General features: G+C 35.2%; 4 protein-coding genes and 1 pseudogene across 7 annotated transcripts; 3 read left to right on the top strand and 2 right to left on the bottom strand.

Moving 5' to 3' along the window:
* The first annotated feature begins 1,131 nt into the window (after positions 1–1,131).
* On the top strand, positions 1,132–5,951 carry LOC112024801 (L10-interacting MYB domain-containing protein). 2 transcript variants are annotated; one of them, XM_065777466.1, is made up of 5 exons: positions 1,132–1,265; positions 3,504–3,843; positions 3,923–4,016; positions 4,153–4,628; positions 4,950–5,951. In XM_065777466.1, the coding sequence occupies exons 2-5, from the start codon at positions 3,508–3,510 to the stop codon at positions 5,508–5,510; spliced, it is 1,467 nt and encodes a 488-aa protein (XP_065633538.1). In that variant the 5' UTR covers positions 1,132–1,265; positions 3,504–3,507; the 3' UTR covers positions 5,511–5,951. The 2 variants fall into 2 exon arrangements, with proteins under 2 accessions (XP_065633538.1, XP_023913214.2); XM_024057446.2 differs by having other exon boundaries at positions 4,132–4,628.
* Positions 5,952–6,704: 753 nt separating this feature from the next.
* Positions 6,705–9,937, bottom strand: LOC112024796 (protein DEHYDRATION-INDUCED 19 homolog 3). Of its 2 annotated transcripts, XM_024057436.2 has the most exons (5): positions 9,533–9,937; positions 9,292–9,437; positions 8,253–8,330; positions 7,791–8,047; positions 6,705–7,087 (listed from the first exon to the last, which is right to left on the bottom strand). In XM_024057436.2, the coding sequence occupies exons 1-5, from the start codon at positions 9,606–9,608 to the stop codon at positions 6,979–6,981; spliced, it is 666 nt and encodes a 221-aa protein (XP_023913204.1). In that variant the 5' UTR covers positions 9,609–9,937; the 3' UTR covers positions 6,705–6,978. The 2 variants fall into 2 exon arrangements, with proteins under 2 accessions (XP_023913204.1, XP_023913205.1); XM_024057437.2 differs by lacking the exon at positions 8,253–8,330 and having other exon boundaries at positions 7,791–8,038; positions 9,533–9,931.
* A 280-nt stretch (positions 9,938–10,217) lies between these two features.
* On the top strand, positions 10,218–15,509 carry LOC112024797 (syntaxin-43). 2 transcript variants are annotated; one of them, XM_024057441.2, is made up of 8 exons: positions 10,218–10,563; positions 12,372–12,645; positions 13,410–13,499; positions 13,785–13,862; positions 14,538–14,606; positions 14,695–14,760; positions 14,838–14,918; positions 15,175–15,509. In XM_024057441.2, exons 1-8 carry the CDS (start codon positions 10,382–10,384, stop codon positions 15,280–15,282), a joined length of 948 nt encoding a protein of 315 aa, XP_023913209.1. In that variant the 5' UTR covers positions 10,218–10,381; the 3' UTR covers positions 15,283–15,509. The 2 variants fall into 2 exon arrangements, with proteins under 2 accessions (XP_023913209.1, XP_023913208.1); XM_024057440.2 differs by having other exon boundaries at positions 10,219–10,563; positions 12,369–12,645.
* A 5,363-nt stretch (positions 15,510–20,872) lies between these two features.
* Positions 20,873–24,100, bottom strand: LOC112009372 (protein NRT1/ PTR FAMILY 2.7-like; annotated as a pseudogene).
* A 29,823-nt stretch (positions 24,101–53,923) lies between these two features.
* LOC112024806 (cellulose synthase-like protein D5) lies at positions 53,924–58,315 on the top strand. Its single transcript, XM_024057452.2, has 3 exons — positions 53,924–55,077; positions 55,404–56,208; positions 56,297–58,315. Exons 1-3 carry the CDS (start codon positions 54,131–54,133, stop codon positions 58,073–58,075), a joined length of 3,531 nt encoding a protein of 1,176 aa, XP_023913220.2. The 5' UTR covers positions 53,924–54,130; the 3' UTR covers positions 58,076–58,315.
* Positions 58,316–60,948: the final 2,633 nt, after the last annotated feature.

The raw sequence follows: 60,948 nt of genomic DNA, 5'->3' as shown, positions 1-60,948 counted from the left end.
ACAACACGATATAATACATCGTTGCTGCTAATAATATTTATTTAACAATTTTATTTAAATAGACTACGAGGGAGGAACGGGGAAGCACTTGTATCCATGAGATTACAGGGATGGACCAAGATTTTAATTAGGGGAACAAGATTTAAAAGTAAAAAATGAAAGAAAGATAGAAAGAAACATTAAAAAAAATGCCTGATATTAGAAAGTACAGTGTTCTAAAAAGAAAGAAATAAAATGTTGAAGGATAGCAGAACAAAAATGTTTTATTCTTTTCCATTATAAAAAATCAGTAGTAATTACAACCTATTTACACGGAGAATCGAGCACTCAAATCACAAAGAATGTGATTCGATGCTCTTATGTAATATTGAAAAACAATCACACCCTTGTTTGGGATGAAAGAAAATATTAAAGACGAAAGAAAATTTATGCGATTAACTTAATAACTTTGTTTGACTGTTTATATAATGCAAAAATAGAGTGAGCTTTGGTGGGAAAAGAAAACGAATAACCGATTTAATAGAAACACAACTAATCGGTACAAGTGTCAAAATTGGGTAACTAATTAATAATTATAATTTACCAACTATTTACATAATCAAAATGGCTTTTAGCTTAAACACGTATCTGTAAACGACTATACTTAACTCTCTGTTCTATGAACTGCATTGTAAACTTCAACACCAACTTCTTCAATATATGTGTGAGAGAGAGAGAGAAAGAGAGATGATTACCTTAAGTTATTTAATTCAAACAAAAAAAAATTGCGAAGACCAATAATTCAAGGCTATCCATGGAGAAAATATATAATGAGATTATTTTATGAAAGATTCATTTCATATTGATTGACACATTTGTGGGGCCAACATTGTAAGATTCATTTTATAAGATAACCTCATTATAAAATTTCGGTATTATCATATATGGGTACTTAACTGATAAAATTTTTTGTCGTCTAACAAGGTTGATCAATATGGAACCGTTGATCTTGTATAAAAGCATAAGGTCAAATATGAAAACAAAGTAACAACCATGTGGTATGTTCTACCGGATCCTCAACTTTTGATTGGTCCGTCACACGTAAACAATGACAGACAATTCTAGCCTAAATTCGGCTAGCCCAATTAAGGTTAGGTTCGTTCTTGTTAAAATCAGGGTTAGCACAGTATTCCAGCAACGAAGCAACTTCAACCCTGTCCTGGACAACCTTATCCCTAAACTTTCAGAAAAACTTCTCTCCCTCATCTTCCTAAATCAACATCACGGTGCGTTTTTAACTAAATTCTTTTCCTGGGTTTCTCCTTATCCATAATAATAATACCAGTTGCATTTCGCTTTTTTTTTTTTTTTTTTTGGAATTCTTTTACTTTGTACAATCTGTGATAATCATCTTTTTTATGCCTAAAATTTGTCTATCTGTTATTTTTGCCTTCTGGGTAATAGTATTTGTAATTTGGTTCTGGAATGTCCATGTATAGTCCAATGAAGAAGATGAAAACTCACTCTGTTTTATCTGTAGTGCTAAAATCAATGAAAATTCATGGGTGCCTCAGCCTGAATATGTTATATTGGATACAATTTGGAATTTTGATACTACAAGGAGAGTTTGTAAGTTGTTTTATGAAGTGGGATTTTATCTGGGTGAACTGTGAAGTTTGGAATGACTGGTCTGGTTGTTGTCTTAATGTTTTTAACATTGTAATCAAGGTGATTAACAAGAGAGGGTTTATCAATTATTCCCCCCCCCCCAAAAAAAAAAAAAAGAAGAAGAAGAGAGGTGTTATCTGATTAATGAATCTCTATTCGTTTCCAAAATGTTAGGAGTGGCCAATGAGCTATAGCTCAACTGGCACTTCCTTCTCCCACAATAATGGGATGGTCCAGATGGAGGGTGAGGTTATGGCTTCAACACCCATTGGTTGTGTAACTTGCCAATAAAAAATAAAAAAAAATTTGGAGTGTTTTCAGTGCTTGAGATATGACTTGAGGCCTGTGGGCAAATGACATTGGCTAAGCTAACGTGCATCTTTTTTTTTTGAAAATGAGAAGAAGAAGAAGAATAAGATGCCTCTTATTCTCTTAGAGGTTTTTTGATCATGGAAAATGCCTACCCTTAAAGGTGTTGTCCATTATGCTCCTTTCGAGGGCTTTATCATGGTTCCTTAGAACCTTAGCCTTTATAGGTGGAATGGTGATGGTTTTTCTTTAATCTCGTGTAAGGAAAAAAATTATGAAGGATAACCTTATTCCTGAGAAAATATGTTCCAAAGCAATCTCTGCACTACTAATGCCTCACATGTATGTGTGTTTCTATGCGTGCACTGAACACATTGTGCATGTTTGACTAAGATATCTTCTCCCCAATTCATTCATTATGATGAAAATAACATAATTAAGGTGACCATCTGCTTTGATAAACTTACGGTAATTGATGACATGTAGATACCTATTGCCTTCTTTGATATCTGCTTTATGTGTTGTTACATCCTCTTCAACTTAGATGGTTTAGTTGTAATCTTCAACATAATATCCACTTTTGGTGCTTCATAAAAAGTTATGTTTGGAGTTAGTTGTGACTTGCCTGCTGGAAGCTTGGTAGGATGTACAGATGTAAGACCAAAAGGTTACTGAAACCTTTATGTTTGAATATTTTATATTTTTATGTTTAATTTCACGTTTTAATTCAAAAAAAGAGAAAAAATTGTAGTCTTCATTTAAACAATTTCATTGGAAGGTAGTCAGCTGCATGTGGTACATTATGACCTCCAGAATATACAGCCTCTTTTCTTGGCTAGTCTCCAAAATCTTATAAAAGAATAAATCATGTGTTTGGATATTTTCCTTCTTTGAACTATTGATTAGTTTGTGTAGAAATATGTCTTATCTGCCACATTTGTTCAAATTCACAACTAAATGTGTCTTTCTTCCAACTTCCATGTAAGCCCCATACAGAATATAGACTAGATCATGTCTCATATTGTGCATGAACAAGCTCTGTAAAATCTAGTAGAATATTGATGCATCACAATCCAAATTATGTTTTATCTATTTCACTAAGAAGAAAATATGGTAAATTCCTTTCGGGGCCTTTATTTTCAAACCACTAGATTTTACTCGGGCATGTCATTTTGCCCTATCGTATAAGTTTATAACAACTTACATGCATTGTGGTGGTTTTACTTTGCATATTGAAAAGTAAAGCATCAATGCTAGGTGTGGTATGAAGCAAGAATGCTGTAACTTAAGTGGTATGAAGTTCTAGTACTGATCATAACTTCCTTCCGGTTTCAGATGCTCCTTAACAGCATGAATTTTTAAGTATGACTACTCTGATCTTGATTCAGTTGCACACTCTTCCATTAGGTTTAATAAAAAGAGAAAAAAGAATTATTATGGAAGAGATGCATAGGTTAATGAGTAAATGTGAGTAATGCATGCCTCTTGATACTGGGTGCTTTTATAAATGTTTGATATTTTTACTGATACCTTTTCTTGAATTGTAGAAATATGGGTATCCGAGCCCGAAATGGCATTGATCGCTTGAGGACAATTTGGACACCTGAAATGGATAGATATTTCATTGACCTCATGTTAGAGCAGGTTGGCAAAGGAAATAGATTTGATGATCATCTATTCAGCAAACGAGCATGGAAGCATATGACCTCACTTTTCAATGTGAAGTTCAAATTTCAGTATGAGAAAGATGTTCTGAAAAATCGGCACAAAACACTGAGGAATCTGTACAAGGCTGTAAAAAATCTCCTTGACCAGAAGGGTTTTAGCTGGGATGAAAAGCGTCAGATGGTGACAGCTGATAATTATGTCTGGGATGAATATATCAAGGTGCAGTATTTAATTGTTTGATTTGTATCTTAGTACGTGTCATTTATGTATTCTGAGTCATTACAGTCTACATTTACAGGTACACCCAGATGCACGTTCATACAGAATCAAAAGCATCCCATATTATAGTGATTTATGTATGATATATGGAAATGCAACCACTGAACAAAAAGGTGACCGTTCTATCCTTGATGCTGTATTTGAAAATAAAATATCAGGATGTAGGACTGCTGACTTCTTGAATGGTCTATAGTTTGCTGCTACACTTGTTGATGATGGATTAATCAGGTGACATTGTGCCCGAATTAGCATTACCTACAGGTGAGAATGGAACAAACACACAGCCAACAGATGTTAGTGAAGGAGCTGTGGACGCTCTTCATGAAATCCTGATTGATGAAGATTATGAAATCTCTATATCTGAAAAAGTTGATGCTGCTCCCCAAGCTTTACCAGATGTAACTGGAACCACTATGGGTAGCCGGTCCAGGACTTATTGGCAGCCACCAATGGATCGTTATTTTGTTGACCTTATGCTAGATCATGTGCAGAAAGGAAACCGTGTTGATGGTGTATTTAGCAAACAAGCATGGATGGAGATGATTGCATCATTCAATGCTAAATTTGGCTTTAACTATGGCATGGATATTCTAAAAAATCGATACAAAACTCTGAGAAGGCAATATAATGTCTTAAAAAATCTTCTTGACCTGGATGGTTTTGCATGGGATGATACACGCCAAATGGTGATTGCTGATGACTACATCTGGCAAGATTATATCAAGGTATGCATTGCTCTAGTATGGCATGTTCTGGAATCACATGGAACCAAATTCTCTTAGTATATTATAGAATTATGATTATTCTGTCATGCTTATTTATCTACAGACCATTTAAATGGATAATCAATATTTTTTTTTCTTGCATTTTTTGTTCCCTTGTTGTTTAGACATTCTTGAGTAATGGATCTGTTCAACCATTGCAAGGATGAGTTGGGGCCTTCATATGCAAAGGGAAACAACGTGAAAGAATTTCATAATTATTGACAATGAAAAGCCCCTTCGTATAATTTTAGTGATGTCTTACTTTGATATGATATCATGTAGGCACACACTGATGCAAGACAATTCATGACTCGACCTGTTCCATACTATAAAGATTTGTGTGTGATATGCGATCCAAGTGCTGATGAAAGAGACTGCATTCTGGGTTTAGAGCAGAAAAACGAAGTTGAGCAAGTAAAGATGCAAAGAGCATCAAATTCTTCTGAGTCTCCTGCTACATCTGTTTCCAGTGAAGACCAAGATGGCGATGTGCAGGAGTCTATGCATACAGATCAGAAGAACAAGCGTCAATTGGAAAACCAGTTAAGTTATGTTCATCTTAAAAAACCACGCATTAAAGATGAGAGCATGGCTGATGCTCTTCGTGAGATGGCAAGTGCAGTTAATTCTCTTTCTGATAAGAAGAAAGATGATGAGAACTCCAATTCCATTCCAATAGAGAATGTGATTGAAGCAGTTCAAGCGTTACCTGACATGGATGAAGACCTTGTATTGGATGCCTGTGATTTCGTAGAGGATGAAAAGAAAGCAAAAACTTTTCTGGCATTGGATGTTAAATTGCGAAAAAAATGGTTATTGAGGAAACTTCGTCCACAGCAGTAGGATCTTTGTAGTTCTATAATCCAATATTATTTACTTTTGCAAGATTTTGTTCTCTTGGAAATTTTCTAACAGACTAGGGAGTTTGTATTCTTTGTAATGGTGAATAGTATACAAATAGAAACTTGCAGCCAAAAGAAAAGAAGACATGCAGAACCAAGTTTTTGGATATTGTGAAGAAAAAAAAATACGACTATCTACTATCTTCTTGGTGGAGACAAGGTTCATCAATGTTCATACATATGAAGCAGATCTTCTCATGAGTGACTAATTTTAAGACTATGGAGTAGTTTGTAACACCAGATCAAATAGAAGAGTCATGTAATTCAGTTACATTATTTAGTTTTCCTGTAGAGAAGAACTTGAGTTCAAATCCCCCTCCCCCATTTTGTTGTAAACAAAAAGGGCATAATTTACCCATTTAAAGCTTCTTGTTGTTTGGTAGTTCAGACTTGTGAGATTTGAAGATCGATGATTTATCTCGTTATTTTCTAGTAGATCGATGATTCTTTGTAAGATATAAATTGATTCCTAGATGGCTAAGACATGCATCTGATATTATTGCGGTATGCATAGTATAAGAGGTCACTACATTTGCATCTGAATATCTGAACAGTCTTGAGTCTGTTGCATTAGTATTTGTTTGATTCATCAAAAAGGTTCCATGGAACTCAACGAAGGGGAGAGCTTACTTTTACACTTGAATTCTTTGGCTTCAGGCACATGTTCTCAATTAAAATACAGACTAAGCTGAATTGGAATGATAAAAATCAAGATGACTGTGTACCAAGAATTTAAATTTAAATAGAAGTGATATCATGACAAGATTGTATATCATACTGCCTGTTGGCATCCTTCTTATATTAGATGGCTGATGAAGACAAATGCATGGAGATATTTGCTTTTAACCATGCAGATTTATCAAGGCCGTTAAAAGAGGTACCCAAAGAAGCACAATATTATTAGCAACCAGGAAATTTGGGTCAAATAGTGATGGGTAGTCTTAAAGAAAACGTGGACACAATTTTGACTGACCATTGGTTATATATTTGATGCACATTAAAAGAAGTGGGAAAAGATAAAAGAAATGGAGGAAAGACAAGAAGCAAAAATTATAATCCTCATGGTTACTGCAGAATAAGCGGTCAATCAAAGGGTGTTTGTGTGTACACGCATGTCAATCGTTGGTAACAGCAATTTCCAAAGAGTTAATTCTGTATTAGAGCCATAAGAAAAGTGAAACATTAAATACTCCCACTATGAAAATACAATTCTGAGACGGGAACTTAAAGAGTCTGGCTCTATTTGGACCTATGTGATAACACTAACTAGCAACATGCATTACATTCAATTTCCTATATCTAACTTGGGCTCTTTCTATCAAATGCATCAGCTTATCTAACACAATGTTGATCATGGAGGTCTACATTAAAATTTGAGAAACTGATGACCAACAAGATATGTATCCCATTCATAAGCCGTCATCAAGGATGGTGGACAAGAATAGTCCCTGTACAAACTCGCATCTCCCAGCCTTCTCTATTTGGTCTTTGTCTGATAAAGGAATTAGCTGAGAAGTTCTGCAACCATAAAAGAACTATTAGTTTTGAGAGCAGTAAGGAAATTTCTATTAGTATTAGAAAATGTTAAACACCATAGCAAAACTATCATCCCCATAAGTGTAACAGCATTAGTGTAAAATACTGATGGAATACAAACTATGTGACTAACACTTCAATCAGAGACGTGAGAATCAGTTTATTCCAATAGTGAAGGAGTTCATCTCTATGTCTATAATTTTCTTTTGCAAGAAAATGTGTTCAATGGCTGACATGTTTGAAAATCAAGTTAATAGCTAGATCATTTATGGGTGCACAAAGAATTTTACAAAGAAACACCCAAATTAGGACTTCAATGAACACTTATGTATCAACTCATATCAAGCCATGTTTAATTTGGTGCAAACCATGACTTTCTGTCTTGGGCTTCTGTTAATAATATTATTCTAAAGCATTGGGAAATCATCAACCAGAAAAGCAGGTACAAGATGCTAAAATCAGCCTTTGGCCTTTCTACTATGGCTTGAAAAGAAAATATGACATTGATGATCAATTCATTCAAAACCTTTTAATAAACATCAAAATTAGAAAACATGCATCAAAAGAATAACCCTAATCAAGCAACTTGTGTGCTGAACAGATTCTAGTTTCTTGTTTGATTAAAGACCCCATCCAAAAAAAAACATGCAAGTAACTGATTATGAATAGTGGGAGTCAATTATACCTATCTAATATTGTCTCCTCAGAGTTTTCATCTTCTAAGCTCACTTCAGATGAAGAATCAGGTTGCATACTTTCAGACTTGTCATCAGCAGGTACATTGTAAAGAAATGATAGCAGTGGATCAGGCGCCATCTTAGAGGTAGAAACCACAGGAGATGACCCAGTAGGAAGAGTTTGGAAACGTCCATCTTGAAACTCCTTTCTTGAAAATGGATTTGAATAAGACTCACTTTTATGGAGTTTCAATTTCTGCCAATTGTAATCTCAAGTTAAGGAATCCAGAGCATAATATCAACTTATCATCATACCATGGAATACGAGAGAAACATTACACAAATTATAATACATGGAAAAATGGGGAGAAAACATGATGTCTAATAAATAAGGAAAAACCTGGCTAATAAATATTGAAAGGTTATCTCAATATAAGAATTTCTAAGTCAAATAAGAAAATAAAGGATATCTTAATAATGTTTCTATGTTGCGTTGTTGTGTGTCCAACTATATTCATCCCCACACTTGTACCGCAAACAGGACATACCTACAAATGAAGTATGCTGATCAGAACTGTTTCAATATAGACAAAGGTCTAAGGGCTCAGTTTTAGGGGATGACATATTTCAGTTAGAGAAACTAGCGTGGGGAAACTGCATGCTAGAACTACAGAGAATCCAAATTAGACATAAAATACTACATATCAGGTACGATTTAGCAACTTCAGGTTCATGGAGAGTGGAAATGAACAGTAATGAGGTATCTAAATGTGCTATAGTCTCTAAAATCATTCATCCATACTGAGCAAGTGATTGAGGTCAACATGACTCACAATGTCAGGCAGAACTTCTAGAATATGATTTGATGATAAAAACTTCTAGACTATGGTGAGATAGCTATAGGCTGTCCACACTTCATGGAAGCAAAGTTGGGCGGTGTAGCACACACCAGACCCAAATGAGGATTTTGAGGAAAAATGTCTTTATGTGAGCTTTAGGTTACACTAAAGGTCAACATGAAGAAACCTTCAACAACAACAACCAAGCCTTAGTCCAAAACATTTGGGGGTTGGCTATGTCTAAGGTTCCCCACGCCTTGTCTATGCTGGTTTAACTCTACAGTGTCCGCAAGCATAGGGCGCTGGCCAAAACACACGCGAGCAAATAAAAAATGACAAGGCACTTTGGCACAATATTGAAAACCTAAAACCACAAAATCTAGATTCATGCAGCCAGAGTGACATACTCCATAGAATTGAGATGTAACGATTTGCTGAATTAGTTTAATACTAGTAGCTACTCATTGCTTCTCACTTAATCTATAGTTCAATCACATTAGCAAACACACAAAATACGAACAAGAGTAACATCAACAACATAATTCATCAACTCTTTAAAACAGCAAAAGCATAGCATTAGAAGCAGAAAAAAAACAAAGAACCAAAGCAAATGAAAAAGATTCTAGAAATAATTACAATAACACAATCAGATAAGATGGGAAGTACATACCCCAGACTTTGCTTCTATAGGATGCTCCTCATCAATATGGCAGCACAACCCAACCAAATCAAAATCCTCTGTACAAAATGGGCATGGATATTCTGTTTTTGACTCATCGTCACCTTCAATCTCCTCCTCCAAATCTATACAAAGATCTGCTTCAACACCCAACACATCAAATCCCACTCCAAAAAAAAAAACCCAAAAGCCAATAAAATGTAAAGATTGGATTTTGAAAACAAAAACTAACCAGACAGAGTCTTAAAAGTTGATTGGTAGCTCCGTGAAGCAGTAGAAAAACCAATGCTCCAAGTATCATCCTCCATTAGAATTTCACCCAAGATTAAAAAATAAAATATAATTTTTATTTTTTTTATTTTTATTCGAATATAGCTTGACCCAGATGCAAAATATTTCTGGGTTTTGCAGATTTTATATATATATATATATAGCAAACACAAAGCCCTTTTCTTTTAGCCCTATTACATAGGGGTTTCCTTAACAAGCATGTGTGAAAGACCAACAAGTGTGAAAACGCAAGAACAAAATGAAACAAACGAGTAGCTTCAGATTATGGATGAGGCTAAAATCTTAGCAAACACGAATCTGACTTACCAATTGACCTTGGACTCTTTCTTATTTTCCATTCGCTACCCCTTAACAACCTTAGTCAGATTATTCTTCGATTAGGAACCTTGTATACTTTTATACCCTCATTTTTTTCATCATATTACAGTAATACCATCCTTCCGCCCAGGAATATATGCGAGTGCGTAATAAGGTCTTTATCGTCTTTTCGTTATTTTTGTCGGTTTCTGTTTTTTCTCCCGCGAAATTTATTGGGCCCATTGGGCCAATAACTCATGTTAGGCCATGGGCCACTGGGTTACAAGCCCATTTATTGTGAACGCGCAAAGGAAAGTAGCGGTTGGTTTGTTTGGTTTTTATTTTTTTATTTCAGAGGGTCAAAAATTTTAATTCCCAGGAAATTTCGTTTCCTTGAGAATTCAATTCCTTAACCTCAAAATTTTGAAATCCAGGAAAACCGGGTTCGAATTCTGATTTGAAATTTGAAATTCGTGTTTGTATCGTAATTTTAATGGCGACGAGGAACCGGACCGTAGTGTATAGAAGGCACAGAGACGCGGTGAAGAGCGTGCGAGCTCCGTTGTTTTCGTCGGCGTCCGGTTCCGGCGGTCCGGTGATCGAAATGGCTTCGCTTCTTGGTTCTAATAGGTCTTCTTATGCTCCTCTTAGCACCGAAGATCCAGGTCCATCAAGGTACGCCTCTTTTGTTGTTAATTTTCAAAAAAAAGGAAAATTTTTAATTTCTCTTAATTTCTTGTTTGGTCGTTGAGAAAGTGGTGGAAAAGAGTAGAAATAGAAGGAAAATTTGGAGTATTTAGGGTTTTGATTGTACGAAAGACGATCGGCTCCACTCAGTTTAGCAGAATAGTTGTGTTAGTGTCAGTTTGAGTGAGGTTTATCGCAAATTTTTTTTTTCTTTTCTTTTCTCTATGTTTTTCTCGGCAACCAAACAAATCCTGTGTAATATTAATTTCTTGTCTTGATTTTTGAAGAAATGTTTTGAGATTTGAAACGAATGCATGGTGTGGCATTCTCTGTTGATCAATGATAATGAACTTTCATTGGCTCCTTGTGTTTCAGTTTATGGCTTAGGGATTTGATAGCAATTTCAAGCTTGCAATGTTTATGTTTATTCTCATAAATGATTAATTTAGCATAATTATTCATACTATTTCAAAAGTGGCAAGTTTTCTAACTGGCAAGTTTGACATTTGGGAATTATTCATGATAATTCAATAGACACACTTTGACTTCATTCGTTGTGATTGGTCCTTTATATGGCTTGATATAGTTTGAGGCCAAGGCAATACATTTAAGTGAGTCCTTTTATATTTAATTATTAATTAAATAAATTTATTTAATACTAACCAACCAAAGTTATTTTGATGAATTAAACACATAATTTGATTAATTAATTCTAATCAAACTGAGGTTAATTGCATATAGAGAATCAAATATCATATTTAACAAAAAGAAGTGAGAATTTATTATTTTGTTAAAAATATGGTTTACTCTATCTTGGATAAAGCGGTGTGTGGTTAAGTAAAGTTGTAATCTAATTGCAATTTTGATTTTGGTGTTTGAAATAGAGATAGAAATTGTTTGGTGTGTGGCTATTTGGGTGATTATATGGCTGATGTTGACAATCTACTGTGTAGGATATTGGTTTACAAAAATTAAGTCTCAAGCCATTAGGGAAAATTAATTTTCATGCACATATACAACTTATTTTTTCCTAAACACTTTTGGTCTAATAGTTTGAAGGTGAGAAATATAGTGCACAACCGTTTTTTATTTCTTAAATTTTCATAAAATCTTGAGCCATTTTTATAATAGGAGTGGGGGCTTTTTATAAAGGGGTTAGGACATTTTTTGTAATGAGGCCTTAGGCCTAGGCCTTGAGCTGGCACTGATATCAAGTGGCATATTGGTTATAGAGGACGGGATCTTTGTTACTTCATCAGGATATGAAGGCAATGGAAAACTTTGGATTTGAGGGAAAAATCATGCCCTTATTAGGCAAATTATGAAATTATTCTTTTTTTTTTTTTTGGTACTGACTCTTTATGTAATTGATTGATGTTTAATATCTATCACAGTGTAATTGTAAGAAGACAAAGTGAATTTTTTTGGTTGAGTGGTTGGCACCTTATGATCTTCAAGTTGGAAAGACGGAGTCAAGGGAGAGTGGTGTCTGGCCTCTTTATTCGTTTTCTTATTGTATGATTTTTCTCTTTTTTTAGCGTTTAATGTTGGTCTTTTATTTTTGGGCTGTGATTTATTATACATTTGTATATAGGCACATTTCATTGTTAGATTTTAGGCTGCCCCATGCACCTTTTCATTACTTGAGGTGTTTTCAACTTCTTACTGTATGTTAGAGGAATCATGTTTTTACATTTTGCCTTTTAGAAGCCATTTCAGGTTTTCAATAATCAAAATTGTGTTTTGAAAATGTGTTAATCTTCCTAATTGTATGACTTGTATTATTTTTGCAGTAGGGATGCATTTACTGTGGGTCTACCACCATCTTGGGTTGATGATTCTGAACAAGTGGCTGCAAATATACAACGTGCTCGGGCCAAAATGGCTGAGTTAGTCAAGGCTCATGCCAAGGCTTTAATGCCCTCATTTGAAGATGGCAAAGAAGATCAACATCTAATTGAGGCTCTTACCCAAGAGATTACAGATATATTGAGGAGGTCTGAGAAGAGATTACAGAAACTTTCTGCAAGTGGATCTGCTGAGGACTCAAATGTTAGAAAAAATGTACAGGTATGATTTTGAGGGTCAGTGTACTCTTTGAGAATAATTTTACATGTTTTTTCATGTAGCTTTGAAATCATGTAGTTTAAGATTTACTCCCTCTAGGGTTTCATTGATTCTTAGTAAGTTATTGCATTTAATATTGTAAAAGTTTCTGGATATTAAATGCTGTTGTATATTAGTGGACCAGATTGATTTAGTCTTTCCCACATATGACATCAAAAAGAAAAAAATTTATAAGAGGGAATTATGTTTTGCTGCTGTAGTGCAATGCCTATGGCTGTTGTAGTACTATTCTGAGTAATTTGTTTTACTTCAATCATATGCTCCAACGTGTACACTTTTTTAACTGAGATCCCACCATGCATGTGCTTCTCACTCCAAAAGGCCCACCTCATCCCATTCTCCTCCCTCAGTTTTGTGGTTGGGTCGCCATTTTTCTTCAGTTTATTTTTATTTATTTTTATTAATTAATTTTTTTTTTTTTTTTGGGATTGGGTTGGGTTGGGTTGGGTGGGGATGTTGAGAATCCTAACTGATTTCTCCAACATGCATGCAGTTTGAACCATCTTTGTTTTGTAGCTCCTTTGGGCTCATGTGTTTGGTATACTTCCCATCTAGTCAAGTTGCATCTCCTTTGGCTTGCTTAATAGAATCCTTACTTGCAAAATGGTGTAGCAGCATTCTTGCATTTGATCACATGCAGTTATCTGGAGATACATTTGATGGTTTTTTCCAATGGATTGACTCACTTTTTAATATTCTTCTGACAGCGTTCTCTTGCAACAGACCTGCAGAATCTTTCAGTGGACCTACGGAGAAAACAGTCAACATATTTGAAACGTCTGCAGCAGCAAAAGGAGGTCTGTGTACATGTTGGTTATAATAACTTGCAGGGTTTATCTGCAGTCAATCTATAGAATTGTACTTAGAACTGTTCTGCATACTTAGCTATCCTTGCTTGCTTTGAATTCATGCAAATTCTCTTTTTCTTCCTTTCTTGTGGTTGTGGACTTTTGTAGACTTTATTTTTAACTCATTGCAATTTGATATTTGATGCACTTAATAACTGAGGAATTAGTTGTTGATTTTATTCTACCATTTTTATATGAATTTTTTGTATTTAGCCATCATATTTTGTGTTGTAGGGACCTGATGGGGTTGATTTGGAGATGAACTTGAATGGAAATAAATCCAGATTAGAAGATGACGAATTTAGGGATGTGGTACGGTGTATTGCTGTTTCTTCTTTATCGTTTCCTTCAGTAGGATGTAGTTGTATTCAGACATGGGAAATATCCACCTGTGAAATTACTCATCTTATGATCCTTCCCTTCATGATTGTGTTTGAACATGCCAATAAACTGTAGCTCAAATGGTACGTCCTCCCCTGTTAGAAATGGTGGAGGGTATGGTTGTGGCCTTGTGGGTTCAAAGCTCACTGAGTGCATTTATAAACTTAATCAATCAGGGGGAAAAAGGGTTGGGTTTGGATGAATGGTAGATAAATCATTTCCAAAAATTTCCCCCCTTGATTGTGAAATCCATATTTAGAATGAAGCAGATTTTATTATATAAATCTTATCACCTTTATATTTATCCAAAAAAAAAAAAAAAAATCTATATCACATTTATTGTTGATATTTGATCTAAGTTGGGACTAGTTGGAACCAGGTTTTCTAGCATGCTAGGCCTGAATCCTAGTGAGTAGTGACGATATCTTTACAAATTTTATTTTTGGTTGGTAATTACTTTTTATTTAATGAAAGCATTTTCCCTTATCATATATATTTTTTTTTTTTTGATTGCTTGGGGGTTGTTTGAAAGGGAGGGAGGAGAGGTTGGTTGTTAGATAAATGAACTCGTATCTATTTTGTTGGTTTGATGTTTGGTGAATCCAGGGTTTTAATGAGCAGCAAACGGTTAAGATAAAAAAGGTTCAGCAGGAAAGAGAAAGGGAGATCAACCAGGTAAGTGAAGGTGCTTGACCTGTTGTCTGAAGATCAAACTCTTTGGTTCTTTTAACTTTGAAAAAAAAAAAAAAAACCTTGTTTGTAGGTTGTGCAATCAGTGAACGAGCTAGCTCAAATAATGAAGGACCTGTCAGTTCTTGTTATAGATCAGGTCAAAGTCACATCTTTGTATTATGTTATGGACAGACTTAGCAAAACAGGGTGACTAATGAAGTTATCTTCTAGCAGGGCACAATTGTTGATCGCATAGACTACAACATTCAGAATGTTGCTGTATCAGTTGATGAAGGTCTTAAACAGCTCCAGAAGGTTCTCTCTCTCTCTCTCTCTCTCTCTCTCTCACACACACACACACGTGTGCGCGCGCGCGCACATAAACCAGCCTTCATTTTATAATAAGGGTTCTGCTGAAGTTAATGTATTTGATGTGTACATTAGTTACTGTTATATACGATTTTATGTACCATTTTAACGATTGGTCTTCTTGCTGTGTGAGTAACTAGCTGTTGACATTAGTAGTATGTCTATTTGGCATGCTGTCATACTGTGTATCATGGAATTGCAGGCAGAGAGAACACAGAAGAAAGGTGGAATGGTGACGTGTGCGACGGTGCTTGTTATTATGTGCTTCATCATGCTAGTCCTTCTGATACTCAAGGAGATACTCTTCTGATCATGATAGTGTAGCCTGTTAGTTATGTTGATACCAGAGGAAAAAAAAGAAGATAAGGTAAACTGATTGCGAAATATTTTTGAGATAGATTGGAGCTTTTGTAACTAGTACATTGATAAGAATGTTGCGGAGATGCACGTCACTCACATTGTGAGGACATTTGTATCGACTCCATGCAAAAAGTTCAAATTAATGAAAAGTCGAAGGCATATTGGCATTTTGCGATTTGCGAGTGCATTTGTAATTGAAGATGAAACTTGGAACTCTTAAGTCTTACCTCGATTTCATAACTTCATTCAAAGAATTGGTGAATCATGTTGTAAACTCATATGTGTTGTCAACATAATTCACCAATTCTTAAGGGAAGAGTGGTTTATTATATTAAAAAGACTAAAATTGTTCGTAGTTAGTCCAATTTGTTGGACTAACAAGTGAACTCTCATCGTCATATAAATTTGTTTGTTTATGTTTGGTGGCAAATAAATTGAAAATCTATTCTCCACACTGCTATATCAAACAAATAATAATAATAATAACAACTAGCCCCATTTGTAGAAAAAAAAATTGTGTTTTTAGTTTATGAAAAAATTTAGGTACAGTACCTTAGGTGCCGTTCCTTAAGTTCTCTTCTTAAAATTTAGTCATGTGGCTGCTTAGCTAAAACATGTTTTTCCATCCTATGAGAAAAAATTCACATGGCAAAATTTTAAGAAGGGAATTTAAGGAATAACACTTAAATACTGTACCTAAATTTTGCTCTTTATTTTATATATATAATTTTTATTTTGTGAATCTAATTTATAAGTGGGTACATTCTCAAAAAAAAAAAAAATTATAAGTTGATAAAGTAATTTGAAAATCAACAAGAGAATAACCCTACTTTTTAGGCAATGTTTTAGTGGGAGTTATAGTTGTATTTTTACCGGATTATCCTTTAGTGTCTCTACTTAAACATAAGGGTGTAGGTGTAGGGGCTTTTTTGTACCAAAAAAAAAAAAGAGGATTTCAAACCAGAGAAACTCAACACCTTAAAAATAAAAAATAATCTTTCTCAAAAAAAGAAAAAAGAAAAAGAAAAAATAATGACACAAAAAATAAAAAATAAGAAATCGAGTAATGGCTTTGAGTTTTATCTTTCAACACCTTATTAGATCCCCGTGAACTATAGAAGATACGCAGCATTTAAGTTTGGTAGCAAATAAATTAAAATTCGATTCTCAACTCTGCTATATTTAAAATATATATATAAATATATATATATATTCTCAAATTTGCTATGTTTATGCTTTGTACACGATAATACAGTTAAGAAGTAATATTTTATAAGATTCCAAAATTAAATATTTCTATGTATAAGTCTCACGCTGTAGTGGGTCCATGTTCATGCTTTGCACACGATAATACAGTATGAAGTAATAATTATATGACTCGAATTATTTAAAAAAAAAATTATATGACTCCAAATTCAAAATTTCTTATCTTTAAGTCTCACCGTCTAGTGGGTCCATGAAATCAAGTCCCCTAAGTGTCATACTGTCATTTTTTTATTATAAACATTTATACTTTTTTTTTAAAATGAAAATAGACAAAATTTAGTTATAAAATTGGTTATAGTCTAAAATTACAAACTTAATCAATATATTTTTTTATTGAAAGTGAATTTTAACAAATCTACCATTAGATTACATCTTTTTCATATATTCTCCATGCTTGCAAAATTTAAAGAAAATTAAAAATCAATAGCTATGTCATCAATAAATTGTTTAAATTGTAAGTTTTTTTTTTTTTTTTTTTGACGAGACAATTGCAAGTTTTTGTAGTTTATAAAAAAAAAAAAAAAAAAAAAACAGTTGTAGGGGCCTTTTTTGTATTATGTTTTGGGCTGGGCTGCCTCCTGCGGTGATGGGCCCGGATATTCTGAGTAGGAGAGTTGAGACCGACCTAACTACAACTAGGGGTGTCCAACTAGACTCGGAACCCGCCTAACCCAGTAGACCCGGCCCGATAATCGACCGATCCGACACCGGTGACCGTCGACAACAGGTCCCTACCCAGAAAACCCGAGACCGGCGGGTCGGTTGACGAGTTTGAGCATGAAAAACCGATATTCAACCAACTAGACCGGAAAATGCATCGGAATTTCAGTTCACCGTCGATTGGAGAGGTTAGCCGGCCTCATTTTGTCCGATCTGTGGAGATCCGGTGAGATCTCGTCGAGATCTGGCTTGATCTCTTCGAGATCTCGCCGGATCTCTTCGACTTACATTGAGATCTCGCTGAATCTCTTTGAGATCTGGCCTGATCTCATTGAGATCCAGCCTGATCTAGTTGAGATCTGGCTTGATCTCATTGAAATCCACCAAGATCTCTTTGAGATCCAGTCAGATCCAGAAAAAACCAAAGATTTTGGCAAAATTTGGCGACGATTTCTGCAAAATCCGGCAATGATTCACATAGTGCGAAACCGACCGATACCCGACTAGAAACCAACAACATCTGACCACCCGAACCGCTACCTCCAGCGAGTCGGCAGTGGGCCCAAGTTTAGGAGACCCGAAGTGATCGGGTTGGTTCCAAGTTGGGCACAAACCCGACCCGTGGACAGGCCTAACTACAACTCACTTTAGGCTGGCTTGTACACAAACTTGGCCTCGTCTACCAGGAGAGTACTTATGGCAGGCAAAGCTGTTTTTCAATAAGTCACGGCAGGCAAATATAATAACAAAAGAAAATAGGATATAATGATCTTTTCTTGACAGAAAATAACCAAGTAATCTCTATTTTTTTATGACAATCATAATAATGACAATGACTTTACAAAAGAAGTGAAAGATTAAATGACAATATGAATTAATCAAAAGAATAATATCAAGTTAAGTTTGAGTCCGTAATGGCAAAGACCAAAGAGGAAGAACGCTTCCTCTCAATGAAACTAATCTCTTAGGAAAACATCCTGCCATGGGGATTAATGACTTTGAGGGAATCAGATCTAAATGATTAGTGCCCAAAGGAATCACTATTGTTTTAATCATCTTCAAGAGAGTGGGATTTTGAGGAGGAGAGAAGGGAATCGACCTACGGGTGCATGCCTATTACACTTTTTCTCTTTGTTTTCTGTTTTCTCTCTTATCTTTTCTTATTTCTTTTCTTTTTCTTTTGTTTTCCTTTTACTTCGTGATATCTCTGTTTTTTTATCTTCATTACAGGGCATGACAAGGGTCCTTTTATAGGGCCTGCCGTGACCGAATTTTACCACTTTACCCCCTTAACCGCCTTTGTTTGGTCTGGGTGTACTTGCCGACCACCTAGAGGCTCGTCTGTGTACCACTTACCCTCGCCAAACAAAGGCAGGTTTGTGTTGTTTGTTAGTTTGCCATGGCATCCTCTCCTGCTATGGCGTAAATGCTTTTTCTCTCTCTCTCTATGGCATGCACCCAACGGTTCCCCCCCTCAACATTGCCTCTTTTGGGCGGTTTGCCATCCCAGCAAGATGTACCTCCCAAAAGGGCTTAGGCAGGAACCGCCAAATAGATCTTTTCCCCTCTCCCCACCAACAAACCACACCCCCCTTACCTCTTACCTTTGGCCCATGGCCCCACCACGTCCCATATTGGTTGGGTACGGGCTGGTAGTGTCTGGGCCTTACGCGTGCCTTCTTGTTATGTATGTTCAAAATCTGCCTACTGCTCATGCGTTTGCCACGATCTGGTGCTTTGTTTGCACAGTTTGTCGCGCTTCTTTGTTCTTTTATGCGGGCCGTTTGCATAATTCACTGCTCCCTGAAGGGATTGAGCTTTACTTGGTACTGAGCTTCTTATTTCTTTTAGCTCACTTCTTAATTATCCTGGTTTCCTACCACATTACTTGGCATTTCTTGTCATGGCGATTTGCTCCTGCTGGGCCTTTTTTCAGGCTTGCCGTTCCATTCTTTCCCCCAGTGGCTTAATATGGCCACTGGTGTTCTTACTTATGGGCTCTAGTGTCCCTTTCGTTTTCCGTTGGGCTTGCAACCCATTTACTTCCTTTGGACTTCCTCGACCCACTCACTAACTCTACATTCTCATGGGTTTTTACTAACTTGATTGAGTTTCCCCGGCCCAATTTCCTTATTCTCATCCTTGGGGTTGATGGGCTAGCCATCAACCCCTACTTTCTTTGTTTACATTGCCTTGGGCCTGCCACGACCCATTCTCACTTTTCCATACCATATATTGCTCATGGGTGTCATTTCTCTCTTTCCGGGCCCTTTGGGCCCATTTGCTTCTTCAAGACCCATTTGTTTATGTTATGGGCCTGTGATCCATTATTCCTGCAATCCATTATTCCTGCCGCTTGGACTTAATGGTTTTATTCTATGCTTGCCACTTCTATTTGCTACTTGCGTTGCTGAGTTAGGCCTGTTTTACAAAAATGACCCTCAACATTTAGCCCCCTGAACATAAGGAGCGTTCTTGCGGTTCATATGTGAATGAAGGACCTTCTTGTCTTTTTCACTCTCCTTCTTTCTTTTCCTTCGTAGGTTTTTTTTTTTTTTTTTTAAACTATGGACTCCTTCCTGCATATATATATATCTCTCACATGACTTACCACTCCTCGGACACGCCACGTTCCCAAGGCCCAATATACAAATTTGGGTTTTTATTCCGATATGCACAAATAAAAATTAATTTATTACATGGTTCAATAAATTAGTGTCACTATAATACAAATGAGTTAATATGATACACATCAAATTATTAATTAGTATAATAATTTATAATAATATTGATAAAGTGAGAAAACATGTTGTCTGTGGGTTGCACTGTGCAGTGTAGCTTGTGCTGCTGTGCAGTGTAGATGTGAGATGTCTAGGCTGTTCTCCTATGGCCAAGTGTAAAAGCAAAAAACGTGTCCTATCATGGTAGAAAAGGTCCAATTAAGAAAGGGCCAGAAAAGGGTCCTATCATAGCAGAATTTTGTATCAATATTTTCCCAGCCTGTCCTATGACTAAAAACATGTCCCATCAATCAATTGTGCAGTGAAATAAGCTAAAAAAATATATAATTTAAGTTAAATAAATAGTAGACTCATCATCTTCATTTTTGGAAAGATAGAAAGGGGAAGAAGATTACCTCTAGTACGCTTCCCATTTTCAATTTTGAATTTGTTGTGAATTGAAGAGAATCAACAAAGAAAAATTTCATGCTAGACTAAGTTTATGGAAAAAGATCAAGAATCAAGATGAAGATGAAGAAAGAAAGGTAAGGATATAGATGGAGAGGCAAAGAGATAGAGAGATGAGAGATGACAATTACGTTGTATTATTAATGAATTTGTCTGGTATTAATTTTGATTTTAGCATATTTTAAGAATGATTTAATAAATTTGTCTCCTAAAATTTAATTTTGTTAGCTGAAGTTTGACTATTTTTGTTTTTCCCTTTTTAATCTTTTGCATTTTAGGATATAATGAGACCTTTTTAATGCATTTTATTGACCAATAAAAGTGTTTAATTTTTTTTAATTAAAATATATATATATATATATATATATATATTTTTTTTACAGTGGGGGCCTTCTTTTATTTGGGGAACTTAAGCAATTGCATTACCTATTGAGCCAACCTGATCGAAGTTGCTATGCTTTTTAGTGTGGTAGGAAATTCTTGATAATATAATGCAACTTGTCTTTGGAATTGAAATGCTTCTCCAATGCCAAGCACAACTAGTTGTGGAATTAGCGACAAGGCTAGCATGTGCACTATGGACCCGAGCTGGCCTTGGAGATGGTGGGCATGAGCTATTTTGAGCCACTTTAATTCCACTAGTGCTGAAATTATCATACTTGGAATGTTTAGCACGTGGCCTAATCCTATTCTTGGAGGGATGTACGAGACTTATGAGTCAACTTTTGCCACATTGGACATAAGAAGCGATCAATAATGGTAATAAAAATGGCTGTGGTGATTAGACGTACGACTAGGATAGACCCAGCAGGAATTTCGAAATGAGGTCCAAGGTGGCAGTCCATGGTTAAAGCTTGGAGTATTGTCAAACTAGTTAAGACTCCTATTGGGGTACCTAAGAATATATTGCAATCAAACCATCAGATCCAACATCTCCTTCTGTTTTAAGTGTAGCACAATCAATGGTGACTTTAGAAATTTTGTTCAGGGTGTTCATAAATTACATAATCTTATTATTTTTTTTTTTAGCTTTTAGATAATTAGGTTTGATTCAATGTTAATTACATTCCGTTCAGGCCATAATGGCTGGAAAATACCGTGCCGGTAAACAAACCGGAATAGTAACCCACCCTATTCCACTTCGAAAAATTTTTGGGCCATTCTGCTTTATTTCAGGTGTTTCAGTAAATACCAGTCGAAATTCAAGATTTGGTCGGCACGAAGTTTGTGTTAAAAAAAAAAAAAATTCTTAAAACCAAAACAAAATTGCATCCTATAAACCAAAAAACTTCAAAAGAAAAAAAAAATGAAAAGAAAAGAAATGAACAAAATTACCTGTACAGCTAAAAAAAAAATGTATTGAGAGATTTGAGACTCAAAACTTGAGAAGAGATACTATCACACTGGTACTGGTAGAAGACACAGAAATTACGAACAAAGAGAAAGGCAAAACGTAGATGTAAAAGTGTAGATGAATATGTGATAAAATTTAAAAATATGAAGTGTTAAAATCAAGAACACAGAAGATGTGTGTAGTTAAGAATAAACAAGAAAAAAATAATTAAAAATGAGAAGTAAGTAATATTTGTCTGGTGAGGAAAAATAATTGTTATAAAAATAATAAAATGTTGAAAATTGTGTTGTATTGGGCAGTGTGCTTAGTCGAATGAATCAAGCACTGTCCAGTCTGTAATAGTTTTATTATAATTTTTTTTTTTCAAATTTTAGTTCAATTTTATTTTTAAGTTTTTCCATTTTGCTTGAAAGACCCCAGTATATTGTTAGTTGCTCAAATTATGAACCAAAATTTAATTTTATTGGCATAAAAAAAAAAAAAAAGGTGGTCCCAAATTTTTTTTTTAAAGGTAAATAAATACCACCCTGACCATAAGGTGGCGTTGCCACTAAACACGATTGAGGGACCTATATTGAGAGTGTGTTTGAGTAGTGATGTTAGTCAAATAAAGTTTTGGCTTAGAAAATGTCTGTCATACTATTATTATGCCAAATCAATTATGAAACTTGAGAATTCAAATGATCTCCATATGCTTACAATTGTATGTTTCAAACTATTAATGGTCATCATCTATTTCAAGATATTAATGATTGTCGTTAAAGAAAAAAAAAAAGAAAAGAGAGAGAGAGAGAGAGAGAGAGAGAGATTTCATTAAAAACAGAACACTAAATGGACATAGTGTTCAATACTAAGAACACTAAATTTCATTCAAAATTGCCATGTTGCAATAATTATGTCTTTTGTATTCAATAGATGCATCTTCCATTTCACAATATATGAATTCTATAATCATGTGAGTTTCACAAACTATTAAATGGATATATATTAGATGTATGAAATACATTCTCCTAAGATGGCACATGTCAAGTATTTGTGGTAGTTTTATGTAATATTGATAATCATAAAGTGACCAAGTTTACAAATGTTAATAACTCTATTTCAATTAATCCCAGAAAACAAAGAAAGACTCAACTTCCTACCTAAAACTCTTTTTAGGTGTTGCAGTTGCAGCTATATCTGAGATTCCATCATGTCTGTAGTAGTAATCTTCGATTTCGGATGAGTGGGGCACCTTCCATTTTTGAATTGTGGCAACAATGACACGAACTATACTTGTGAATGGGCTCCCCTGTGGCTTATCATGAAGGTAGAAACGGTTTCCCAATAAGAGAAAGGCCAAGCCAATGAAGTTAGCTATTGCACATAGGCCAAATCCCAATTTCCAACTTACGTTACCCTGAATGTAGATAATGGCCATGGTGCTTACCACAGCGGCAATATAGAAAGTGAAGAAAAACCATTTAAAGAAAATCCCTTGATCCTTGGGATTATTAAATTGATTTGCTCCCATAGTTGCTATGGTAAATCGTGTACCTCCGTATCCAATACACGCCAGGGCTAAACTTGTGTATAGGATCGCATATTGTAGTTTTGAGAGTGGTGTGCACAAGCTTGATCCATTATCACATGGCTGAGGTCTCAAATGATCAAGTGTTGCAGTCAAGGTTAAGAGAATTATGCCCTACAAAGGAAAATGGTTTGGATGTTACGGATGCAGGTTACTTTGGACAGGTTTTTTTTGCTTAAACTTATTTGTTTATTTTGTTGAAAATGGATTAAAAATAGTTTATTTATATTTAGATAAAATGAGCAATTAAAAAGCTTATTATAAACAAATTAGGTAAAAATCTAAAAGAAAATTTTATTGCCAAAGAAAACACTCCAAGTTACAAATTGAGTAGTTAATTACCAGCAAAGAGATACAGGCAGAAATTGCAGCAACAGAGAAAGAACCTGAGAAAGAGTCAGCAACAATTGCTCCAATGACCGGAAGCAAATTGGTGCAACCATTCGTTATGTTTGAAATCTGAGCAGCATTTATGTTTTTCACTTTGAACGCCTGAATTAGATATACGATCAGGTTTGATATCCATCCCCCGCTGGCCTGCCTCCAAGCGTGAAGCCTGCCACCACCCCTGCTTGATATATATAGAAATAAGAAACATATTGATCCAACAAATTCTGTGTGTTTTAGAGAGAGAGAGAGAGAGAGACCTATGATGAAGCCTGAAGGGGAAGGTGATTCAACCACCCTGTTTGGTACCAGAGCTCGATAAATGGGTTTCTCTGTCATCCATATTGCTGATTATCTTTTGGTTCAAGTGATGGTCGATTTATGCTACTTATGAATGTTATATGCTAATTAACAAATCCGTGTGAATAATTTCCAGATTCCTCTAGGACTAACTTACCGTGGATTTTTTAGACTTGGAAAATCTAGAGTGATTATCAGTGTCTTGGAATTTAGTATTCCAGTGTACCTACTAACCGTATATTCTTGCCACTCAACTTCACATGAATTGAAAGGCACTTATAGTTTATCGGTGCAAATGAAGCCCGCTTGCCCTTAATAGAATTTGATTTGGCCACAATATTGTTAACTATACTCTCTCACACAAAAAAGAAACAAACTATAATTGCTCAGTTGATCGAATATTAACAAAATGAGAGTGTAACCAATAATTACAACTTACTCTGCTAGTGCTATTTATATCTAGAACAGAGCATAACCGCCTAATCTAGCAAAAACAGAATTTTAACTTGACCAATTATATACATACACGTGGAGAAAGTTTGCTACAAGATAAAATAAAAATATCGCGTGCAATTTATGTGCTTCAAAAAGAACCAAACGACAACGTTTTGTCATCAACACGCGCATCACTTGAATTCTTTTAAGCTTGACGACGTCGTGTCATGTAGCTATGGATCCTTATCATAGAACGACATCGTTTGTATCTTTTTTCTTCTTTCCTTCTGAACTACAAGCCCGATATCTGCATTGTTCATGTCAAGTTTCAACAAAATTCAAACGCAGAGACAGAGAGATGCCAAGTATCCTCCAAGGTTTTACAATTGAACCATCCAATCCAACATCTCCTTTTATTTAAGTGCGGCATGATTGAGGAACCTGCATCAATTGAGTGTGTTTGTGTAGCTTCTGTTAATTGAATAACATTTTGGCATATAAAATGTCTATCATGCTATTATTGAGCACGTTTAGTTGGACATTTGAGCTGGGCAAATGCATATTTTTAGACCAAATTAAAATGTGAAAAAACAAATCTTTGGCGGGACTTTTTTAAGAAGTTGGGTTTAAAAATCAAGCAAAAATAGTGTTTTAAAATTGGGAGAAATACCTATTTTTCTTGAACACCATTTTTAAACATTGAAACACGATTTCTGTTTTCTCAACACATTTTATTGAATGCACATTTTGCAACAACCTATCCAAATGGGTTCATTGCATCAAATGAATTATGAAACTGACAATTCAAATGATCTTTCGTAAGTTTCTGATTGCATATTTCAAAATATTAACTGTTGTCTTTTTTTCTTTTTTTAAAAGACAAAAAGTTCATTAAAAAATAAAACACTAAGTGGACATAGTGATGGTCCATTTAATGTTCTATTTCTAAGAACAAGAAATTTGGTTCAAAATTCTCATGATGCAACAATTATATATTTATGTATTCAATATATGCATTTTTTTATTTTATCAGTGATATTTGATTTATGGAACTTGTTAATAATATATGCCCACAAAACCATATAATAATTTTCAGACTCCTATAGTACTTAACCTTTACTCATCAAAGAAAATCATTTAATATCCAGGCATGGCTTAGTGTGGTTTTCTAAAACTAGGAAAATTAATTATCAGTAACTTGTAATTTACAGTTAGTTCAACTAGTAAAGTCTCTAATAGTTGAATAAGAGATTTGGAATTCAATTCCTGCTTACACCAAAAACTGATTAATATCTTGATCTAATGATAAAGAATTATTATCAGGAGCGGACATCAGAGGTTGAAACTATTTCAAAAAAAAATATATATATATATATATATATATAAATATATATTTATATATATCTTGTAATTTAATTACCAGTCTAACTACTAATTATATTCTTGTCAATCAACCTCACATGAACAGAAAGACACTATAGTTTATCCGAGCAAGTGAAGCACACTTGCCGTAACTGAATTTGACGAGGACACGGGAAGCCATGATGACGTTAAAATCGTCAACTAGAGTGATCATCCAAAGGGAAGCCATCCACAGCCAACAAGATCCTAAAAGGGTAAATGGGAAACGGAAGAAGAGTGGGTCACTAGTGGTACTTGCCACAAAGCCTTCGATGATAAAGTCAAAATGGCGAGAAGAGAAAACAAGATTCAGTACTAGAATATGATAGCTAGAGTGTCAGTACCTTCTTAGGTCTTGGGGTGCTGGTATATATATGCGTTTGTTTCTTCCTTCTAGTTGTTGGTGGTGCTTTAATGGTGGCTTCAATGCGGTATTCGTAACGCCCCTGTGGGTGTTAATGATAAGATGTCTCTCCAACGGCATGGAAGCTCATTATTGTCATATAATGCTTCGTCACTGATTATGGGTGAATGGCCTCATCTTCGTCTGGCAGGTGTCATGATATGAACGAGATTGATGTTACCCTCGTCCACTGTCCTCTCTACGGATGAGTATATAATTGAGACTATCAGCTGCCTCGCTATTCCGAGGTCATCCTTCTTTGGACGATCATAGGAATATGGAGGTTTTTTTTTTTTTTTTTAACAGTTGTGGCGCTTGGGGTTCCAGTCCCTGTATTAATTGCTCTATGGTGGCATGGCACACATTGTGGCCACGTGTCATATTATGACCAGCTAAAGGGTTTCGTTTCCTATGAAATCTTTTAGCTTTCCTTGTGCCTTTGGAGGCAAAACTTTTTAACTCTTGCCTTTCTCCTCTCATTTCTTCATTTTTCCCTACGTATAGTCTTTCTGACTTCATTGCTACTCCTCCTCCTTTGCACATTTTGCTCTCTGTCTTCTCAATTCCTTCCTTTTTTCAGGTACGCCCCTTATTTACGTCCTTTTTTCCTTTTGGAGTTTCACTGCTTTCCTTTCTTTGTACTCCTATTTCCTTTTAGAGTTGCATTGTTCTCCTTAATGATTGATTATTTTGAAATTAGGCACACTACTCCCTCCATCGCCTTCTTTTTTGCTCGTTTAGGGGGCTAATAGACTCCTCTAGTGACCAATTAGGCACACTCAAACTGTTCTAGTGACCAACACCTACAAATTAGGGATTTTGTTCTAGGTGATAGTAGCCTTGGTGTGGTGTTAAGTAATCTGTACCCATTGTTGCACTAATCTTTAGCTTGGTTCAAGTCTGTGCGTGGGGTTTTAAGGAGGGAAAGTATAGGGTCTAAGGTTAGCTCAAGTGACTTGGAGGTTAGTGTCGTATAGTGTTGGCACTAGTAGGATTGAGATAGATACAGCTACCTCCGTGCCATCTTCCGTACCTTCTTCTCGAGCCCTTCCGTCTCCGCTACTTCTCGAACCTTTCACACCCTTAAAGAAAAGTGTTCTTTGAAAGTAGATACTTTTAGTAGATTCAGGGATAAGTTCCAGTTCCCTAAAGAGACTAAGGTTCGTCTCCCTAGGAAGGGTGAAAAGGCCTGTGGCTTCGCTCATGGTGAGGTTTGTTTTTATGAAGCTGCATTCTTATGCGGCCTTAGATTTCCTATCCACCCATTCATAATGGAGTTTCTCCACCACTTGAACATAGCGCCGGGGCAGCTTATGCCGAATTCTTGGAGAATTGTCATAAGCTGTATGGTGATTTGGATTACCATAACTAGCGGGGATATGATCACACTTAATGAGTTCGTCCACCTCTATTGCTTAAATGAGTCCAAGGAGTTTAGCTATTATGAACTTGTGCCCTAGGATAGAAAGTCTCGTCTTGTTGTCAACTTCTCGTCGTCCTTTTGTTATTGGAATTCTAGGTATTTCTTCATGTCAGGTGATGGTTGGGAGACCCTTTTTGACGACTTTTGGGGGACGTCCCTAAGCTATTGCGTCGGTGGGAGACCCTTTAACTTGGTGTGTTTGCCTCCCATGATTGTTTTTTTTTTTTTTTTTTTTTTNATATATATATATATATATATATATATATCTTTTCCTGCCGTGAACAGTGGTGACTCTTCGAATTTTCCAAAATGGCAGTTGCTTTAAACATAATCGCTACCTCATTAATTTCATTCTTTTCTCAATGGCTGACCAGTCGCCTCCCCTCACACTGGCATTAATAACTCAGGTATTTAAGAAGAGAGTCCCTTCCCAACGCATATACAAACTCCTTCTATTCCAAATATCCTACATGTTTTCCTTCCTTCACCGTTTTCTTCTTTTCGAACACCCATTCCCTTTTTACAGTTTTACTCCGATCAAGTCCTCATGCCATGGCACCAGTGAAAACTCAAGCCTTTTCCCGCCGTAAAGGGAAATGAGTAGTTTTGGATCCTCCGATAGAACAAGAAGTAGAAGAAGAGGCTGTGTGCTCCGATTCGGACCATTCCGATGAGGAGGAGGCACAGCGTGACCTAGATATATGATTGAATTCTGAATTCATGGCAATACAACAGCGTTGGCTGAGTTGGGTTCGGAGTTCTTCTCCTTTAAGCTGTTGTATTGCCATGAATTCGCACAGAGACACAGAGTTGTATGCGTTTGAACTTTGGAGTTAGAAGTTGAAAAGCTTCACTGAGGCGAGGGTCATATAAACGAGGTTGTAACAACCTTAAACATCGTCGCTTTAGCAAGAGTGCACAGCACGATAGACTCAGCGCGGGCTTTGAAGTTTGGACTTTTGTTTTGAATGGGCCAAGTTGCCGAATGACATCCCAACAACTTTTAGTGGGTACTGAAATGATATGTGATTGAAATAATGTGACTATGGAAAACATTTTAAGGTTAATTAGTTTGAGGCCCAAATTTTTTTTTTTAAAAAAATAATGAATTGATATATATATATATATATATATTTTTGTTGTTGAGAAAATGAATTGATATGTTGTGATTAGTCTATACTCTATACTACTATTTAAGGGGTTTTCCTTGTTTGGACCAGATTTTTTTATTCCAAAATGCCCACATTTCCCTAGGTTTAAGTAAAGACAAAACTAAAGGATAACACTGTAAAAATATATCTTTACTTTACCTCTCACCTAAAACATTTCCTACAAATAGGATCACTCTCCTATTAACCCACTTATTCAAAACAACTATACGTTACCTTTTAAAAAAAAAAAAAAAACAAGTAAAAAAAAAGTTAAAATGCCTACAAAATAAGCCAACAACTTGTGAGAGACCGCGCCCCCGGCTCGTTTTAATGAAATGTTGGGCCAAACCCACGTGAATGGGTGGAGTCGTGTGTTGCCTCTCAAAATGGAGGTTCGACTAGTTATATTTTTTTTTTTTTTTTTTTTTTTTTTTTTTTTTTTTTTTTCAATCTACTATTTGTATTAATCATCCATTCTAACCCTATGTATTCTTCTGCTTTCCAGTGAAAGAGAGTTCTGAGCTTGAAAGTATGTTCGAGGAGCGTGTTCAAGAGGCTATTAAGTACGCAAGCACTATTGAAGATTTTGACGATTTGGTTGATCCATGAACTTTGACTCGTCATTGTTTAGGGATAGAGCCTTCTCTCTATGTCCTCAGTGCCATTGAATGGGAAGAAAGGAAGCGTGAGTCATCTTGATACTTGAAAAAGGATCATATTTTCCTCATTTTGCCTTCTTTTTCTCACTTTAACTTTGTTTTTTTTTTTTCTTTCCTTAGAAATGATGACCAAGTTTAACCAGGAGTTGTATGCCAAAATTAAGGCAAAGAAGAATGAGCCCCTCTCCAGCATTGGTATGTAGAGGTTGAGGGTTGTAGAGAAGGAAAATGAAAAACATATAATGGAAAAAGGATTGTCCACTACTACTCTGGACGAGGGGCATGCCACTTCCCCTAGCGTTTCTATCGAGGAGGTCGTTTCTCATACCAAGAAGCGCAAGACTGGAGATAAGGGGAAGGAGAAAGTGGGGGCCAACATTTGGGCAGATGCTGGGACAACTGTGGCTTGTGCAAACGAGGTCGTGACGCCTGAGGATTTAAAGGAAATCTCTACCCTGCCTTCTCACGAGATGGTGAACCGTCACGTGCATAAGCTCGTCCAGGTAGTTTATTGTTCCTCTCCATTTTATTTCTTCTTTCTTTTGTCCTTAGTTGATCTTAATTCTTTGCCTGACTGTGATTGCCAGTTGTGGGGGAGATGATGCACATTACTTTCGAGTACCTAATGAGTGAGGAGAAAGCTGTGGTCGCTATGAGAGACCGCGCCCCCGGCTCGTTTTAATGAAATGTTGGGCCAAACCCACGTGAATGGGTGGAGTCGTGTGTTGCCTCTCAAAATGGAGGTTCGACTAGTTATATTTTCCCCTTTAGATTGAGGGTTTTACAATGGAGTCGCCACTTATTTAATTGTTGGAAAAATAAGAAAACCATAGTTGAAAAATTCCTCATTTTATTAGTTTGAAATTTGAATTTACATTGATCATAGGAAAATTACATGGCTTTGGTCCTAGATACAATCTAAGATAAAGTACATGGCTTTGATTCCTAGTTACAATCTAAAAATTGAAAATTACAAGGATAAGCATTTGATCTACTAACCCTTGATCTAAGTTCGGAGGCTATGTTATAAGGTGGGAAGGTGTTAGGCACCCACCTTGCCCGGTGAAACCGGTCTTCTAGACTATGGTGGCCAACAATCATATCATATCATCCAATATATCAATCAATTTGCATGTTGAATTTGATGGGTGTGTGCATGTGATAAACCCTAATTCAATTTATTGAGCATTACATTTGGATTGAAAAATAAATTCTAGTGAATGTGTGTGGATGGTGATAACCTAGAGTCAAGGATTTGAAAGAATTATTAAACAAACATGTTTTTCATATTTTTGATATAGCTTTAAGATTAAAACTAGTGATATGCATGAACATGTGATGAACAACCAAGAACATGTGAAGAACATATTAGAACAACTAAGAACATTCAAACATATTCAAAGGAATTTAAATGATCATTATCATGCTTTAATCTTAAATTCTCATCATAGCAACACAAGAAACAATTAGGGAAAAAGATTATACCTTCATGCAAGATCCATATGGTGGAAGAGGAGACTCTTGAGGGAGGTCCTAGGGTGGAGGAAAAGAAGAGTTAGGAGAGGAAGAGTGGGTCTCACCCAATACCTTGAGTCTCAGGAAGACCAAGATATGACAAGACTACTCAACTTCATTAGAACTCAAGAGAGGAGAAGAGAGGGGATTTTTTTGGTGCCTTGGAATGAAGGAGGGGGAGGGTTTATATAGTGGTAGTGGAGGGAATATGAATGGAAGGCCATTTAATGAGGGTTGACAAGGATTATGAACTTAGATCTCATTTTAGCCTTGGGGAAAATCTGGTGCATTAAATGGAGAGATTGGTGGGAGTGGGGAGCAAGCCAAAATTCGGTTTTCCCGTAGCTGCTGTAACAGCTTGTAGAGCTAACTTCGAAAAATCATATTTGACCCAATTCTGATCGGAATTGTCTCATTCTTGTGCTCAAATTGAAGCCCCGGATGTCTAGTTTTTGCGAAAATTAACCTCATTCACAGATTCAAAACATTCTGAGAGATATTGATGAAATAGTGAGCAGAGGTCATTTGTTAGAAAATGGTTTCAGCATAATTAACATTAACAGGTCCCAAATTAGCTCCCAATTAACATTAAATGGCTCCAATCACTCCTATTTCAGAATTAATTGGTTCCCAATTTACTCTAATTAAAAGATAATTACACAAATTACTCATTGAATAATTAATGTTTAACTATCTAATTAATTAGGTGTATGCAACCTCACCATAAAATGTAGTCCTAACCAATTAAATTATGACACATCATTGATCTCAAATTAATTACACCTATAACGAATTGAAATCAATTATTCATAATCACATATAGTCGGACTCAATTTGTGATAGTACATCTTAGCCATTAAAACTTGATTTGATGATAACTTTCAATCTAATTAAAAATCATATCTGACCCAATTCTGATCAGAATTGTCTCGTTCTTATGCTCAGATTGAAGCCCCGGATGTCTAGTTTCTGGGAAAATTAATCTCATTCACAGATTCAAAATATTCTGAGAGATATTGATGAAATAGTGAGCAGAGGTCATTTGTTAGAAAATGGTTTCAGCACAATTAACATTAATAGATCCCAAATTAGCTCCCAATTAACATTAAATGGCTCCAATCACTCCCATTTCAGAATTAATTGGTTCCCAATTTACTCTAATTAAAAGATAATTACACAAATTACTCATTGAATAATTAATGTTTAACTATCTAATTAATTAGGTGTATGCAACCTCACTATAAAATGTAGTCCTAACCAATTAAATTATGACACATTATTGATCTCAAATTGATTACACCTATAACCAATTGAAATCAATTGTTCATAATCACATATAGTCGGACTCAATTTGTGATAGTACAACTTAGCCATTAAAAATTGATTTGATGATAACTTTCAATCTAATGGTCTGATTAGGGCTTATGACTAGTCGATTTGATTGTTACAACATCAAGATCATTTTGGTGAAATGAGTCCAATGATCTAATGGCTAGAATCAAGATGCATATTTTTAAAGTGAAAGTACCATTTTACCCTCCATGTGAGGTTAAATGCGGGTTGCAAAATGGGGTGTCAACACAACTGCAATTACAAATTTCAAAAGACTCGTTTCTATCTCTTAACTCCCACCCAAGCCAAAAAACAAGAACCCACTCCCCACACAAAGTTCTCGCTAAAGCTACCCACATTCAAAACTACCTTATATGATCTTCAATTTTCTTCTTTAAAAAAAAGAAAAAAAAAAAAGATAGATCTTCACTTTTGATAGAAATTTGGCCATCCTTATTTCCTCCTCATTAGATTAATGGCCACAAGACTACAATGGTGGTGAGTGTTTTGATCCAATTTTTTAAATTTGTTTTGCTACAGATCTTTAGAAATCTATTTGTTTAACACTATTATCTATTGTCATTACTATTTGGGGATTTTCACATAACAAGAGATCGACTTGACGAGGGTATGTTATATTTTGTCAAATTTCTCAACAGTGGTGGGTCTCTTATCCTATTAACACGCGCGCGCACGCGCACACACTCATATATATATATATATATATATCTTTTATTAAACTCCTTTGCATGTCCATTCCATTGGTGAGGTGTTGGCTGTGTAACCACGATTCTATTGTTTAGAATTATTTAATAGTTATCCCAATTGTTGTTATTGCTATGTTTTCTGATTCAGCCTCACAGAACACGCTTGATAATCAATCGAGCAAGGAATGACTGGAGGGTGGAAAGAGTTGCTTCCTTCAACATAATTCCTAGCTGCTAAGGTAATTTACTACTTATTGTATGAATTGGCCTTATTTATAATGTTGTTTGATGTTGAATGTTGTGTCTGAGGCCCGCCTGATGGTAAAATATTATTATGTTGTGAATTTAGAATCTATTTTGATTTGTATAGAGAGATGGAGTGAGACAAAAGGGAAATTTTTTGCTTGCTATTGTTTTTGAAGTCTATGGCTTTTTGGTGCACTATTGATTTGAGTGTTCTGGGTGAGATCGGGCTTTTTTTTATTGCTTTGTGAGATTTGGGTACTTGGATTTTTTGCGAGGGCTTCTATGCGATAGTGGATTTGAGGTGTAAAATACCATTTGAATCTTAGAGAGATTTATTGAGAACGAGAGGGAGATGAAAGGGAAAAATATTGGGGGCTATTCTTTCACTTATTCTGATCTTCCTGCTTTCTCCATTATTATTTATTTAGAAAATCCTTTTCCATATTCTTATTTTTGCTCTTGCTCCTTTTACTATTTTTGTTTTACTTTGATCTTTGTTCGTTAAATACTGGGTACATTTAACTTAGTTGAGCTAGACAATCTCCAACATTTTTTTAGAAACAACAATCTCCAACATCAAACGCTATGGATTGAAATATATATTGAATAGAAACAGATGACATAATTTCTTTAATTAGTCACTCATTCCGTCATTCGTTTCTTTGCTACATGATTACGTATTTATTTGTTGCAAAAGTTGAAATGTTTGATATAAATATTTTGTGGGCACTGGGCAGGTAATAACAAAGATCCATTTCTTGCACATAAATAGTTGGGCTTGTTAGGGGGATAAACACCTTGAGGAGCTTCCTTGAGTAATTAATATAATATATAGAGACACACTTTAATCCAAAAGGCATAAGCCCAATGGGTATGTGCTCAATTATGTTATACTAACCACTCATTCTTCTCATTTTTATTCAATGTGGGACTTCACTCATACGTGTAACCCAACAGGGCTAACTAATAGAAGTGGACTCCATTATCTCAATTGCAACAAAAAATTCGAGAAGGGTTAGAATGTTTTAAATGGATCTCAGATACTATACGAATGGATCGCTTCTGAAGCTAAAAATGTTACTTTGAACTCAAAGTCAATGCAATTTTTAAGTGTATAGCTGCAATAGGCATCAAAATCAAAATAGATGTGTAAGATATAAATATACAGTGGCTAATAGTATAATTTGTATAGCTGCGCTTTGGAGAGAGAAATGCTAGAAATTTTGAGGATTGTAAAAAAATCTATTCTTAATTAAAAGCTTTTATTTTTCAAATCTTTATTGAGTGGGTGAATCCTTCCAATCTCTTTTATTTTGCCAATATTCTTGAGACACTTGATGATTGTATTTTTTTTAGGTTGATAGTTCTAGTTTTATCACTTAACTAGCCTCATTGCATGCCTGAAAACTTTTCTATTTTCTGGTTGATATAAAATAATTTATATTTTTTACCATTTGTGATTTATGTTTGCAAATGACATTTATTTGTTTGCCAATCATGAGTATGATGAGAACTAGCTGACTAGAACTAAAAAGTGAACACACCCACACACGAAAAATGACTTTATTGCCAATTTGGTGTTAATTTTTGGTGTAAGATCTCATTACACTCATGTTTATTTTAGTGATTGGCAAACACATAAGTGTCGAAAAGCCTCAAAAGCATGCTCAAAGAGCATGTACGTGATCTATAAATTTTGGACAAGTGACATTTTTTAAGAAATGGTAATATTATTATTTGTCTAAAATGCATCAACGTCATCACATATTCTTTGTTATTAGATAAACTAGCATCTTCGCAAGCGCATTACACGTGTTTTGAGACTCTTCTATTTTTTTTTTCTTAAGTACAAAACTTTCCAGTCATCATAATTCGAGATTGATGCATTTTTCAATCACAAATATACCTAAGGGTGTAATAAGATTTATGTATTTTTTTGGATGTATTATATTTTGTGTTACATCTCATCACAACCCTGAGAGTTTTGGTGATTGAAAAATGCATCAACCCTGAATTATGATTACTAGAAAGTTTTGTACTTTAGAACAAAAAAAGTAGAAGAGCCTCTAAACACACGCAACGCATCAATGCCTAAATTCAGAAGGGGTCGCTAAGAGGCATTTATGCAAAGAGGCTTTTTTTTTTTTTTTTTTTCTAAAGACAATACTTTTCATTCGGTGCCTGAATTCATAATAAAAAGTATTGTCACTCCTCTTAGCATAAATTTATGCTATTAGCCTCTAAGCACGCGCATGCTTGGAGACTCTTCTATTTTTTTGAGTAAAGGTTAATAATATGCATCTATTATAATTTGGGATTGTTAAGTTTCCAATCACAAAAAAACATAAGGGTGTGATGAAAAAAAAATTCACTCACAAATGTGTAATACACATCACACTCCTAGGTTTGTTTGTAATTAGAAAATGTAGTAATATCAAGTTATAATGGATGCAAATTATTAAATTTTTCTTTAAAAAAAAAAAAATAGAAGAGCCGCTGAGGGTATTTGTTAATGGACTATTTTAGGAAAGTTTCGATCTCACTTTCATAGATACATTTTTTTTCCATAAAAAAATTTCTAAAAATAGATTATAAACCAATACTCTTAAGGTATTTGTTAACTTTTTCCAATGAAAAAAGGTTTAAAATTATTAACCTTTCTCCATGCATAATACTCATCACACACTGAGGTATTTTTGTGATTAAAAAATGTAGTAATTCCAAATTATAATGGATACAAATTATTAACTTTTTTCCAAAAAAAAAATAAAAGAGCCTCTGAGCACACACGTGAGAACGTGCTCAGAGGCTAGTATTAATAAAAGTAGTTTCATGAAGAGTTGAGTAAGGATTTTTAACGAGTAAGGGTGGTGATAAACATAGGGAGGAAACTTTGAGGGGGATTTAGAATGATTTGAATTTTCTTATCTGTTGAACTGTTTGTACGAAGAGTCCCAAAACTAGGTAGAGTTTTGTTTCTCTTAAAGGTTACAACTTATGATTCCAAATCTTTTGTCTCATCAATTGTGCTCCACTCCATGCTCCATCAATAAAACTTGGACAGCTGGCCTCTCCCATTGAGACATATCCGACCTTATCTCAATTGAAGCACAAAACCAAAACATATAAGTCCAAGCATTCTAAGCAGATATCCATTAATCCAATCAGTCCTTATCAAATAAAGTTTGATAAAATAATGAAATCTGGAATTTAAATAAAATGTTTTCCGTATATTCAAATCAAATTGTAATCTCTACAATAATATATATACAAGAGAGCTTCTATGGAAGAGCTTCCCGTCCCATTCACTCATTCAAGAATTTTAACAAACATGTAAAATGCAAAATCCAGCAATCCCAATTATTTACTGACTACAACCTTTACATCATCCAAAAATGTTTTTCTTTGCCCATGTTTCATAATGGAACAAAAATCAAACATCATTATCACCATAGACAAGTCATTTTGTTTCTCTCCACACTTTACTCCCACATCAAACCCTCAAAACGTTCGGTAACGAAAAAATCTAGAAGATTTCCTTTCCAGAAACCAATAGAAGCAGATGAACACTTGAAGATGAAGATGAAGTGAGGATGTGTTTGTAACTAGGGCGAAGTGAGGATGAAGATGAACACTTGGGACGTCAACCACATAAAGAAGAGAAAAAAAAAAAAAAAAAAGACCAAAAGCCACAGAGAAGAAACTAAAGTTGTGGAAGAGGAGAAAAAAAAAGTCTGAACATTAATGTCAGTGTTAACATTAGGGTTATCTCACTTAATGGGAGAGGCTAGTTGTCCAAGTTTTATTGATGGAGCATGGAGTGGAACACAATTAATGAGACAGAAGATTTGGACTCTTCTCTCACAAGGAAATGGAGTTTTTTTTTTTTTTTTTTTTTTTTAAAGGAGCTTTTATGAAAAGTTGTTCCATGTATAGCATGAGTTTGCAAATAGTTAAGCATAATATTAGCATGTTGGCAAGTTACATTTAAGTACAAAAGGCTCTAGCAATTTCATCAGGGGCATTGTTGATAATATATAATTATACATGAGTCTTATTTAGTATAATTTTTCAAAAAAAAAAATCCATAGAAAATTTTTTAAAATGGACTAGCGTTCTCTATAAATATTGTTGCAAAGGTTGAGGTTATTTGATGAACATCGTTTGAGAGCTTCTATGTCTTCTTTAATTTATAATCTTTGTAATTACACTTTGTTTCTGTATTATCTCTAACTCAGTATTGTTGTGTTGTGTTGTTTCTCAGAGCACCCACATCAGCTTGTGGATAACTTTGCAAAATAGAAAAAGTAACAAATTTTAAACAATCTAAGCATAAAATCACCCATATCAGTGGGTGTAAACTTGTGTATAAATGCAAGTTGCTACAGTACCCGTGCATATTTGCACGAGCACTGTAGCATGTGTATATAATTTTTTTAATAATTTTTTCTCTCTCCTCTCTTTACCTGACTCTCAACTCCCTTTCTCTCTCTCAGGCGCACAACTCTCTTTCTCTCATCCCATCCATCTTTCTTCCTCTCATCAATCTTTCTTCCTCTAGCTTCCGCCGATCACTCTTTATTCCTTTATTTCTTGTTGTTTTCAAGTTGAATGGGCTTAATCAGTGGGTTTTGGGTTGAATGTCTCTTGCCATCACCATTGCTTGCCTTTGGAGGTGTCGATCTTGTTTCTCATTCTTGTCATCGCCACCGGAGGCTTCGATCTTGTTGCTAAAGGCGAGGCGTCGATCTTGATAAGTGGGTTTAGATCCATTTTGCTGGGTTTGTTTTTCTGGTTTTTTGCCAGTGGGTTGTGTGGATTCTGGTGTGATACCGATGTGGATTATGGTGTGGCTCGGTGGCTGTGTGGCAAAGAAATGAATATTTTATTTGAATAAATGTGTATAATAGACAAACTGATGTGGGTGTTTTGTAAAAATAAGGGTGTAAAATAAAAAAAAATAAAAAAAAGTAGGTTTTAGACGTGCATAATGAAAAATTTTATGCACAAGCTAATGGGGATGCTCTGAGTAGTAAAGGTTTTTGACTAATGGAAACAATAACAAATGGAAGGCTGAGTTAAGGAAAAGTGTCCATTGGGTTTTGCTCACAGCCCTAGACAAAGCTGATGAAAGTCTTCTCGCTTTGATATCAAAGCTTGAGGGTTAAGGTACTCTGTTTGGTACCATAGTTCTCAGACTCAAACCGTTCATTAAACTGTAAAACAAAAAGGTTCAAAGTTTTTAAAGTCGAACCAAGGTTGAACCATGATAATGTCATAATTTATTTAAAAATTATTTTAAATATAAATAAATATATTAAATTAGTAAAAATAGAAAAATTAACTAAAATAGTCTCCAAAGAAATATGAGATTTATCTTTCAAATATATTTTTCATATCATAATTTTCATAAAACACATAAAAAATATTAAATCTTAAGCAAACCTAATAAATAAACAAATAAATAAGTATATACCAATATTATAGTGGATGATATAATGAGTATAAAACCTCTATCGCAGTAACCAACTAGTAAACTACTACTATCAAATTTTTCGTATAAAAAAAACCACTATCAAATTTAAATCTAACATTAAAATATTATTAAAATAGGAGAGCTTAAGAAAGCTTAAAGCCGTAGTACTGTAGTAGCAATGGTGGGTCTGTATTACACTAATATAATATCAACAAAGATAAAAACTAAATATAATAATTAATAAATATATCAGTTTATGTGGTCTGAGGTCTGGCGTTTTTTACTAAGGCCGTGTTTGGTTCACGTAAAATATTTTCCAGAAAATAAATATTTTCCGGAAATGCAATTTTCGGGAAAGCAAAATATTTTCAAATGTTTGGTTGCATTTTAAAAAACACTTTGTAAAATATTTTCTAGTGTTTGGTTGTGTTCTGAAAATTCTAGTTTTTCACATTTTCTCATCTATTTTCTCAGCTACCAAACAAATTTTATAATAGAAAATTTCAATATATAAACTTAAAAAAACAAAAATCAAAACAACAACATTTGGTTAAACTCCACAATCCGGTCAAACTGAGAGAGGGAGGAGATCGGTCTAGGCGACGAGATCAAGACGACGAGATCGGCAGTGCCGATGAGCACTGGGTCGAGAACGAGAACGAGATCGGTAACATCGGCGCCGATGAAATCGGTTTTGGGTGGATCAGTCTTGGGTGGTAACGATCTAGATGGCAGCGCTGGTGCTGGGGTGCGATCGGTAACTCTCTCTCTCTCTCTCTCTCTCTCTCTCCTTGCATGTCTGAGACCCGAAAATGGTTTAAAGTGAAAATAGAAATGTAAACCAATTTCCGGGTCAAAGCCATAAAACACACAGTCAAAGGAAACCAATTTCCAAAAAATTTATTTTTCATGTGCAACCAAACACCTGCATTTGCGGAAAAGTATTTCCGAAAGTGATTTGAAGCCAAAACAAACACAATCTAAGCATATACTAGTTTTACATCTTTACCCAACAGAGAAAGACTTCAATAAAGTTCAAACAAAGAGATCATCTCAGCAAAAAAAAAAAAGAAAGAAAGCAACATAATGAGAAAAAGAGTCTTCCACTGGTTTAGAGAGATTTGATTGCTGGTCATCAACTTGTGGCAACAGCAGACGACAATGCTGACAAGGACAAAAGCCTTAACTGGCATCTGGGGACTTGTGGAGGATATTATCAGAGATTTGACTGAGCTAAAGAGTGCAGTGGCCGACGAGAGAGAGAGGTGATCTCAGGTGAGGGAAGGTCCGAAGGGAGGCGATTTTTCTTAAGCTTGAGAACCAAATGATGGAGACTTGGTTTGGTTTCTAATTTTGACTTTTTGAGCATCCTAAACGACATCGTATAGGAGAAAAAATAGACTCAGTGATGCCGTTTATTTTAAAAAAAAAAAAAAAAGGGCCCGTGGGAACCGCTAGAATTGTTCACGGTTCTTAGAACCGTGCAGTTCGACCGTGGTTCACACGGGCCCATGATTTATTTTTTTCCATAGAGCAATTCTTGAAGTTAAAAGAACCGCAAAATTGAGAGGTTTGTAGTTTTTCTGGTCGAACCTCCGGTCCGAGTTTCAAAACCAAGTTTGGTATATTTTCAGATTTTAAACACATGAGTTAAACACACATACCAAACAAGCTAAATTAATTTTTGCACTTTTGAAGCATTTTCTTTCTTCTTCTTATTATTTATTTTTCCCTTCTTTTAGAAAAACTAATAAAGTACAAAAGATCATTTTCATTTCAAAAATTTTCGGGGACAAATTATTTTAATTGTGTCATAGAGTACCGTAATTGTTCTATTTACCTATGGAAAACTATAGTACTGATATCAAAAGAGAAGAGTTTGTTTGGTGTATAGAGGAGTTGAAATTATGTTATTAATCCTAAAGGCCTAGGAAGCACAGACATGGACACAGGTACAACAAAATAATATAAGCAATTTTTGAAAAATAATAACATGAAACGACTCGTATGACACGGATACGACATAGATACAGTATCCTAAATGAAGTATCCGTGCCTTCAAACTTTCTAATTGAAGGCATGTATAGGCTAAATTAAATAAGGGTAAGGTGTTTTAGGTCTTTTCATTTTAGTTTTTTTTTTTTTTACCTTGATGGAAGTTGTGATTATGCTCTGACTTCATGATGGTTGTGGGCTGAAGAATATAGGCTTCAAATAGAGAGCAAATTCTGTAAACATTCCTACATTTTAGATTTGTTTGATTCTATATTATTATCATTATTATTATTAAAGGATTTCTTTTATGATTTGTTTTATCTTACATTATGCGAACCAAATACAGGTCAATACAAACAATCCGAATTCTCCTCTTAGTAGCCGAGGAAATAGGCGGTCGACAGAGGAAAGTAAAAGGCTCTATAGCTTACTTATTGAAGAAAATTGGTGTTGAAGTTTACAATGCAGTTCAGAGAACAGAGAGTTAAGTATAATCGTTCACAGATACTTGCCTAAGCTAAAAGCCATTTTGGTTATGTAAATAGTTGGTATATTATAATTATTAATTAGTCACCCAATTTTGATACTTGTACCGATTAGTTTTGATTCTGTTAAATCAGTTATTCGTTTTCTTTTCCCACCAAAGCTCAATCTGTTTTTGCATTGTATAAACAGACAAACAGAGTGTTATTAAGTTAATCGCGTAAATTTTCTTCCGTCTCTAATATTTTCTTGCATCCCAAACAAGGGTGTGATTTTTTTTCAATATTGGATAATAGCATCGAATCACGTTCTTTAGTGCTTGATTTTCTCTCTGTAACTATCAGAATTCACGCATGCAGCAATGGAGTAGTCTGATCCGAAATGAGAGAGAGAGAGATTTCTGTATATGCGTTGAATTCATTGAATGAATAGAATACAAAACTCTGTTTCTTATATAGAAAACAGAACCTACACGTGCTATACAAACTAACTCCTACACGTGCCATTCTAACTAACTCCTATACAGTAAAGACTATATGTAGCCTAACTAACAATACATAAACTACATGTAGTTTATCTTATATACAAAAGCAGAGTTGCAGTAACACATTACATAATTGCAGATAGCCTATACTGACATCTAATACTTCCCCTCAAGATGAACCGTAGATGTTGATTAGATTCATCTTGGATAAAAGAAAAAAGAATTGCTTTTGATGGAGAGGTTTAGTAAACAGATCAGCTAGCTGATGTCTTGTAGGTACATGGAAGGTCTTGATCACTCCATCTTCAATCTTCTCCCTAATGAAGTGACAGTCAATCTCTATATGTTTGGTTCTGTCATGGAATACAGGATTAGCAGCAATGTAGAGTGCTGCCTTGCTATCACAATAGAGAGAAGCTGGTCCTTTGTGTGCATGACCAAAAGTATTAAGCAAAGCAACTAGCCAAACTATCTCACTATTCACACAAGCCATAGCTCTATATTCTGATTCAGCTGAAGATCGAGAGACTACCTGCTGCTTCTTACATTTCCATGAAATTAAGGATTCACCTAAGAAGATACAAAAACCAGAGATTGACCTTCTGCTGTCAATGCAAGCAGCCTAATCCGCATCACAGTAACACTTTAGCTTCAGTTCAGATTGTGCAGAGAGGAAAAGACCTTGTCCTGGTGTCTTCTTCAAGTACTTCAATATCTTGTAAGTTGCTTGAAGATGTGGCATTTTAGGAGCACTCATGAACTGACTTAGCTTGTGAACAGAGTAACTTAATCCGCATCACAGTAACACTTTAGCTTCAGTTCAGATTGTGCAGAGAGGAAAAGACCTTGTCCTGGTGTCTTCTTCAAGTACTTCAATATCTTGTAAGTTGCTTGAAGATGTGGCATTTTAGGAGCACTCATGAACTGACTTAGCTTGTGAACAGAGTAACTGATGTCTGGTCTTGTAAGTGTCAAATAGAGAAGTTTGCCTACCAACCTTCTATACAAGGAAGGATCAGGTACACTATCTCCACTTGAACAGCTCAGCTTGAGTGATTGATCCATAGGAATATTTGAGGGTTTGCAAGCCAATAACCCCGTGTCTGATAGTAACTCAAGGGTGAACTTCCTTTGGCACAAAGATATTCCTCTAGTAGTTCTTGCCACTTCAAGCCCCAAGAAGAACTTCAAGGTACCAAGATCTTTAAGCTTAAACTTATTGTCCAAAAAGTGTTTAAAAGTATTCACAGCAGCCACATCATTGCTTGCTATCAATATATCATCAACATAGATTAGCAATATGATAATGGAACCCTTTTGAACTCTAGTAAACACAGAATAATCTGACTTTGATTGAACAAAACCATGATCAATGATGGTTGAAGAGAGTTTAGCAAACCATTGCCTACTAGCCTGTTTAAGACCATACAAGGACTTGGTAAGCTTGCACACCTCCCCCTTACTGCGAAAACCAGGTGGAGGAACCATGTAAACTCCCTCATGTAAGTCACCATGGAGGAAGGCATTATTGACATCTAGTTGAGTTAGATGCCAACCTTGAATGGCAGCAAGTGCAAGAAGGGTCCTGACTGTAGTAAACTTCACAACAGGAGAAAAAGTCTCATAGAAATCAACCCCTTCAGTCTGAGTATACCCCTTGGCAACTAGTTTAGCCTTATGCCTCTCAATAGACCCATCTGATTTGAGTTTAATTTTAAAAAACCATTTACACTCTATGGGAACCTTGCCAGGAGGAAGAGAAGTCATAACCCAGGTGTTATTAGCTTGCAAAGCATTAAACTCAGCCTACATTGCCTCTTGCCATTTAGGATCCAAAATGGCCTGAGCATAGGTATCAGGTTCCTTGTGAACAGAGAGTGCAAGGGAGAAATTTCTTTGAGAGGGTGACAAGTTAGTGTAAGAAAGAGTAGATGAAAGGGGGTACAAAATACCTGAACTAGGAGCAATGGAAGCATCGGATTGGTTGAGAGCAGCTGAGGCCAACAAAGGAGCAGCAACAAGATTACAATGATAATCTTTTAAGTAAGTGGGAGGCTTGTGAGGTCTGCAAGAATGCCTAATAGGAACTACAGCAAGAACTTGTGGTTCAAGAGGATTAAGACCAATGGAATCAGATTGTGCAGAAGCATCAATAGGATGAATCAAATCAGGGAAAACAAGCTGATTGGAAACAGCATTTGGATGAACCAAATCAGGAAAATCATCAGGTGGTACAGCCACATCAGAAAATGAAAATGGAGGGGAAAACTCAGCAAAAACAGTAGGAAAATGAGAGGAATGATCAGGTATAGAAGGTTGAGGAGGAAAAACAGAATGAGAAGAAAGGGAAGGAGGATTGATATACTTGGAAATCCAAGATTTGAAAGGGAAAATAGACTCTTTAAAAACAACATCTCTAGATAAGAAACAAGTTCTGGTTCTGAGATCATACAATTTATACCCCTTAACACCTTGTGGATAACCAAGAAAAATGCATGATTTTGCTCTAGGATCAAACTTAGTTCTATCTCTTGCTAAGGTAGATTCATAACAAAGGCAACCAAACACCTTAAGGTGAGAATAAGTGGGTGGATGTCCTAGCAACTTTTCATAGGGAGTAAGGTCTTGTAATAAGGGACTAGGGATCCTATTGATAAGGTAGGTAGCAGTAAGGATACAGTCACCCCAAACTTTTAATGGTAAGCAAGCATGAAACCTCAAGGCTCTAGCTACACTCAGAAGATGTTGGTGTTTTCTTTCAACAATGGAATTCTGTTGAGGTGTCTCAACACAAGATGGTTGGTGAATGATGCCTTTAGAAGTATAAAAAGAATGCAAGGCAAATTCAGGACCATTATCAGATCTAATTATCTTGATAGTTTTGTGAAACTGATTAACAACTAAGTTGTAAAAAGACTGAATTAAGTGGGAAACATCAGACTTATGTGACATGAGAAAGGTCCAAGTGCATCTACTAAAGTCATCCACAATAGTAAGAAAGTATTTTGAACCATTCAAGGAAGGAGTGGAATAAGGTCCTCAAATATCAACATGTAACAAATCAAAACAAGAATTAGAAACATGAACAGAGGACGGAAATGGTAACCTTTTCTGCTTAGCAATTGGACAAATGGAACAATCAAAGGACTTATTATTGCTGCAATTGATAACATCAGGTACAAGATTTTGTAAAATGGCTAATCTTTGAAAGGAAGGATGCCCTAACCTACTATGCCAAAGACTAGTACTATCAATTACAGAAGCAGAAGTACAAGAGTTTACTGAATTGATAAAGCTGAAAGAGGAAAGTTTGGATAGTACAGTAGAAACAGATTTTGGAAGAACAATGTCAGTAAGCTCCAATGTATAAAGGCCTCCATGCTTTCTACCCAACCCAATCATCCTCCAAGGCTGTAAGTCCTGGATAAAACAGTAGTGAGAAAGAATACACAGCAGCAAGAAGGAGATTGTGTCAGTTTGCTGATAGACACAAGGTTAAAGGAAAAAGATGGAATGCAAAGCACATTGTCTAATGTCAACGTAGAAGTTAAGTTGACAGTCCCTATGTGAGTGACTTTAGCCATGTCCCCATTAGGAAGTTTAACAGAAAAATGGACAATAGAAGTGACTGAAGTAAAAAATTGAAGTGAATGAATCATGTGATCTGTTGCTCCACTATCAAGAATCCAATCAGTGGAACAAAGATGAGTAGTGTCAGCTTGAGAAGAAAAAACTGAATAGTCCAAAGAAGGTGAAAACACCCTAGAAAGGTGAGATAAAGGAGGAATGGAAGAACTGATACCTGACACATCTCATGCCCTTGAAGATCCAAAGAAGGTTGTGAAGGAGGTTGAGTGATAATGGTAGCTACTTGAGGAACACTAGAAGTGAATTCTTGTAGAGCTTGTGTACCAAAATGGTTCTGGGAGTTGATCAAGCCAAGTAGTTGTTGATATTCGGATTTGGTGAGACTGAAACTTCCTTCATTGTTGCATTCAGTGGAAACTACATTGCTGGCAAAAGAAGAATGTCCACTTTGCTGTCCCTTGTTCTTAAACTTGTAGCCAGGTGGGTAGCCATGTAGTTTGTAACATTTATCAACAACATGACCCAAAACTCCACAGTGAGTGCATTGAGGTCTACCAAATTTACCTTTGTTAAATCCTTTAACAAAAGAACCATTGTTCTTGACTGCTAATGCTGAAACTTCAGTGATGGAAGTCTTACTGACTTTTCGTTGTTTCTCATCTTGAAGCAAAAGAGAGAAAACTTTGCTTAATGAAGGAACAGGATCCATAATCAGAATCTGTCCTCTTACTGAAGTATAGGTGTCATTAAGACCCATTAGAAAAGACATGACACACTCTTCTGCTTGATGCCCACATGAACAAGTCCTGTACTCAGCAAATTCTTGCCATAGACTATTGAACTTGGTGTAATAACCATTGATAGTCAAATCCTCTTGAGTCAAAGAACAAATCTCTCTCTTTAACTCAAATATACGAGGACCATTCCCTTGTGCAAACCTATGTTGCAAATCCAACCAGACTTCCCTTGCTGTCTTGAAATAAACCACACTAGGTTGCAAGTCCTTCGAAACAGAATTGAACAGCCAAGCAAGAACAGTACTGTTGCACTTACACCAAGCAAAATAGCAAGGATGATTAACAGATTCAGGTTTTGGTAAAGAACCATCAATGAAGCCCAGCTTTGTTTTAGCATCCAAGGCAATGAGAACAGCTCTACTCCAAGTGCTATAACTCTCTTCAGTGAGATGTTGAACAACAAGAGAAACACCTGGATTGTCACTATTAGACAAGAAATAGGGACTGGAAGAACTTTCCCATGGATGAACAGTTGGAACAGAGGCGCTCGAAGTGCTATCACCCATATCCAACAACTCAAATTTTGACTAAACAATCAAGACTGAATATTCTACAATCAAGATTCGCAACCACCGAACCAGGATAACACAGAAAACAAGCAATCTCGGTAATCCCAAAATTTCTTCAAGAATCAATGATGAATTCCAGTGATCAATCAATCTAAACAAAATCAATTACAGAAACCCTAAGATTTACCACAGAACAAGATTCAAGAAAAAAAAAACCCAAATCCAATCTCACAATCCCTAGGCTTTGAACTCAATTGCCAGAAATTGCAAATGAAATTCAAGAACGAAATAGGGAATAGGGAAACAAAAGAGAGGGAAAACCAGTGCAAGAATCAAGAATCAAGAGAAACAAAGAGGAAATTTCTACCTGATCCAAAAGAACTAAGCACTGAAAATAAAGGAGTAAAAGATTGAACTAGTGAATTTAGAGAGTTTCAAAGAATACCAGATGAAGTTCTCAACTAGTTCTGCTCTGATACCATATCAGAATTCACGCATGCGGCAATGGAGTAGTCTAATCCGAAATGAGAGAGAGAGAGAGATTTCTGTATATGCGTTGAATTCATTGAATGAATAGAATACAAAGCTCTGTTTCTTATATAGAAAACAGAACCTACACGTGCTATACAAACTAACTCCTACACGTGCCATTCTAACTAACTCCTATACAGTAAAGACTATATGTAGCCTAACTAACAATACATAAACTACATGTAGTTTATCTTATATACAAAAGCAGAGTTGCAGTAACACATTACATAATTGCAGATAGCCTATACTGACATCTAATAGTAACTAGGTTGTAATTACTACTGATTGTTGATAATGGAAAAGAAAAACATTTTTATTCTGCTATCCTTCAACATTTTATTTCTTTCTTTTTAGAACACTGTACTTTCTAATATCAGGCATTTTTTTTCCTTTTTTTTTTCTATGTATTTCTTTTTTTCTTTCTTTCATTTTTTACTTTCAAACTTTGTTCCCCTGATTAATCTTGGTCCATCCCTGTAATCTCATGGATACAAGTGCTTCCCCGTTCCTCCCTCGTAGTCTATTTAAATCATCAAAAAACTAAGTAGGTCTTTCTTTTGCTTCTTTTTTTACATTCAATGGCTTCATCAATCTCTTAATTTTGATTGTAGATAATTGGTGTTGCTTTGCGTGTCTCTAGACTTGCTCATAGGTTGTTGGCCATTTTCTATGTCTCTATAATTTGTTTTACTTTATTACTTAAGACATTCCAGCATCCTTGATAAAACCTAATGCCTTTCTTCATCTTTCTCCAAACATGCCTGATTTCATAAAGCCTAATCCTATGGGTAAATCTGTCTCCACCAATTCTTTGGGATAACCCAACTAATCGTCTCCACTTATTCTTTGGGATAACCCAACTATACGAGTGCGTGCTCAATGAGAGTAAGAGAAATTAGATGGCTTAGAATCACAAATCAAAATATATGGTAAATCATAATTCCTTGGTTGTCCATATGAGTACATGTATTCTAAATAGCTTAATTATATGTGGTTAAGTCTGATACTAAATTACCAATGTATTATTTTGAAAGCTATAGCTTTTTGTGTCCTGAAATTTTGTTACTATAAGCTTTATCTAAGCAGTTTTTAAAATTCATTCTCTTTGTACTTTTCTTGTTGTAGAACGGATATTTATTTGTTGCTCATGGACATTGATTAACATGTATGGTAACCAAGCCCTAAACTCTAAACATGCACATCATTTATGCTTGTACTTTGCTTTGTAGCCTGTTGCTTAATACAGGAATTTGTTGATAATATACAGGAGTTAGTGACCCCGTACGTACAGTAGGTTTATGGTACTTTGGACTAAAACTATTGGTAGTGACAAAATGCCTTGGAATCGATGGCTTTCTATCTCTACCTATCATTCTAAGCACTAGATTTTATCAAATATTAACGAAGGGGAACCTCCTTGGCCCCAATATCGGATTTGAGCTTCTTTCAAAAATCTTACAAGAGAATCAGGAGATAGCATTACCGATTATAAGTAAGTATAAAATCTGTTTCGCTCAATATATATACTATATTAGCTTATAACGAGATTAGATCAGCTGCAGCAGAAAAGAAATATAAAACATACTATAAATTCGCTGATGAAGAAGAAAGAGGGAAAAAAAATGAAAAAAGATGATGAAGATAAGCAACAGATGGTTTGGCAAAGGAACGTCAACAAATGTTTCTCAAAGTTATTACCGATAAAGGTGGCAACAAAAATATGAGTTTTTCCCTAATCTTTAGCGGCATTAATTTATAATTGAGAAATCCAAGTTACTCATTGAGAAATTCGAATTACTCACTTTACCTATTGATGTTAAGCAATTCAGACGTTGGTATCAATTATTGAAGTCTAATTACTCTTGTTTTATCAATACACGTTATTTTACTATTTTTGTACAATTTTCACTAAAAAAAAAATCAATTTCTTACAACTATGGAAGCTGAGGATTTCAGTGGTATGTGACATATGTCTCAAACACAAGAAATAACCATCTTCAAATTTTACATGAACAGAAATATCGTAACAGGCGAACAGAAATATTGTGATAGGCTTAAAAATATTGTTGATAGCCTTCTAGTGTTGCCTTAAGATCATATGTAAATAGGAGTTTGGAAGATATCAACATGGTAACTATACCAGCTACCATTGAAGGCCATTGAATCCAAGTCAGAAGTTTGCTCATTTTATTAAGAGTTATTAATTTCTTCCAATATCTCAACACTTCCTTACAAAGCCATCAGTTTAATATTTGTTTTTTTTTAAAAAAAAATTAGTCTCGATAGAATTGATTTCTTTGTAATAATAGCACTATGATCATGTCAAAATCATGAAGTATTAACTATAATATTGTATGACCACTGCATACCATTGGTATGATGGTCATTCTACAATTGTAAATACTTGTGGGTTGTGGGGGGGTAAGAGTTGGGGTTCAAACTTTCAGGAAGGAGCTTCACGCCCATATACACTTAGATTGGGCTAGAATAAAATTTTTATCTTACATAAAAAAAATTTAAAAAAAACTATAATATTCCATGTTAACTGCATTAATACAAAATATGGCTACATTGTTATGAATATTTTTCATATGCGTATAATATTTTAAATACAAAATAAAAGGTTTTAAAAATTTGTAAATTCTAAAAGGTGTTATTTCTATTACATACCTCAATTCATTTTCAAACATATCATTTTAATCATCGCTCAAAATTTGCGGATAACAAAATAGGGTTTAATTTAGGGCCGACTCAACTCATTTTGAGGCAAACGCAAATTTAAAATGTATTATTACTTAATATTTTATAAGCGATACATTAATTAAAAAAAAAACATTTTTATATAATTTAATATATTAAATAGACTATTTTCATATATTTATAAAAAAAAAAAACATATTTTAAAACTTTTAACTCTAAAATTATCAAAACAATCATTATTAGAATAAATATCATATTTAGATGATCATTGTCCCTCTTAGTATTTTCAAACTTTAGTTATTAAATAATGGATTTCAGTATATACAACTTGAGTAATGTCTTAACTTACTAATCCAAAAATAATAAAATAATTATCTAACACCTTAAATTATACAGCTTGAGTAATGTCTTTGGTTGTATTGTGCTTTAAACCTCAAGCAATCAGCATATCTATAAACTATCTAAATTATTTCTCAAAAAAAAAAAAAAACTATCTAAATTTATAAGCATTAAAATATATTTTAAATTATTTTTATAAGAAAGAAATAATTAAAATTGAAAGCAAAAATACAACACGTATAAATACACACACATGAAAAAAAAATGAATTTAATAATAACAAACAACTAAACACAAAATTAAATAGAAATCCCAATTCATTAAGTAATAAACAATCCTCTTTTTTTTTTTTTTTTAAGAAGAAAGAACAATCCAAATTTCTAAACATTTAAAAAATGGAAAACAAAGTTAAGCAAAGACAAACTTACATAGGAATTGAACTAATGGATCTAATTTATCCAAATATTTTATTTTTCTCTTGTATCCAATTTTAAATTGGCAGCAAATTTTTCTTTTAGAAAGCTAGACTACACATAAGAAAGCACCAAACGAAAACCCAAAAAGCAAACAGGAAAAATAGATCATGGGTTGTGTAACTTCACCTTTACTTCCAAATAAGCATAATTAGTAAACACATCCTAAACTATCTAAATTATTTCTCAAAAAAAAAAAAAAACTATCTAAATTTATAAGCATTAAAATATATTTTAAATTATTTTTATAAGAAAGAAATAATTAAAATTGAAAGCAAAAATACAACACGTATAAATACACACACATGAAAAAAAAATGAATTTAATAATAACAAACAACTAAACACAAAATTAAATAGAAATCCCAATTCATTAAGTAATAAACAATCCTCTTTTTTTTTTTTTTTTAAGAAGAAAGAACAATCCAAATTTCTAAACATTTAAAAAATGGAAAACAAAGTTAAGCAAAGACAAACTTACATAGGAATTGAACTAATGGATCTAATTTATCCAAATATTTTATTTTTCTCTTGTATCCAATTTTAAATTGGCAGCAAATTTTTCTTTTAGAAAGCTAGACTACACATAAGAAAGCACCAAACGAAAACCCAAAAAGCAAACAGGAAAAATAGATCATGGGTTGTGTAACTTCACCTTTACTTCCAAATAAGCATAATTAGTAAACACATCCATACATGAAATTTCAACTTATCTATAAAATGAATAATTCAATAAATAAATAAAGAGAGAACAAAAGAACTACTTGGTACAATTACTGCTTCTAGGCCCAACTTGAACTTCATTCAATATGGTATAACCTACTTCCCATTTGCCTTGCACATTTGAGCCTACCTTATTTTTGCTAAGCATGCAATCTCAGTTCACCAAAGAACATTATAATTTATATACATCTTCAAAGAAAAAAGTTATATACTGTAATACGCATTTTTTATTTTTCTTAAAACGTGAAATATGGAAAAGATTCATCTACATGTTACCTGTAGAGGATGTTGAAGTTGACGGCATCTCAAATGATAACCATTTTGCGTTTAAAGTTTTCTATTCCATGGTGGATATATATTATATATGTGTGAAAGTATAACATATAGAGTTTGTTCTTATCGTGTAAACCATGTTATCAAGTACAAGAGAAGAGAAGAGATTCGTATATTAACTTAAAAATTATAAAAAATAAAAAAACCCTCCTTTCATGATTTTTAGACCGAGACATAACTCCATGATTATCAATTAAGGGAATGAATATTATTGTCTAACACCATAATTACCAATTAAGGGAATGGATATTATTGTAGAGAGTGCAATGTGAAGCCAAAATTCTAATCACCCTAGAACTCATAACTCATAAATCAAATAGATCTTCAATTGCTAATCAAATAAATCATCATGTCATATCATATCATCATATCATCTCATATACTATATAATAATAAAATATATTTATCAAAAAAAAAAAAATATATATATATATATTATAATAAAAGTTGGGTTTATAAGTTATGGTTGCGCCAAGTGGTTGTACCAAATTATAGTAATTTTTAGATAAAAACAATAGTTTATTTATCAACTTCTTTGGAAAAAAATAACAAAAAGTATTCTAATAAAACATACAACCAACATTTTGTTCATATTAACAATTTCTTTGTTTCTTTTAGGCATTTAATAAAATAATAAGATTTTTTTTTTCTTTTCCCTTTTACGTGAATAAGAGTTACATACACATCCAAGTCTACTCGGTAATCCCATAAAGTCATTTATTTATTTTACAATTAAAAAAAAAATTCATAGCCTGACTTTTTTGTTTTTTCTGATAACTCAAGTTATTTTCCTATAGAGATAGACCAATTAGAGAGAAACATTCACAACTAGGAACCTTTGAAATTATCAAGTTTGGATTATGGGTGTGGCATTTACTTGAATTGAAAAATTATTAGGATTATTATTATTATTTTAGATTATCTATTAGATGAAGACATTTGAATCCTAATTAAGCTATTTCTAATATATATAGAGCTTTTACTTTTTAGTGTATTCTGATATATTCCTACGCACAACTTCTTCTTCTTCTTTTTACAATTTTTTTTTAATTGTTCTAATCAGTTCTCTCCCCCATTATCTATGATTCTCACTCTCTCATAATTTCTATGTTGATTAGAAATCTAACTCTCTTTTTGTTTTGTTTTGGTTTTTCTTTTTACTTAGGCAATTTGTGAAATCCATAGTAGAATGTTTTATCGAACTTACCATCCACACTATTACAAAGTATTGTTGGGCTTTGTAGAGTCTAGTTGTGTTTAAACACTACTACATGTATTTCCACACACTTTTTCACTTATACTATTTCTACAAAACTTAAACAACATTACTAGAAATCTCTTATCAAACGGGCCCAAAGTTTCTTGATGTTCAAAAATCTTTAATGAAATTTTCTTGCATAATTTTCCTAAGATAATAAATCATATTCTTTGTTGTAGAAACATGTTAGAGTAAAATATCAATGATTTGATTTGAGTGAACACATGTTTTTATCAATTTCTATTAAGATTCAAACATGAAGAACTACTTATTCATGCCATGTTTATATTCATGTTTGTGTTCGTGATTATTAGGTGACAAACTACAAATTACAATGGATTCATATTAGCCCATAGCAAGCACAAATGCCATGACCATCTCTTTGGTTTAAAATAAATAAATAAATAAAGACGATAAAGAAAGAAAGAGGTTATCCTAAAATAACCGGCAAAGTTCAAGATTACTTTAAAGACTTTATTATATTTCTTTTTGGGGGAAGGTGTTAAAAATTTGAACTTTATATTATAATTTATTGCATTAGGTGCAAAAGTTAATTAACTGGCCCTACAAAACTAAAATAATATGGCAATTTGTAAGAAACTCAACCGTTTACCTTTTACAACTTTCATTTTATTTTATTCGACCGTTGAAGTTGAAAGTCCTTTGCTTTTTTGACTTTTTCCCCCTCAAGCATGACGGACCACATGTATGTAACCCTCTTCACCCAAACAGACCGTTTCAGTTAAATACCAACCGCAGGATAGCACCAAATCTACGGTGGAGATCTGTCGACCGTTAAATTCAAATCCTCCTATCACAGACCCCAAGAATTCTTTTTCCACTCAAAATTCAGATCCGACCGTTGCCCCCAATTTACAGCTTCTACTTCTTCTTCATCTTCTTCTTCTTCTTTGTACTCCCTCATACTCAAACTTTCATTCAGCCCTAAAAAAAAAAACACTATTTTTTCACTTCAAAATTCTCTCAGAATTTCCTTATGGGTCTTTGAGGGTTCTCTCTTTCTCTCATTCCCTTTTGCCCATTTGCTTGATTCTTTCATTTTTAGAGTGCATTTTCTCTTCCTTTCTCGCAAAGGGAATACTTAACAAAAAGATGGTGAAAACAGCTTCTTCACCGTCTTCTTCTCCGGTGACCATTACGGTTTCATCGGGAGGAAAAGTAAGCGGCAGCAGAAGCATGGGCTTAACTAGTCCTGTACCTCGTGCTTCGATCTCGAACAACCCGAATTCTCCTCTCAGTAGCAGAGGAAATCGACGGGCCTCAGGTGGCGGAGGAAAGTACTCTTCGATGTCGAAAGACGAGACCACAATGGAGGAGGTGAACACAGAGTTTGTGAGTTATACAGTTCACATACCTCCCACCCCAGATCATCAACCCATGTCGGAGTCTCAGACTAGTCTCACCGAAGACTACAATAATTCTGGAAAGCCCAATAGAAGCTTCATTTCAGGTACTATTTTCACCGGAGGGTACAATTCTGTGACTCGTGGGCACGTGATCGAGTCCTCAATGAATGGGACCGAGCCGGTGAAATCAGGACTAATGTGTGGGATGAAAGGTTGTGATGAGAAAGCGATTCGAGGGAAAAATTCAAGGGGTATATGCGAGTGTGGGTTCAAGATTTGCAGGGATTGTTACTTGGATTGTGTTGGAAGTGGAGGTGGGAGGTGTCCTGGGTGCAAAGAACTTTACAAAGATTTTAGTGATGATGATGAAGAAGATGATGGTGATGATGAAACCGGGTCCGAAGCAGAGGACCAGGCCTTGCCATTGCCATCTGATTTTAAGCTTGATAAGAGGCTTTCAGTGGTAAGATCTTTTAAGGCACAAAACCATCAGCCGCCGGAGTTTGATCACACCCGGTGGCTGTTCGAGACGAAGGGGACTTATGGGTACGGAAACGCGGTATGGCCTAAAGATGGGTATGGGGTTGGGTCTGGGTCTAATGGGTTTGAACACCCGCCGGATTTTGGAGAGAGAAGCAGGAGGCCTTTGACAAGGAAGGTGGGGATCTCTGCTGCAATTCTCAGCCCATATAGGTAAATATCGAAAACTGGACTCTGTTCAGTTCAATTTAATTCTAATTTATTATGGTTGGAAAATGGAAATTTTGTTGGTTGATGAGTAACCCAACTTCAATTTTGATCATATTTTGCTTACTACATGTGGTGATTTATTGTGTTTAAATTAGTAGTTTTTTTTTTGTTGTTGTAATTTTGAGTTTTCTATTCAAATTAAAAGTTTATAACTGCTTTATCAATGACTATATTTGGCTATGTGTTTGACATAGTGATAATTTACTTTTTGTTCAATTTGGTTTGTGATGGTTGTTTAAATTTAAAATTTGGTTCTTGCTTCTCTGCAGATTACTTATTCTGATACGTCTCATCGCCCTTGGTTTCTTCCTGACATGGAGGATTCGACACCCTAATCATGAGGCAATGTGGTTGTGGGGAATGTCTACTGTTTGTGAACTCTGGTTTGGATTTTCGTGGCTTCTGGATCAGCTGCCTAAGCTCTGCCCTGTAAACAGAGTCACTGACCTCTCTGTTCTTAAAGAACGTTTCGAATCTCCAAACCTTCGCAACCCAAAAGGGCGGTCTGACCTTCCAGGGATTGATGTGTTTGTTTCCACAGCAGACCCTGAGAAGGAGCCCCCTCTTGTCACAGCAAACACCATTCTTTCGATCCTTGCAGTTGATTATCCAGTGGAGAAGCTTGCGTGCTACTTATCTGATGATGGTGGAGCTCTTTTGACATTTGAAGCACTTGCTGAGACTGCTAGCTTTGCAAGAATTTGGGTTCCATTTTGCCGAAAACATGGAATAGAACCAAGGAATCCTGAGACCTATTTTGGGCAGAAGCGTGATCATCTTAAGAACAAAGTAAGGCTTGATTTTGTGAGAGAAAGGAGAAGGGTGAAGAGAGAGTATGATGAGTTCAAAGTGAGGATAAATTCCTTACCTGAATCTATAAGGCGAAGATCTGATGCTTACAATGCACATGAAGAGCTAAGAGCAAAGAAGAAACAGATGGAAATGGGAGGCAATACCTCTGATCCAATTAAGACTTCGAAGGGGATTTGGATGTCAGATGGTACTCATTGGCCTGGGACTTGGGCTTCAGCAGAGACTGACCACTCAAGAGGGGATCATGCTGGTATAATTCAGGTAATACTTTACATTTGATTTATGGAATAATAGGTTTTATATTGTTTGTAACTTTCTTCAAATGCTTAAAATTTGGCTCTCTTTGCAGGCAATGTTAGCTCCACCCAATGCAGAACCAGTTTATGGTGCAGAAGCAGATGGGGAGAATTTGATTGACACTACAGAAGTTGATATTAGATTGCCAATGCTGGTTTATGTGTCCCGTGAGAAGAGGCCAGGATATGATCACAACAAGAAAGCTGGAGCCATGAATGCTCTAGTCCGAACAAGTGCAATCATGTCAAATGGCCCGTTCATTCTAAATTTGGATTGTGATCACTACATTTACAACTCCTTGGCTCTCAGGGAAGGAATGTGCTTTATGCTTGATAGGGGTGGTGATAGGATCTGTTATGTTCAATTCCCACAAAGGTTTGAGGGTATAGATCCAAGTGACCGGTATGCAAATCACAATACAGTGTTCTTTGATGTGTGCATGAGAGCTCTTGATGGTCTACAGGGTCCAATGTATGTAGGGACAGGCTGCATTTTCAGAAGAACTGCACTTTATGGGTTTAGTCCACCTAGAACCACAGAACACCATGGGTGGTTTGGGAGGAGGAAAATTAAGTTACTTTTGAGAAGGCCCAAGGTGGTTAAGAAGGAGGAGGATGAGATAGCCTTGCCAATCAATGAGGACCACAATGATGATGATGATGCAGATATTGAGTCCTTGCTTCTTCCCAGAAGGTTTGGTAACTCTACTTCTCTAGCTGCTTCTATTCCAGTTGCAGAATACCAGGGAAGGCTGCTTCAAGATTTACATGGAAAAGGCTACCATGGGAGGCCAGCTGGATCTCTTGCAGTGCCTCGTGAACCTTTAGACGCTGCAACTGTGGCAGAGGCAATAAGTGTCATCTCTTGCTTCTACGAGGATAAGACAGAGTGGGGAAAGAGGGTAGGATGGATATATGGTTCTGTAACAGAAGACGTGGTGACTGGTTATAGAATGCACAATAGAGGGTGGAGGTCAATTTACTGTGTCACCAAAAGGGATGCATTCCGAGGGACGGCTCCAATTAATCTAACAGACAGGCTGCATCAAGTTCTTCGATGGGCAACGGGGTCAGTTGAGATTTTCTTCTCACGGAACAATGCATTGTTTGCAAGTCGCCGATTGAAATTCCTTCAAAGGGTGGCATATTTCAATGTGGGAATGTACCCTTTCACATCTATGTTTCTCATAGTCTATTGCTTTCTGCCTGCTGTTTCTTTATTTTCTGGGCAGTTCATAGTCCAATACCTCAGTGTGACCTTTCTGGTGTTCTTGTTGGCCATCACCCTCACCTTGTGCATGCTTGCAATTCTTGAAATCAAATGGTCAGGTATCACTCTCCATGACTGGTGGAGAAATGAACAATTTTGGTTGATTGGTGGAACAAGTGCCCATCCTGCTGCTGTGCTACAAGGATTACTGAAGGTTATCGCAGGAGTTGACATCTCATTCACATTGACCTCTAAGTCTGCTACTCCTGAAGAAGGAGATGACGAATTTGCAGAGCTATATGTGGTTAGGTGGAGCTTCTTAATGATCCCTCCAATCACAATCATGATGGTGAACATGATTGCAATTGCCGTTGGAGTAGCCAGGACACTGTACAGCCCATTCCCTCAGTGGAGCAAGCTTGTAGGAGGGGTGTTCTTCAGCTTCTGGGTGTTGTGCCATCTCTACCCATTTGCAAAGGGGTTGATGGGAAAGAGGGGAAAGGTTCCTACCATTGTCTTCGTGTGGTCTGGATTGCTCTCCATCATCATTTCTTTGCTTTGGGTGTATATTAGCCCTCCTTCGAGTACACAAGGTTACACGAGGGCGTTCCAGTTCCCTTGAAAGTGTCTCCAGTTCCCTTGAAAGTGTCTTAGGTAGGATCTAAATGCAGCTAGCGAAGTTCCTCAACTTCATGTTGTAGTTATTGCCTCATTTTCCCCCTGCTTCATTCACATTGAATGCACTTGGCTTGCACTGTAATTTTTTTAATACTGTTTTACAGTTTGTATTGAATATTTCATATAGTAGTTGTCATTGTGCAAAAGAATTCTTGTTAATTGAAATATGTATGGTGTTATGTCACATCTGTAGCTGATTGGGGCCAGTGTTTATGTGCATTTATGTTAGACTAATTTGAATGTGAGAGCATGACAACAGCCTCTAACCAAAGTTAGGACTATATGTGACTATGAGGCTGAGCAATTAGATTTGCAATCTTCTGGTGTCGTGTTCTCCTTAGGGTGTTTCTTAGGGGGGGTCCCCTGGTCAGGTTCAAAATTAGGGTGTTCCTGTGTTGCCTTGTGCAAGAGACATTTTGTAGAGTTATAGTCAGCATGTTTAAATATTTATCTCATTCATGTTCTGAGTGAGAAGATATAGGGAATCCCCTATCAATTATTAGTGATTAATGATTAGTCTTGCGAGAGACAATTAACAAAGTAAAATGATTTGGTAATCCCACTAGTCAGCATGTTTAAATATTTATCTCATTCATGTTCTGAGTGATGATATAGGGAATCCCCTATCAATTATTAGTGATTAATGATTAGTCTTGCGAGAGACAATTAACAAAGTAAAATGACTGTGAAAGAGACGTTTTGTAAAGAATTCATCTTTCCCTTTCTCAAAAGCCATGATTTTCAACGGCTCAAGTTTAATGATAGTAATCAATGTTTCCCTAATCTGAGAGCTTTCAAGAACCGGGTTCCATTTCAGCCTGACGGTCTTACTGAATTAGTCTCCAATGGGTAAAAAAATCCTAAACAAAATCTTCTTAATCTGGAATTATCAAACCATTCAATTATTAATGATTTTTGTATACTTGCCCATAAAAACGTTGTTCAACCATTGTCTTGTCCTTTGTTTTGATGAAGCAACGAGTATTTGAATTTTGTATCTGACACGGTTCTATGAATTTTAAAAAACAGCTTGTTTTTGGTTGGATCCGAATGGCACAACAAGGATACTTAGAACCTGATAAGATTCTTCTCCTTCTTGAGAACAGTATGGTTGACAATGCAATAACTTTTTATCTTTTCAAATACGTGTAAAAAAAAATTGGACCTTCATGGCACATTTCATAAAATATACATGAGTTTCAGTTAATTCAAACAAAAAATCTGGAGATTAAATCCTGTCTATATCAAAAAGCTTATTTATTTTCGACACATATTGCACATTTCATATGTCAGTGCTCTCTAGTGTGCCACATAATTTATTAGGATCCAGATGCAGGTCCTCCTCAAAAAGCACTTGGCAATTTCTAATATGTATGCACTTTACAAATGTCCTATGTTTGCAGAAATAAATTCGGGCAGTGTGCCTTATGGTTTGAACAGTCCCTTTATCATATTTGAAATTTGTTTGTATATCTTTCAGATGGTCCCCTTGATCACGATCATGATATGGAAAATTATTGTATGGATGTAAGACTAGCAAGGAGATGTATGTGTTATTTTGTCGGTACTTAGCCATGCCAGCAGCCTAGGCCCACTAGTTTGGACTTCATGTTTAGCTTACTAATTTGGAATGTTTCTATCATATCGCTGTGATATTAATTTCTGCCCTCGCTTAGCAAAGGTGTAAGTGTGTAACTGTCAGCTTTTTTTTTTTGGTAAACTGTAACTGTCAGCTGATTGGTACTATTTGATGCAAACAAGTTTTAACCTATTAGAGCACAATGATAGGAAAGGTATTTGATGTTAACAAGTTTTAGCTATTAGAGATTATCAAAAAAAGTTTTAGCTATCAGAGCATAACGATGGGCTACCATACCTTCTCTTCGTCTTCTTCTTCTTTTTTTAAGGTAAATAGTAAATATTAGTAGGGAAAAAGAAGTAAAGGTTCGAAATTACAAAAAATGAAGATGGATCTTCACAAAGGTTGAGTAAATATGCAATATGAGAGTACAATCAGTCATGATAGGATTCTTCTTCTCACACAATAGTGTTCTCATTATGCATGTGGGAGTATGAAGTACAATATAATTATATTTTTATAGTATTTTTCACTAATAATACTATTATTGATTGAAAAAAATATTAATGAAAATTTTTGACAAAGTACCAAGATGATAGTATTCAACATAACTAAATTAATTCTCTTTGATTTTTCACTTAAAATTATATAGATTAGGCTAAGTTGCACATAATATTTAGTTTTGATATCCTGGTCAGTTATCTCTCACGTTAAATTCAGTCTTGGTTTATTGTTGTAAACCACTTGTTAGTTTGGATTAACCTTTTGTTGATAATTTATTTATTCATTTGATTAAAATCTATAAAAGTGTAGTCATACTTAGGAAGAGTTAGGCTTTAAAGAATTATGAATAAACAAGATTAAACTGAATTGACATCTCTCCATGCATAAAGTGCTTGAGGGTCTAGGAGGGAAAGGGTTCAAGCTGCGGGGTTAGCAGTATGTGGTAATCATCAAAAAAAAAAAAATTTTTAAAATGATCCATACTCACCGATAGTCTAATACTACGGCCTAATGCTGCCTTTATGCTCTCCAAAATAGTTAAGAGCAAGGCACTTTATCCTTAAGCTTTTCCAACTTTCTATGCCTACCACCAGATAATGTTTATCATAAGAACTGCTACATGCCTACCACCTAGTATGCTTAACCATTAGAATCTATCATGTAGCTCTGCTTTCGTCCACTTCCATAGCACATTTTATAAGGCATATTTTCGGGTATTTCAGGTTCAAGCCACA

This window comes from Quercus suber, unplaced genomic scaffold, assembly GCF_002906115.3.
Source record: "Quercus suber isolate HL8 unplaced genomic scaffold, Cork oak 2.0 scaffold_156, whole genome shotgun sequence".
NCBI classification, from domain to species: Eukaryota; Viridiplantae; Streptophyta; class Magnoliopsida; order Fagales; family Fagaceae; genus Quercus; species Quercus suber.
This window is presented reverse-complemented; position numbering and strand designations above follow the sequence as displayed.

Excerpts from the sequence above, each read along its gene's own strand:
- LOC112024801 (XM_024057446.2), top strand. The coding sequence starts at position 3,508 with ATGGGTATCCGAGCCCGAAATGGCATTGATCGCTTGAGGACAATTTGG. Across the intron at positions 3,844-3,922 it reads TCTGGGATGAATATATCAAG|GTACACCCAGATGCACGTTC; the intron begins GTGCAGTATTTA and ends CTACATTTACAG. Across the intron at positions 4,629-4,949 it reads TCTGGCAAGATTATATCAAG|GCACACACTGATGCAAGACA; the intron begins GTATGCATTGCT and ends GATATCATGTAG.
- LOC112024796 (XM_024057436.2), bottom strand. The coding sequence starts at position 9,608 with ATGGAGGATGATACTTGGAGCATTGGTTTTTCTACTGCTTCACGGAGC. Across the intron at positions 8,331-9,291 it reads CTATAGAAGCAAAGTCTGGG|GTATGTCCTGTTTGCGGTAC; the intron begins GTATGTACTTCC and ends CTTCATTTGTAG. Across the intron at positions 8,048-8,252 it reads AACATAGAAACATTATTAAG|AATTGGCAGAAATTGAAACT; the intron begins ATATCCTTTATT and ends ACTTGAGATTAC.
- LOC112024797 (XM_024057440.2), top strand. The coding sequence starts at position 10,382 with ATGGCGACGAGGAACCGGACCGTAGTGTATAGAAGGCACAGAGACGCG. Across the intron at positions 12,646-13,409 it reads ATGTTAGAAAAAATGTACAG|CGTTCTCTTGCAACAGACCT; the intron begins GTATGATTTTGA and ends TTCTTCTGACAG. Across the intron at positions 13,500-13,784 it reads GTCTGCAGCAGCAAAAGGAG|GGACCTGATGGGGTTGATTT; the intron begins GTCTGTGTACAT and ends TTTGTGTTGTAG.
- LOC112024806 (XM_024057452.2), top strand. The coding sequence starts at position 54,131 with ATGGTGAAAACAGCTTCTTCACCGTCTTCTTCTCCGGTGACCATTACG. Across the intron at positions 55,078-55,403 it reads GCAATTCTCAGCCCATATAG|ATTACTTATTCTGATACGTC; the intron begins GTAAATATCGAA and ends GCTTCTCTGCAG. Across the intron at positions 56,209-56,296 it reads ATCATGCTGGTATAATTCAG|GCAATGTTAGCTCCACCCAA; the intron begins GTAATACTTTAC and ends CTCTCTTTGCAG.